General features: G+C 40.5%; 4 protein-coding genes and 1 pseudogene across 5 annotated transcripts; 4 read left to right on the top strand and 1 right to left on the bottom strand.

The window, feature by feature from the left end:
* Positions 1-4,651: 4,651 nt before the first annotated feature.
* LOC118564541 (ubiquitin domain-containing protein 2-like) lies at positions 4,652-5,867 on the top strand (the record flags this gene model as incomplete). Its single annotated transcript, XM_036142947.1, is given in 1 exon segment — positions 4,652-5,867. A coding segment is annotated over 1 exon segment (512 nt), but the record flags the coding sequence as incomplete, so codon positions are not given.
* An 11,785-nt stretch (positions 5,868-17,652) lies between these two features.
* Positions 17,653-19,888, top strand: LOC105924568 (annotated as a pseudogene).
* A 7,275-nt stretch (positions 19,889-27,163) lies between these two features.
* LOC105920573 (interleukin-12 subunit beta) lies at positions 27,164-33,002 on the top strand. The gene is made up of 9 exons (XM_036142946.1): positions 27,164-27,924; positions 28,498-28,591; positions 28,685-28,786; positions 28,986-29,168; positions 30,940-31,045; positions 31,187-31,356; positions 31,749-31,909; positions 31,997-32,115; positions 32,219-33,002. The coding sequence occupies exons 1-9, from the start codon at positions 27,757-27,759 to the stop codon at positions 32,253-32,255; spliced, it is 1,140 nt and encodes a 379-aa protein (XP_035998839.1). The 5' UTR covers positions 27,164-27,756; the 3' UTR covers positions 32,256-33,002.
* Positions 33,003-34,245: 1,243 nt separating this feature from the next.
* Positions 34,246-45,450, bottom strand: ublcp1 (ubiquitin-like domain containing CTD phosphatase 1). Of its 2 annotated transcripts, XM_036142945.1 has the most exons (12): positions 45,315-45,447; positions 45,117-45,162; positions 44,731-44,994; positions 44,539-44,630; positions 42,722-42,807; positions 42,506-42,621; positions 42,230-42,328; positions 40,681-40,718; positions 40,198-40,296; positions 37,775-37,891; positions 37,551-37,678; positions 34,246-35,456 (listed from the first exon to the last, which is right to left on the bottom strand). In XM_036142945.1, the coding sequence occupies exons 3-12, from the start codon at positions 44,882-44,884 to the stop codon at positions 35,429-35,431; spliced, it is 957 nt and encodes a 318-aa protein (XP_035998838.1). In that variant the 5' UTR covers positions 44,885-44,994; positions 45,117-45,162; positions 45,315-45,447; the 3' UTR covers positions 34,246-35,428. The 2 variants fall into 2 exon arrangements, with proteins under 2 accessions (XP_035998838.1, XP_012711633.1); XM_012856179.3 differs by lacking the exon at positions 45,117-45,162 and having other exon boundaries at positions 45,315-45,450.
* Positions 45,451-46,240: 790 nt separating this feature from the next.
* On the top strand, positions 46,241-65,475 carry LOC105920572 (RING finger protein 145). Its single transcript, XM_036142944.1, has 12 exons — positions 46,241-46,415; positions 52,539-52,792; positions 54,327-54,435; positions 56,823-56,914; positions 57,503-57,738; positions 57,898-58,073; positions 58,743-58,883; positions 58,969-59,151; positions 59,275-59,422; positions 61,288-61,410; positions 61,784-62,017; positions 62,858-65,475. Exons 2-12 carry the CDS (start codon positions 52,609-52,611, stop codon positions 63,437-63,439), a joined length of 2,208 nt encoding a protein of 735 aa, XP_035998837.1. The 5' UTR covers positions 46,241-46,415; positions 52,539-52,608; the 3' UTR covers positions 63,440-65,475.
* The last annotated feature ends 6,051 nt before the right edge of the window (positions 65,476-71,526 follow it).

Here is a 71,526-nt window from a genome sequence, read left to right as displayed (position 1 = left end):
GCTTTAAAGCCTGGGGTATTGTTTTGTAACCTAACCTTGCTATAAACTTGATCTCTGGCCTGTTTGATATAGTTCTTGGTCTTCATGGTGCCATTTGCTCAGTAATGTTCTCTAATAAACAACATTAGGACTTCACAGAACAGCTGGATTTGTATTGAGATTAAATTACAGACAGAGTCCACCTGTGTGTTAATAGTAAGAAACAGCGCTGGAGGCAGTTGTTTGCACTGGATTTTATTTAGGGGTTTCAGAGTTAGGGGCCTGAATATAAATGCACGCTATGCTTGTCAGATTTATATTTGTAAAAAAAAAAAAAAAAAAATTTGAAAACCATGAAGCCTATTCCTTTAATTTTCATTTAGAAAGTATTTTGTGTTGATCTGCCACCAAATTTGAATAAATTACATCAGTGCTACAAGTCACAAAAAACATTTTTATTTTTGTTGTGACCAGGCTGTTGTTCAAATGTGTTTCTCACCTTTTGATGCTGTAACATGATCACATCTATGTGTCGTCTAGTACCGTGTGCGCAGCTAATCTTATGCGAGACAGAGGTGTAAATAGACGTTTTAATATTGCAACTATTTGACTGTGATTTCTAATACCGCGCAACTAAATTGCAATTTCGGTTTGAAAAAAAGCTGTGTTGAAATTAGAAATCCAGCTTCAGGCTACGTTCTATTAGTGGTTTATTTCCTACCTTTTGTTTTTCGGTGACAGAGAACCCAAAGTCTTGCATTTTAATCAGGTGATGAAACAAGTCTGAGTTAGACATGGGCCAATTACTGACAAAAGGGTTTAAAAAAAATTGCAGTTTGAAAACTGCTAAAACATTTTCCTCCATCCCATTGCTACGGTTTAAAGTCCCTTTAATGAGATGTCAGAAGAGAAAACATGGGACAGTGGTGAACCTTCCCAGGAGTGAGCGGCTAAACTAAAGTGCTCCAGCAGCGCATATGAAGCCTAAACAACATCTAGAGCCCTGCAGGCTTCACTCGCCTGAGCTGAGGTCAATGCTCACGATTCAACGAAAATCTCATCCAAGCAGAGTTCCCACTGCTGACCAGCAGAACCATAAACACTTATTTCACATTTGCTAAAAAAAAAAAAAAAAAAAAAGTAAATAAAAATCTTGATGACCCTTAAGACCTTTGGGGAAAATATTCTCTGACCTGACGAGACCAAATGGGAACTAATATCTGATATAAAATTAACTGCATTTAAGAAAAAGATCATCATACAGGCAGTCTGGCATGGAGCGAGGGTCTGGGGCTGGAAGACATGCCCTTATCGATGGAGCCAAGAATACTGAGCGCTAAAAGAAATAATCCTGAAAGAGAATGTCCAGTCATCGGTTTGTGACCTTAAACACTCGGGTTATGCAGCACAGCAGGAAGTCCACCATGAAAGCAGCCAAACCCAGAGCTAATTCTCACTGAGCGGCTGTGGCATAACTTCAAACGGGTCATTTAGCTGGAAAACCCTCCAGTAGGGCTAATTTAAAACAATTTTGTAAAGAGTGGCCAGAAATTCCCCCTCAACCATGTAAAAGAATTGTTGCCCTTTATGGCAAATGATTTCTTCCCACCAAGGGTGGTGCAACCCCCTTATTAGGTTTAGGGGATAGCACTTTTTTTTTTCACCTCGTATTTGAGCAGTTTTTTTGCTTAATGAATAAAATCGTCATTCAAGTTTTCTTTGCTTTAATAATAGACGTTAGTTTTGATCTATACTGACAAAAAAAAAGAAGAAATCTATGAAATGGACCCTAACAGCTCTGTATAATGTTGCTTAAGTCTGTATCAAAGGTAAAACATTAATGAATAAATGTTATAGGTAACCTGAATATAATTGTAATCTGTCAGAGCAATTTAGCAGCAGTAGGAATAATTAGTCCTTTTCTGCTTTTCATTAAAAGCTAATAGGTTGTGTTTAAATGCTGTGATACTATATTATCCTACTCTGGTACTGGCCCATGTTTACTCAAAACAACATCAAACCGTGTGTTTTTTGTTATTTTTTTAGACAATAAAATCATTAGAAAGTAAAATTAAAAGTAGATTTTTTTTTTTTATTTCCTAATTTATCAGTGTGTTTGTAGGATACTCGAGCAAAACGTTGAGCGCTGTTAAAAATATCCGCTACAAACGGGTCCTGTTTTAGCCTGGCGGTCTAGCAAAGGCACGCATTTTAAAACCAGAATAGCTTTCACGTAACCCAGCTGCGTTGATCTTCATACCAGTCAGCTCGCAGACGAGCGCCGGTTGTTAACCACGTCACCGCGCTCAGACTCATCGTAAGTCAGGCTCTCGTTTTCTGCCCTGCACTCCTACACGGAGTTGGTCAAACATTTCCCTGGGTCCCGGTCTTACTCTCACGTCCCCTCCCCCTGACTGCACTTTGACAACTGAGATCAGCATCCTGTGGGCTTCTCGGCTCGGTTTCACTTACCGCAGAACCTGCCGTGTAAGTCATCAAACGCGACCGGCTGAGCGACCTTTTCTAAACGTAGTTCACAAGAGGTGGGCTGCTTTCAATTCAGGGGAGTTTTTTTTTTTTTTTTCTTTACATCAATAAAATTTGTGCAGTGTCTAACTTAATTTTTCCAGGTCTTCTCAGAAAATAAGACAACAGAGATGTGGCTGTTTGGGCGTGACATTTAATTAAATCAATCCTCGACATGTTAAACCGATGGAAGAAAAGCTGCTCTCAACGCCAGGACGGAATGATTGTGTTTCACTGGGTGTGCAAACTAGTCACCTTTAAGGTACCGTGTGTTGGACGAGCCTGAAATCCCCCTGAGGATCGCTGGGGGTCTCCCATATGAAGAGCCGGACCGCTACGCGTCTTATTCTCCCTGGTGACATAACGCTTGACACACAGCACATCCGGCTCATCGGGTCTTCCTGCTACTTGTTTTGAAGAAGCAGTGGAGATTCGGTTTTCCGTCGTGCTCGACTTTCATTTCCCCGTTCCGTCGTATAAAAGTGGGAATTGTAAGCTCTGTTAAAGCTGGAGAGAAAAACATCGAACCATGTTACCGTTTGATCAAACCAGCCGGTTAATTCCAAGGAAAAACGAGGCCTGTGCCGTTATTTCTACGGTAAGAACGGCCAACGCTGCTAGTTGGAAAAAAGGTTTAACAGCTTTCCACTGGACGCTGCTTGTTAATTATTTACCCCACTAATGATAAAACATTTCCGTCATGCAGTTACGTTTGTGTGGTCGGCGTGATGCGAGTTACCGTAAGCGGGGTCTTGCTGTTGCTGAGGAGTTATTGCTTCCAGTACGCATTAAACCTGGATGTGGTTATAAAATTAATTATTACCTCAAAAAGTATTAATATCCCTCAAACTCTTTATTGCTCATGTAATGGTGTGTTGTCTGGATTTGACTAGCTTGACCAACAAAAAGTAGTGCCTAACTTTACCAAAACAGGATATGGAGTCTTTGTTTTTTTGTTTGTTTTTTTTAAAGAAAGAAAGAAAAAAAAGATTAAACAATATAAAAACTCTGTGGCGCATTTCCACTGCTCAGCCCCCTTTACTCTGATAACCTTAAATAACATCCAGTGAAACCAACTGCCTCTTCCTTCGAGCCAGGTAGGGGCGCAGCAAAGACGTGGAACAAGGCGCTCTGGCCAGATAAGACCATAATATCTTTATCTTTCTTTTTTTTTTTTTTTTTTTTTTGGCCTAACTGCTAATTATGTTTTTGTGGAGAAAGACCAACTCTGCGCATCACTCCCAAGTCACCGTCCCATCTGTGAACATGGTGATGGCAGCATCATGCTGTGGGGAGGAGCTTCTTTAGCAGAGACAGGGACGTTTGTCAGAGTTGATGGGGAAAATGGAGCCTTAACATACAGTCAGAGATACAGTGGCCTAGTCAAAGTCCAGACCTAAATCAGAGGTTTGAAACAAATGCTGTTCTGTTGCCCTCCATACAATATGGCAGAGCTTGCACCATTTTAGCAAGAAGAAATGGCAAAGATGGTCGAGACATACGACAGAGGACTTATAATTGTCTCAGCCCTCAGCAGAGGTGGCTAGTAACTAGTTACATTTACTCAGTTACATTTACATGAGTAACGTTTTGAACAAAATGTACTTCTGGGAGTAGTTTTACTGCACTCCACGTCTTACTTTTACTCAAGTAAATATTATAAAACAATATAGCTAGTCTTGAGTAAAAATTCAATTTTAACTTCACTGAATAAATAACAAAGTTGATAAGATATTGTCATTGGAAGTACTTTGCACTGTCCTAACCTACCATATATACATTAAACTGCTTAGTTTAATAAGTCTTATGTCAAAAAACATTGTTTAGAAAGGTTTTCCTTCTGTCTGAATTTGTTTCTTTGTAATTGTTTGTAAATGGTTAATGTTAGTCATTAAAATATCAGAATTTGTACATAATTAAATATTTTTGCCTGGCCAATATTAAGTTAGCTGTTATAAATATCTACTTAGTACTTGAGTAGCCTTCTTACCAAATACCTTTTTACTCTTACATGACAAATTTCTTGGTTGGGTACTCTTTGCTATGACTAGAGTAAAAATATGTTGCTCCTCCTACATTTCTGTGTCCAAAACAAAGATAAACCGAACAGCAAAAGCCTTAATGCACTGTTGTGTTCTTCCTCCAGGCGCTCTGACCGAGTGCTACGACGAGCTGGGGAATCGATACCAGCTGCCGGTGTACTGCCTCTCCCCTCCCGTCAACATGATCGAAGAGCGCTCGGACGAGCCCGACGGCTCCGACCCGGACTCCGTGACGGCGGACCCATCCACGGGCAGCGCCAGCGACCCCGTTCCCGGCGGCGAGTGCCAGCTGCGGCTCCGGCTCTCCACGGGCCGCGACCTGCGGCTGGCGGTGCGCTCCACGGACACGGTGGGCATGATGAAGCGTCGCCTGCAGAACCTGGAGGGCGTGCCGGCCGCCACGCAGCGCTGGTTTTTCTCAGGTCGGCCGCTGACGGACCGGCTGCGCTTGGACCAACTCAACATTTCCAGGGACTACGTAGTTCAGGTGATCCTAAGCCAGCGGCCCCCGCCGGAGCCCGCCCCGTCCCCCGGACACACAGCGGAGGCGTCCGGGCCAGCGGCGGAGGAAGGAGTGCCTGCCCTGCCTCAAGAGCCCACGCCGGTAGAGAATTAAGCGAAGCCCGGGCCCCGTCGGCGTAAAGCGATGACGAGGGGACGCAGCTGAATTAAAGGCGACTCTCCTTCTCCCCTGTGTTCGTCCGTTGTCTTCGCCGAGAAGGGCTAAGTTAAGGCGGAGGAGCACAAAGACTCTTCTACGGAGAAAAGGCTCCTTGTTTTGGTTTTTACACGTTGAAATTTGGACCTTTTTTTTTTTTAAGTCTTTTTAACTGTTCCTATGGAAACCAAACTACAAAAGAAGAACTTTGTGAGATGGTTACAAGGTTCGCTTCGCAGCCGAGAGGTCAAAGCGTCTCCATGTTGGAAGTTCTGCTCACAGAGGGGGAGCGAAAAGCAGATCTGTCTTTTTCAGGCTGCAGCGTCTGGCCTTCTGTCCTCGGTGCAGACGGCTGAGACGAAAGGGAGACAGTTCAACAATCAAACGTTTTTAATGCATTATAGCAACTAATGGGGGTCACATCTAATCATTTCAGTCAGGGTAGACGAGAAAGCTAACAACTGTGATGAAACTGCTAAGAGATTTTGTCTTTAGTATTGTGAAGAGCCGGCAGTCTGGAAATAAGGCCGGGGGCTGCTGCTGGATTCAAGGCTTCACTTTGATTCACTGAACAGTCAAATTAATCATTTAGAAAAACAGTAAGGTTTGTGTGTGTATGTGTGTTTGTGTGTGTGCGTGTGTGTGTGTGAGGAGGCTCCCACGACCACGTTTATCCATGAGCGAAAAAGGATGGACCTCAGAAACACAGTTGCATATTTTGAATAAAAATAGATTCTTTTTTTAATTAAGAGTTGTCCGGTGTTTTTATGTTTCCTTCATCTTCGTCCAGTCGTTTCCTGTGGGCTGATATATTTATTGTGAATTTACGTTAGAAACATGGGACAGTTTGCATCAAAGACAAAATGTCTACACGCGCATCTATATTGATCGGAATAGGATTGAGAATGTATTTTGTTTCGGTAATTCATAAAAAAGAGAAAAAAAAAAAGTCAAATTCACACAGCGGCTCATAAACATTTCCACCTCTGTTAAAATTCCAGGTTTTGTGATGCAGGAAAATTAGGCTTTGATCATTTCAAACTTTTTTTTTTTCCCCCACTTGCAAACATGACAGTACAGACCAAAAGTTTGGACACACCTTCTCATTCAAAGAATTTTCTTTATTTTTTATGACTATGGAAATTGTAGATTCACACTGAAGACATTAAAACTATGAATTAAAACATGTGGAATTATATACTTAACAAAAAAGCGTGAAACAACTGAAAATATGTCTTATATTCTAGGTTCCTCAATGTAGCCACGTTTTGCTTTGATTACTGTTTCGCACACTCTTGGCATTCTCTGGATGAGTTTCAAGAGGGTAATCACCTGGAATGGTCTTCCTACAGTCTTGAAGGAGTTCCCAGAGATGCTTAGCACTTGTTGGCCCTTTTGCCTTCACTCTGCGGTCCAGCTCACCCCAAACCATCTCCATTGTGTTCAGGTCTGGTGATTGTGGAGGCCAGGTCATCTGGCACAGCACCCTGTCACTCTTCTTTTTGGTCAAATAGCCCTTACAACAGCCTGGAGGTGTGTTTGGACTCATTGTCCTGGTGAAAAAATAAATGATGGTCCAACTAGACGCAAACCGGATGGAACAGCATGCAGCTTCAAGATGCTGTGGTAGCCATGCTGGTATAGTATGTGTCACCAGCAAAGCACCCCCCACACCATCACACCTCCTCCTCCATGCTTCACGGTGGGTACCAGGCAAAGACACGATGGTTGGAACCAAAGAATCTCAAATTTGGACTCATCAGACCAAAGCACTGGTTTCCACTGCTCTAATGTAGTCCGTGGGCCAGAATCTGTAGGACGTCTCCTTAAGAACTTTCGAATGAACTGTCAGGGGGCAACTTTCTTCCACCAGGATAAGTTGCTACACATAGCAGTGATCTCAAAACACCAATGTTCCCACGTTTTCACTTGCACATTAATAAGTTATAGCCGATAAAAAAAATCTAAACTGTGGCGCTCAGGTCCAAGAGGTCACGTTATTCGATTTTTGCTGCTCAGCCAATCAGATTGCTGTATTGTCAGCCGAGCGAGTTCATCAGTTTATCATGGGTGCACCCGTAAGATGTTTGTATGAGTCACTACCACTGAGCTATATAATACACTGGAGTGCTGATTTTGCAGAAAAACTGAAGTCACTGGCTGCCATCTTGCTACTCCGTACTCTAACAGAATCCCACAGGATTTGGTTGCAACAACAAGCAGTTTTCTGGCTGTGTGAAAACGTTTCACAGGTAATTCTACAGTCAGTGGATGTACTAACACTATCAACTACTAGGAAAGTAGGTGCTGAAATATTTTACATGTTATATTAAATATATTTATATGTATATATAAGTATGTGTATATGTATATCTGTATATATATGTATACATATATGTAAAATAAACTAAAATAAAATATGTATACATATATGTAAAATAAACTAAATGTACGCTCTAATTCACCCGTTTTGTCACGGTGTTTGGCAAGAACAGTCCTTTTGCCTACTGGCGTAACCCGGAAGTAGCGCGGACGTCACACGTAAACTACTCTAAAGCTTGAAGAATATTCGAAATGAAATACGCTTCTATACTCCTAAACGTGTTTATAGCTGGGGTATTTTTTATGTACTTTAAGAAATGGTGTATATATTCTTATTTCCCTAACCACAACTGGGAAACATTTTTGCTATTAAAAACACACACACAAGAAAACTAGGTATGTGTGTATATATATATATATATATATATATATATATATATATATATATATATATATATATATATATATATATATATATATATTCTGTATTTATTTGTAAAATATGCAATATGTACGCAATTACAAAGATTTACATAAAGAAACCCCCGCCTCGAAAAAATACATAAGAATAAAAAAGTAAGAAAAACGAAATATTGCCTACCGGAAGTTATTCTGTTCGCGCGTGCGCAAATGAGCTGATGGTACGGATCGTGCTACCGGTACGGATGATCGGGTAGTGACAGTATGCATTTGTTTCCAGACGAAGAAAGTCCAATAATAGCATTTTCAGGTGCCAGTTGGCAGAGATCTTGACGGCAAGGAAAAGAAATATTCCAGACCATCCATCCATCATTCATTTTCTAACACGCTTATCCCCGCTAGGTTTATGGTCTGGAACTTCTCAGTGACCGATAGTGCGTTGCTAGGCAACAAGGAAGCGAGTATGCAAAGCATTCCGGGTAATGTAGTGGTTCATTACAACTATCAAAACGGACACTGAAGCCGGATAAACATGCATAGATAAAATTAAATAAATTCAAAACTCTTGATAAAACATTTAAACAAAAGTTTTTAACTTTTTCGGTTTTGTTAATCATGTTTTAGTTTGTCTTGGGATTTTCTTCCCTCCACCCCCCCCCCCCCCCCCCCTCCAGCCTAATGGAACAGTCCACGGTTAGAACGCTGCGTAAAGCGCGGTAACTAATCAGTTTGTCTTCAAGCCAGGGTCGAACTGGAAGAATTTTCAAAATTTTACCGTTTCGTTTAAATGGTAAGAGTGATCTTTAAGGTTTAAGTATATATTTTTAATGGAATGTAAGCTTGTACAGGCATTTCAGGCTAGATGAATCGTTGTTTATTATGGAGTCCAAAACGACACATTTAACTCGGCAGCAGCGCAGCGAAGATTTTAGTTAACTAACTGATTTTCCTGACATTTTTTAGGCCCAAAAAGACTTATTCAGACTTTATTTTTGTTCAACTGCACAAGGCGGAGGAGCACAAAGACTCTTCTACGGAGAAAAGGCTCCTTGTTTTGGTTTTTTACACGTTGAAATTTGGACCTTTTTTTTTTTTAAGTCTTTTTAACTGTTCCTATGGAAACCAAACTACAAAAGAAGAACTTTGTGAGATGGTTACAAGGTTCGCTTCGCAGCCGAGAGGTCAAAGCGTCTCCATGTTGAAGTTCTGCTCACAGAGGGGGAGCGAAAAGCAGATCTGTCTTTTTCAGGCTGCAGCGTCTGGCCTTCTGTCCTCGGTGCAGACGGCTGAGACGAAAGGGAGACAGTTCAACAATCAAACGTTTTTAATGCATTATAGCAACTAATGGGGGTCACATCTAATCATTTCAGTCAGGGTAGACGAGAAAGCTAACAACTGTGATGAAACTGCTAAGAGATTTTGTCTTTAGTATTGTGAAGAGCCGGCAGTCTGGAAATAAGGCCGGGGGCTGCTGCTGGATTCAAGGCTTCACTTTGATTCACTGAACAGTCAAATTAATCATTTAGAAAAACAGTAAGGTTTGTGTGTGTATGTGTGTTTGTGTGTGTGCGTGTGTGTGTGTGAGGAGGCTCCCACGACCACGTTTATCCATGAGCGAAAAAGGATGGACCTCAGAAACACAGTTGCATATTTTGAATAAAAATAGATTCTTTTTTTAATTAAGAGTTGTCCGGTGTTTTTATGTTTCCTTCATCTTCGTCCAGTCGTTTCCTGTGGGCTGATATATTTATTGTGAATTTACGTTAGAAACATGGGACAGTTTGCATCAAAGACAAAATGTCTACACGCGCATCTATATTGATCGGAATAGGATTGAGAATGTATTTTGTTTCGGTAATTCATAAAAAAGAGAAAAAAAAAAGTCAAATTCACACAGCGGCTCATAAACATTTCCACCTCTGTTAAAATTCCAGGTTTTGTGATGCAGGAAAATTAGGCTTTGATCATTTCAAACTTTTTTTTTTTCCCCCACTTGCAAACATGACAGTACAGACCAAAAGTTTGGACACACCTTCTCATTCAAAGAATTTTCTTTATTTTTTATGACTATGGAAATTGTAGATTCACACTGAAGACATTAAAACTATGAATTAAAACATGTGGAATTATATACTTAACAAAAAAGCGTGAAACAACTGAAAATATGTCTTATATTCTAGGTTCCTCAATGTAGCCACGTTTTGCTTTGATTACTGTTTCGCACACTCTTGGCATTCTCTGGATGAGTTTCAAGAGGTAATCACCTGGAATGGTCTTCCTACAGTCTTGAAGGAGTTCCCAGAGATGCTTAGCACTTGTTGGCCCTTTTGCCTTCACTCTGCGGTCCAGCTCACCCCAAACCATCTCCATTGTGTTCAGGTCTGGTGATTGTGGAGGCCAGGTCATCTGGCACAGCACCCTGTCACTCTTCTTTTTGGTCAAATAGCCCTTACACAGCCTGGAGGTGTGTTTGGACTCATTGTCCTGGTGAAAAAATAAATGATGGTCCAACTAGACGCAAACCGGATGGAACAGCATGCAGCTTCAAGATGCTGTGGTAGCCATGCTGGTATAGTATGTGTCACCAGCAAAGCACCCCCCCACACCATCACACCTCCTCCTCCATGCTTCACGGTGGGTACCAGGCAAAGACACGATGGTTGGAACCAAAGAATCTCAAATTTGGACTCATCAGACCAAAGCACTGGTTTCCACTGCTCTAATGTAGTCCGTGGGCCAGAATCTGTAGGACGTCTCCTTAAGAACTTTCGAATGAACTGTCAGGGGGCAACTTTCTTCCACCAGGATAAGTTGCTACACATAGCAGTGATCTCAAAACACCAATGTTCCCACGTTTTCACTTGCACATTAATAAGTTATAGCCGATAAAAAAAATCTAAACTGTGGCGCTCAGGTCCAAGAGGTCACGTTATTCGATTTTTGCTGCTCAGCCAATCAGATTGCTGTATTGTCAGCCGAGCGAGTTCATCAGTTTATCATGGGTGCACCCGTAAGATGTTTGTATGAGTCACTACCACTGAGCTATATAATACACTGGAGTGCTGATTTTGCAGAAAAACTGAAGTCACTGGCTGCCATCTTGCTACTCCGTACTCTAACAGAATCCCACAGGATTTGGTTGCAACAACAAGCAGTTTTCTGGCTGTGTGAAAACGTTTCACAGGTAATTCTACAGTCAGTGGATGTACTAACACTATCAACTACTAGGAAAGTAGGTGCTGAAATATTTTACATGTTATATTAAATATATTTATATGTATATATAAGTATGTGTATATGTATATCTGTATATATATGTATACATATATGTAAAATAAACTAAAATAAAATATGTATACATATATGTAAAATAAACTAAATGTACGCTCTAATTCACCCGTTTTGTCACGGTGTTTGGCAAGAACAGTCCTTTTGCCTACTGGCGTAACCCGGAAGTAGCGCGGACGTCACACGTAAACTACTCTAAAGCTTGAAGAATATTCGAAATGAAATACGCTTCTATACTCCTAAACGTGTTTATAGCTGGGGTATTTTTTTATGTACTTTAAGAAATGGTGTATATATTCTTATTTCCCTAACCACAACTGGGAAACATTTTTGCTATTAAAAACACACACACAAGAAAACTAGGTATGTGTGTATATATATATATATATATATATATATATATATATATATATATATATATATATATATTCTGTATTTATTTGTAAAATATGCAATATGTACGCAATTACAAAGATTTACATAAAGAAACCCCCGCCTCGAAAAAATACATAAGAATAAAAAAGTAAGAAAAACGAAATATTGCCTACCGGAAGTTATTCTGTTCGCGCGTGCGCAAATGAGCTGATGGTACGGATCGTGCTACCGGTACGGATGATCGGGTAGTGACAGTATGCATTTGTTTCCAGACGAAGAAAGTCCAATAATAGCATTTTCAGGTGCCAGTTGGCAGAGATCTTGACGGCAAGGAAAAGAAATATTCCAGACCATCCATCCATCATTCATTTTCTAACACGCTTATCCCCGCTAGGTTTATGGTCTGGAACTTCTCAGTGACCGATAGTGCGTTGCTAGGCAACAAGGAAGCGAGTATGCAAAGCATTCCGGGTAATGTAGTGGTTCATTACAACTATCAAAACGGACACTGAAGCCGGATAAACATGCATAGATAAAATTAAATAAATTCAAAACTCTTGATAAAACATTTAAACAAAAGTTTTTAACTTTTTCGGTTTTGTTAATCATGTTTTAGTTTGTCTTGGGATTTTCTTCCCTCCCCCCCCCCCCCCCCCCCCCCCCCCTCCAGCCTAATGGAACAGTCCACGGTTAGAACGCTGCGTAAAGCGCGGTAACTAATCAGTTTGTCTTCAAGCCAGGGTCGAACTGGAAGAATTTTCAAAATTTTACCGTTTCGTTTAAATGGTAAGAGTGATCTTTAAGGTTTAAGTATATATTTTTAATGGAATGTAAGCTTGTACAGGCATTTCAGGCTAGATGAATCGTTGTTTATTATGGAGTCCAAAACGACACATTTAACTCGGCAGCAGCGCAGCGAAGATTTAGTTAACTAACTGATTTTCCTGACATTTTTTAGGCCCAAAAAGACTTATTCAGACTTTATTTTTGTTCAACTGCACAAGGCGGAGGAGCACAAAGACTCTTCTACGGAGAAAAGGCTCCTTGTTTTGGTTTTTACACGTTGAAATTTGGACCTTTTTTTTTTTTAAGTCTTTTTAACTGTTCCTATGGAAACCAAACTACAAAAGAAGAACTTTGTGAGATGGTTACAAGGTTCGCTTCGCAGCCGAGAGGTCAAAGCGTCTCCATGTTGAAGTTCTGCTCACAGAGGGGGAGCGAAAAGCAGATCTGTCTTTTTCAGGCTGCAGCGTCTGGCCTTCTGTCCTCGGTGCAGACGGCTGAGACGAAAGGGAGACAGTTCAACAATCAAACGTTTTTTAATGCATTATAGCAACTAATGGGGGTCACATCTAATCATTTCAGTCAGGGTAGACGAGAAAGCTAACAACTGTGATGAAACTGCTAAGAGATTTTGTCTTTAGTATTGTGAAGAGCCGGCAGTCTGGAAATAAGGCCGGGGGCTGCTGCTGGATTCAAGGCTTCACTTTGATTCACTGAACAGTCAAATTAATCATTTAGAAAAACAGTAAGGTTTGTGTGTGTATGTGTGTTTGTGTGTGTGCGTGTGTGTGTGTGAGGAGGCTCCCACGACCACGTTTATCCATGAGCGAAAAAGGATGGACCTCAGAAACACAGTTGCATATTTTGAATAAAAATAGATTCTTTTTTTAATTAAGAGTTGTCCGGTGTTTTTATGTTTCCTTCATCTTCGTCCAGTCGTTTCCTGTGGGCTGATATATTTATTGTGAATTTACGTTAGAAACATGGGACAGTTTGCATCAAAGACAAAATGTCTACACGCGCATCTATATTGATCGGAATAGGATTGAGAATGTATTTTGTTTCGGTAATTCATAAAAAAGAGAAAAAAAAAAGTCAAATTCACACAGCGGCTCATAAACATTTCCACCTCTGTTAAAATTCCAGGTTTTGTGATGCAGGAAAATTAGGCTTTGATCATTTCAAACTTTTTTTTTTTCCCCCACTTGCAAACATGACAGTACAGACCAAAAGTTTGGACACACCTTCTCATTCAAAGAATTTTCTTTATTTTTTATGACTATGGAAATTGTAGATTCACACTGAAGACATTAAAACTATGAATTAAAACATGTGGAATTATATACTTAACAAAAAAGCGTGAAACAACTGAAAATATGTCTTATATTCTAGGTTCCTCAATGTAGCCACGTTTTGCTTTGATTACTGTTTCGCACACTCTTGGCATTCTCTGGATGAGTTTCAAGAGGTAATCACCTGGAATGGTCTTCCTACAGTCTTGAAGGAGTTCCCAGAGATGCTTAGCACTTGTTGGCCCTTTTGCCTTCACTCTGCGGTCCAGCTCACCCCAAACCATCTCCATTGGGTTCAGGTCCGGTGATTGTGGAGACCAGGTCATCTGGCACAGCACCCTGTCACTCTTCTTTTTGGTCAAATAGCCCTTACACAGCCTGGAGGTGTGTTTGGACTCATTGTCCTGGTGAAAAAATAAATGATGGTCCAACTAGACGCAAACCGGATGGAACAGCATGCAGCTTCAAGATGCTGTGGTAGCCATGCTGGTATAGTATGTGTCACCAGCAAAGCACCCCCCACACCATCACACCTCCTCCTCCATGCTTCACGGTGGGTACCAGGCAAAGACACGATGGTTGGAACCAAAGAATCTCAAATTTGGACTCATCAGACCAAAGCACTGGTTTCCACTGCTCTAATGTAGTCCGTGGGCCAGAATCTGTAGGACGTCTCCTTAAGAACTTTCGAATGAACTGTCAGGGGGCAACTTTCTTCCACCAGGATAAGTTGCTACACATAGCAGTGATCTCAAAACACCAATGTTCCCACGTTTTCACTTGCACATTAATAAGTTATAGCCGATAAAAAAAATCTAAACTGTGGCGCTCAGGTCCAAGAGGTCACGTTATTCGATTTTTGCTGCTCAGCCAATCAGATTGCTGTATTGTCAGCCGAGCGAGTTCATCAGTTTATCATGGGTGCACCCGTAAGATGTTTGTATGAGTCACTACCACTGAGCTATATAATACACTGGAGTGCTGATTTTGCAGAAAAACTGAAGTCACTGGCTGCCATCTTGCTACTCCGTACTCTAACAGAATCCCACAGGATTTGGTTGCAACAACAAGCAGTTTTCTGGCTGTGTGAAAACGTTTCACAGGTAATTCTACAGTCAGTGGATGTACTAACACTATCAACTACTAGGAAAGTAGGTGCTGAAATATTTTACATGTTATATTAAATATATTTATATGTATATATAAGTATGTGTATATGTATATCTGTATATATATGTATACATATATGTAAAATAAACTAAAATAAAATATGTATACATATATGTAAAATAAACTAAATGTACGCTCTAATTCACCCGTTTTGTCACGGTGTTTGGCAAGAACAGTCCTTTTGCCTACTGGCGTAACCCGGAAGTAGCGCGGACGTCACACGTAAACTACTCTAAAGCTTGAAGAATATTCGAAATGAAATACGCTTCTATACTCCTAAACGTGTTTATAGCTGGGGTATTTTTTTATGTACTTTAAGAAATGGTGTATATATTCTTATTTCCCTAACCACAACTGGGAAACATTTTTGCTATTAAAAACACACACACAAGAAAACTAGGTATGTGTGTATATATATATATATATATATATATATATATATATATATATATATATATATATATATATATATATATATATATATTCTGTATTTATTTGTAAAATATGCAATATGTACGCAATTACAAAGATTTACATAAAGAAACCCCCGCCTCGAAAAAAATACATAAGAATAAAAAAGTAAGAAAAACGAAATATTGCCTACCGGAAGTTATTCTGTTCGCGCGTGCGCAAATGAGCTGATGGTACGGATCGTGCTACCGGTACGGATGATCGGGTAGTGACAGTATGCATTTGTTTCCAGACGAAGAAAGTCCAATAATAGCATTTTCAGGTGCCAGTTGGCAGAGATCTTGACGGCAAGGAAAAGAAATATTCCAGACCATCCATCCATCATTCATTTTCTAACACGCTTATCCCCGCTAGGTTTATGGTCTGGAACTTCTCAGTGACCGATAGTGCGTTGCTAGGCAACAAGGAAGCGAGTATGCAAAGCATTCCGGGTAATGTAGTGGTTCATTACAACTATCAAAACGGACACTGAAGCCGGATAAACATGCATAGATAAAATTAAATAAATTCAAAACTCTTGATAAAACATTTAAACAAAAGTTTTTTAACTTTTTCGGTTTTGTTAATCATGTTTTAGTTTGTCTTGGGATTTTCTTCCCTCCACCCCCCCCCCCCCCCCCCCCCCTCCAGCCTAATGGAACAGTCCACGGTTAGAACGCTGCGTAAAGCGCGGTAACTAATCAGTTTGTCTTCAAGCCAGGGTCGAACTGGAAGAATTTCAAAATTTTACCGTTTCGTTTAAATGGTAAGAGTGATCTTTAAGGTTTAAGTATATATTTTTAATGGAATGTAAGCTTGTACAGGCATTTCAGGCTAGATGAATCGTTGTTTATTATGGAGTCCAAAACGACACATTTAACTCGGCAGCAGCGCAGCGAAGATTTTAGTTAACTAACTGATTTTCCTGACATTTTTTAGGCCCAAAAAGACTTATTCAGACTTTATTTTTGTTCAACTGCACATTTACGATGCACATTTGAGCGAAATTTATTTTTTAAAATCGTTCTAACGTCTCTCAACGGTTAAATTTCCCGCCGTTAATGCAAACAGTCACGTGATCCGGGAACCCGTTAGAGCCACTGAGCTATCGTACTGGTAGCACGATCCGTACCATTAGCTCATTTGCACACGCGCGAATGGAATAACTTCTGGGTCGCCAAAAAATAATGTAATTACGGTACTGAAAATACTTATTTCTATACTTCAGTGTTTCCCGCAGGAATTTGCTTAGACAAGGCGGTGAGTTGTCGGCCGGAACAAGTTTTGCGCGGGGGGGCGTCTGCATCGATGCAGACGCCGACGGTGAAGTCGACCTACTTCTCGCTTCAAAGTAGCCATGTATTTTTTCCTGTTTTTTTTTTTTAACGTCAAATAAACATGCAAGCATATTTTTTTTTTTGTAACATTGGCGAGGCGGTGGCCTGAGTTTGACCGCCTTGCCAAGATAGTGCTGCGGGAAACACTGTACTTAAATCATTAAAGAATGCTAAACTATATTGTATAGAAAATATTTAAGATTTTTCTGGAAGACACTGATGGACCCTGTCTACCCTTGTTAAAGGCTTACTTTTTTAAAATGCATTTATTAGGCGAGGCGGTGAGTTGGTGGGGGGACAACAAGTTTTGTGCGGACCGACTGGGGGGGGGGCAACGATGACAACTTTTGCGCGGGGGGCGGCTATCCATGTGTTTTTTTCCCCCTGCCATTCACTATATACATGGCGAAAGCAACAACAAAAAACTTTGTGTTAACATCAAATAAACATGCTAGCATATCCAGTTAGTTTTTTTTTTTTTTTTTTTTTTTTTTTTGGAATGTTGGCAAGGCCTCGCCCGAAAAATGGATACGCCACCCGCCGCGCGCAAAAGTTGTTGTCGATATATATATGTATATATATATATATATTATATGATATATCTATATATATATATATATCTATATGTGTGTGGGTGTGTGTGTGTGTGTATCTATATATCTATATATATATATATATATATAGGTACACACACACACACACACACAATATATATATATATGATATATATATATATATATATATATATATATATATATATATCTCACCCGACCAAACTGGGTTTATGAAAAACAGACACTCTTTTTATAGAGCTGCCCTGGAAAAGGACTACGAGGAGGTGGGAATAAACTCTATCCAGGAAGAAGATGAAGAAGGGGAGGTGTACTAGACCAGCCAGCGAGTCGTTAGGTTTTTTTTTTTTTTTTTTTTTTTAAGTAAGTAAGAAAAAAGGAAAACACATTTCAGTTCATCTTTGGTAATAAGTGATTTATTTTTTTAAAACGTTTTCTATGCGACCAGCTTGTGATTTTATTTTATTATTTTTAACTCTCTCTCCAGCGTGAGTGCATCTCCGTCCACGTGAGCCAGGCAGGCGTCCAGATCGGGAACGCCTGCTGGGAACTGCCTTGAACACGGGATCCAGCCGGACGGCCAGATGCCGAGCGACGTGACCATCGCAGGAGGAGGCGACTCGTTCAACACCTTCTTCGGTGAGACCTGGGCGGGGAAGCACGTCCCCAGAGCCGTCTTTGTGGACCTGGAGCCCACCATCGTCGTCGAGTAGCATCTTGTTTGGCCTCAGCCGTAACCGAAGCCAATAAATCGCTGATTAAAACGAGCGTCTCTCCTCAGATGGAGTGCGCAGCTGTTCCACCCCGAGCAGCTGATCAGCGGGAAGGAGGACGCCGCTAGCACCTACGCCATCGGGAAGGAGATCGTTGACCCGGTTCTGGACAGGATCCGCAAACTGGTGGGTAGACGCGTGTCTGAGGACCATGTTAACTGGTTCTGGTGAACGTGAGCTGAGTAATCCTGCTGTCTCTGAAGTCGGCTGAGAAACGTTCTGAAGCCTCCATCTTGTTTCCGTCCTAAGGCGGACCAGTGCACCGGGCTTCCTGGTCCTCCACAGCTTCGGTGGAGGAACCGGCTCCGGTTTCACCTCCCTGCTGATGGAGCGCCTGTCAAGAAGTCCAAGCTGGAGTTCGTTGTCTACCCGGCGCCTCAGTTGTCCATAGCCGTGGTGGAGCCCTACAACGCCATCCTCACTACCCACGCCAACCTGGAGCACTCGGACTGCGCCTTCATGGTGGACAACGAGGCCATCTACGACATCTGCCGCAGGAACAGACATCGGCCGTCCCACCTTCACCAACCTAAACAGGGTGATCAGCCAGACCGTGTCCTCCTTCACCGAGGCCTGGGCCCGGCTCGACCACAAGTTTGACCTCATGTACGCCAAGAGGGCCTTCGTCCACTGGTGCGAGGGCGAGGGCGTGGGCGTGGGCGAGGGCATGGAGGAGGGCAAGTTCACCGAGGCCCGAGAGGACGTGGCTGCTCTGAAGAAGGACTACGAGGAGGTGGGAATGAACTCTATCCAGGAACAAGATGAGGAGTACTAGACCGGCCAGCGAGTCGTTAGGTTTTTTTTTTTGTTTTTTTTTACAGGGTTCCCACAGGTCCTTGAAAGTTTGTGAATCTGAAAAAATTAATTCAAGGCCCTTGAAAGTTCTTGAAAACAGCCAAAAAAACACCTTGTCCTTGAAAGTCCTTGAATTTTTTTGTGGGGTTGAAAGTTCACATGGATGACGACTCATGTGTCATTATTTTACTACCACACGATCTTTTAAAATTATGTTGATTCTGCAGACTTTTAATTTGCAAAAGTACGTTCGCTCTTCTTCGTTAGTTGGTAGGCTACGGTTTAGGCCTATGTGCGTCCAATAGGTTACATTCACGCAGTGTTGCCAACTCAGCGACTTTTCAGACCCCTCCAGCGACTCTTTTTCAAAAAAGCGACTAGCGACAAATCTAGCGACTTTTGGAGACTCCTACGTGAAAGCACGTATCGTTCATACTCTTGTCCTCCAGGGGCAGGTGCTGCTGTGGGGCGCCTCCCCCGTTCTCCTGCTACCGCAGGAGTCCCTCTCAGCGCTGCAGTCAGAGCAATGATGATCAATATCAATGTAGGCTATAAATTAAGTCCACTTTCTTGCATTGCTTCTGACCCAACAACTTCTATGCCGTTTAGTCTTTTATTGAATTTGCATTGTATTAAAATATGATAACCTATTCAGCGGTCACAGTAGGTAAATGCCGCCACGTGTGGTCCTTGAATTTGATTAAATTGGTCCTGGAAAGTCCTTGAAAGGTCCTTGAATTTGATGTTCACCAAGGTGTGGGAACCCTGTTTTTAAGTAAGAAAAACGAAAGCACATTTCAGGTAATAAGTGATTTTTTTTTTTTTTTTCACCGTTTTCTATGCGACCTGCTTCAGAAAGTTATGATTTTATTTTATTATTTTTAACTCTCTCTCCAGCGTGAGTGCATCTCCGTCCACGTGAGCCTGGCAGCCGTCCAGATCGGGAACGCCTGCTGGGAACTGCCTTGAACACGGGATCCAGCCGGACGGCCAGATGCCGAGCGACGTGACCATCGGAGGAGGAGGCGACTCGTTCAACACCTTCTTCGGTGAGACCTGGGCGGGGAAGCACGTCCCCAGAGCCGTCTTTGTGGACCTGGAGCCCACCCACCCGGCGCCTCAGTTGTCCATAGCCGTGGTGGAGCCCTACAACGCCATCCTCACTACCCACGCCACCCTGGAGCACTCGGACTGCGCCTTCCTGATGGACAACAAATTGGACTACGAGGAGGTGGGAATGAACTCTATCCAGGAAGAAGATGAAGAAGGGGAGGGCGAGTTTTAAGATAAAGTTTTATTAAAGTTTAAAATAATTTTAATAATAATAATACATTTGGAGGTAAGGTTTATTTGATCTTTTGGGCTTGTAAGATGTTCTGTACAATAAAAGAATAAAGCAATATTTTGTTATGGCTCTGTCAGTAACCTCAAGGGAAAACATTTTCAACAGGCAAACAGCAAAAAATTAAATTGTTTTTAAGAACAAAATTGTAATGATCTGAGTGGGGATGAAGTATTCATATATATATATATATATATATATATATATATATATATATATATATACATACATACATACATACATACTAAGGCTGCACCAGTTTTGCAACATGGTGCAGCCTTAGTTTATAGAAGGCAGATACAAGTAGTGAAATCAGCCAGAATACATTTCCATGCAGCACAGGAATGAGGCATCTTCTCTGATTCACGTTCACAATAACAGAACTCAACTTTTTTCTGCCGCATACAATATGGTGGTGACGTTGACGTGCGAACCTGCGCCCGATGACGCGTCTACGTACATGATGTCTGTGCTAAGGACAGGCAACAAGCAGAAGAGACTTGTTTGGGCTAAAGAACACAAGGAATGGACATTAGGCCGGCGGGCCAGAATCTGTAGGATGACTTTTCATATGAACTGTCAGGGGGCAACTTTCTTTCGCACTAATATATATATATATATATATATATATATATATATATATATATATATATATATATGTATATGTATATGTGTATGTATATATGTATATGTGTATGTATATATGTATATATATATGTATATATATATATATGTATGTGTATATATATGTATGTATATAGATATATATATATAATTATAATGTGTGTGTATGTGTTATGAATATAAGGATCGATTTGTTAAATCTAAACATTGTGGTCTTCATTATTTCATAAAACCGTGTCACATGTGAACCTTTAGAAGCAGACTTTTTGGGGGAGTATTAAAGAGGTAAAGTTAATAATATGAGAAAAAAAGTCTTAGGTCAATAAAGTAAAAAAAACAACAACACAAAAGTGATGATGTTATGAGAAAATCGTCATATTATGAGAATTAAGAGGGAACATTTCCAGAATAGTCACAGTTTGCAGAATTATTTCACTCCTGGAGTAATAGGGCCAGGTTAGATTATTTTAAATATTTTTATTCTTTAGGAGTATAAAGTCAGGAGAATGAATCTAAAGGGATACGAAAATAAACTTGTAATATTACAAAAAACAAAAATACTACGAATACAAAGTATATTCAGAGATTAAAGTCCCTCTGATACTGTTTAAGTGACTGAGTAACTGCAGATTTGCCACATTAAAGATGGCGGACGCTCTGACGCATCGCAGCATAGGCAGAACCCGCCCAATGACGCGTCTACTCTTATATTATGTCTATGGTCCTTAGCAGTGGTTTGCTAGCAGCTATATTATCATGAAGGCCTGATTCACACAGTCTCCTCTTAACTAGAGATGTGTCTGCTGCTAGAACTCTGTGTGGCATTGACCTGCTCTCTAATCTGAGCTGCTGCTGTTAACCTGCCATTTCTGAGGCTGGTGACTCGGATTAATTTATCCGCTTGGTCTTCCTTTCCTGGTTTCTTTGTAGCGCTTGATGGGGGGTTTTTTTTGCGACTGTCCTTGGGGACACCTCCAAAGTTTTCCCAATTTTTTCGGACTGACTGACCTTCATTTCTAAAAGTGATGATGGCCACTCGTTTTTCTTTACTTAGCTGCTTTTTTTCTTGCCATAATACAAAGTCTAACAGTATTCAGTGGGACTGTGTACCCACCTGACTTCTGCACAACACAACTGATGGTCCCAACCCCATTTATAAGGCAAGAAATCCCATTTATTAAACCTGACAGCAGACACTTGTGAAGTGAGGACCATTTCAGGTGACTACCTCTTGAAACTCATCCAGAGAATGCCAAGAGTGTGCGAAGCAGTAATCAAAGCAAAAGGTGGCTACTTTAAAGAACCTAGAATATAAGACATATTTTCAGTTGTTTCACACTGTTTTGTTAAGTATATAATTCCACATGTGTTAATTCATAGATTTGATGCCTTCTTAGTAAATCATCAGTTATAATGAATCTGATTAACCTGAGATAAAGTTCAGCTGTCCTTGTTTTGATTTTCCTGACATTTCCTGCTTGGCATCCATTAGCTAAAGGACAAGGGAACAAAATGTTGCTTTTGTTCAAAGGTCTCAGGCAGAAGAAAGGTACTGAAGAGAAGAAAAAAAACCTGCAGCATTACACAAACAGTGTGGTTCAGCAAAGAGAGTGGATGATAATTGGAGATAATATGGAGCAACATCAAGATGGCTACTTCTCTGTCTGACCAATTTAAAAGAGGCCAGCAGCAGTTTTAGACGAGGACTAGTTGAGTTATGTCTAGATAAGGGATCTGCAACTCGTGGCTCTTTGGACCTCCCACAGAGGCTCTAAATAACTTTGCCTAAAATTATACAGAAACAATGTTGTTGTTGTTGTTGTTTTTTTTTTTTTTACATATAGCTATATCAAATAAAGTTTTATCAGTTTGTCTTTTTTTTTCTTTGAATAATTGGATTCAATTTCCACAAAAGAATCAACGCTGAAAAAAGCCAGTAATGTACTTTCTTGCTTTTTTTATTAATTTATTTTTCTTGTCATTAGGTTGGAAAATGTGCTCTTTTTTTTTTTTTACATCATTTTCTCAAAAATATGAACGTCTTATCCTTTGTTTTGTTTGATGTTTTTCTTTATTTTAAAACTAAAATAGACATAAAATGGTGGCCCCTAATAAATTATTCAGGTTATTATTGGAAAAAGATAATTCATTTCAGTAACTCAATTTACTAAATGGAACACATCAAACTGATAAATTACCCACAGACTGATGTTTTCAAGCCTATATTTCTGTCATGAGTTTCCTCGAATAGTGAATGAAAACATTTAGGATCAGAATATTATGTCTGACCAATTTAAAAAAAACCCAAAAAAATACATGTTTTATACAGAAATATGGCCTATGATAATAACAATAATTAATGATATGTAATGACACGTGAGCATAATGTTAATTATGTTTACTTAATGGCTAATTTAGAAAGATTTAATCTGACAAACAAACCTAATCGGAACATAATTCTAGTTTACTGAATAGAAATGTAGATATTTTAAGTTTTCTTTTTGTAAAAGGTCATGTAACATTTGTGGCATTAAGCATTTTATTTAGCTCTTTGAATTGTAAAGGCGTCTTACCCTGGTCTAGAATAAGGCATAAGGGTTGCTAAAATCTCTGAAAAGAGAATACTTTTCTTTGGATGCACGGCTTGTTTTTGTCAAGGTTCGGTGACGTTCTGAAAATCCACAAGTGCTGCTAGAAACCTGTTAGGAAGCTAAAGATGAATCCAGATTAAATTCTTCAGAATCACAAAGAGCCCAAGCATACGTCTAAAACAAGAAAAAAAAAACACAAAGGTTTTTGGATTGGCTTAGCTGGAGTCAATTGTGTCAGAAAATTTGCTGGAACGCCTGAAGAGGAACCGTTTTGACTCATTTGGAGAACTCTGGCCAGGCACAGTCAACAAAGAAAGTCTTGATGAGGGATGTGAGAAATCCGATCAAAAAGGTTCTCCAAAAAAAGCTTTAATTGAACTCTGTACACGTTTGTGCGTCACCATTTTTATTTTTGTTACACATCTCTTTAAATTCAACAGAATAAATCTCTCATTAAAGTTTGGAAATCATTCATATTGGTCTCATTTTTCACGTCACATAAAGCTGGAATCTAAAGACGGGAGTGAGCGCTTCTGAGAGCCGCAGTGGTCGTCGAAAAAACGCTGAAACACCGTTGGGTTTCTTTCATGCCGCTCAGTATAAAAAAGTTAAACATTTTCCCTACAATATGCAAAACTAAGCAAGTCATCCACCGGCATCAAAATCAACAGTTTTCCACCCACTAATCCTTCATGCAGACATGATGATGATCTAATATAATGACAGAAAAAAATCCTGATAAGCATTAAAGAAAAAGAGAAATTGTTGCCACATGTTTCCTGTCTAGATGTTGACTGGATCCTGCGTGTAAAAGAAAAGACCACCCATCCATGATCTTTTGATCCTCGCAGGGTCAAAAGGGTGGGGGGGGGGGGGGGGGGTGCTGGTGCCTATCTCCAGCGTTCATTAAGTGAGAGGCAGACCGCTCGGCGGTCCATCGCAGGGCAACACATAACCTGACAAACAACTATGCACACACTCATCATACCTACGGGTAATTTGCAGAGAGACCAGTTAACCTGCCAGTCGTGTTTTTCGGACTGGGGGAGGAAGCCGGAGTACCCGGAGAGAACCCAACCCGTACATGCGATGGGGAGAACGTGCTGATAACTGCACCAGGCAGTGGAGGCCAGGCCAAGACCAGCAAATGCTGTTTAAATTAGCAACTTTCTAACTCCAGTCATCCAGAAAACCACTTTTTTTCAAATGTCTGAGTTACCGTCACCAAGTTCTGCAGAGGCCCAGCAATGAGGCGTTCATCAGGTGTGCGGGAACAGGGTGGCCTCTAAAAGTTAAGGACACCCTGGCTAGGCTGATTTATTTCTAAATCAGCCTAAATCAACCTGCGTGAAGAATTAAACTTCCATATTTGATATATTCACAGTATCCGTTAAAGATAGAAAATAAGTAGTTTTGGACAAGTTGGTGTGAAAACCCAATACACACTATACTTCAATACTGAAGTAATTATTCCTAAGACGAATGGCATTTGAGACACAGGAATAATAAAAATGTCGATCTGTTTTTTTTTTTTGTTTTGTTTTTTTGGCTGCACAGTGGCGCAGTGGGTAGCGTTGGTGCCTTGCAGCGAGAAGGTTCTGGGTTCAAATCCAACCCTGGGTCTTTCTGCATGGGGTTTGCATGTTCTCCCTGTGCATGCATGGGTTCTCCCCGGGTACTCCAGCTTCCTCCCACAGTCCAAAAAACATGATGGTTAATTGGCTTCTCTAAATTCTCCTTAGGTGTGAATGTGTGCGAGAATGGTTGTTTGTCCTGTCTGTCTCTGTGTTGCCCTGCGACAGACTGGCGACCTGTCCAGGGTGTACCCCGCCTTTCGCCCAGTGAACGCTGGAGATAGGCACCAGCAACCACCTTGTGACCGCAGCGGGGCTAGACGTGTCGGAAGATGGATAGAATTTACTATTAATACACATTTCTCTTATATATCAAACTCTTGTGTCCAAACCCTTCAGTTTTTGACCCGCAGACCACTATGACTTAAACTGTCTTGATTGAAATGGATAACAATAACACTTCCAAAAGCCTTAACAGTAATTCTGCTTACAAATCAATTGTTGTGACTCCACTTATACAGGTTTCTTCAGAGAACGGTAGCAGACGGTGGTGGCTGAGGCCTGGCAGGACCTCTGGCTGAGGACTCTGTAGTTGTTGTAAGACGATGCTCTATAACAGGGGTGTCAAACTCATTTCTATATGGGGCCCCTTTGGGGTCATGAAGTCATTAAAAGGGCCGTTTGCACGTGTATAGACGATACTTTTCAGAATTTCATTCCAGTTCACATAGAAGTATAAAAAATGCACAGTAACATAAAAGTAGCAACCTTAGGCCCAGTTTATACAGTTTATCTGCAAAACAAAAGTTGATATTGGGGTGAGTTACACTTACAGGAGGAACAGTTTTAGCCACTTTATACACTTTAAAAGGATATATGCCTCTACTTTATGACATGATATGCCTTTTTTTTTGGCTCTTGAGGGCCGGATAATTTACCTCGACGGGCCGGATTCGGCCCGCGGGCCTTGAGTTTGACACCTGTCACCTGTTTGACACCTTTTTTCATTTTGTGAAAAAAAAAAAAAAAAACAGAACCAACCTTTATCAATTTGTTAAGCTTTTTCTGTTTTTTTTAAGCCGCATGCTCTGATGCTGCCACCCTAACAGACGGTTTCACTGGATTTCCGGAGATCTTCTCGGTCTGACTCACAGTCGACTTCTGCCCTAGACTTTGGGACCTGCTCCAATAAGCAGCAGTAAAATAAATTAATCATGAGAGGTTACGTCCTCTTTATTTCCCCATTTTATTTTCAGTTTTCATTTTTTTTTGTCTTTACATTCGGTCACTGCTGCCTGGCCTCCAGAAAAATGATAGACAGAGGTTCTGGTAGAGGAAGGCAGGAGATGTGGTGATCCGTTCCAGCTGATTGTTGACACGCTTCTCACCGTTACCTTGATTCCTTCAAATACACGTCCTGTACACTTAGTGAAGGAGCTCAGTTGTCTTCTTCTTCCTGGCTGACACCTCAGTACATGTTGAGACCGTCCTAGGTTCACTGTTAACGAGGACACGGGTGTTCTAGCACCTTTCAGCCAATGGCAGGCTTCAGGCTGGTTGGTTCCTGGGTTCTTCTCCCAGAGATTGTAACAAATTTCCTTTAATGGGTCAGTTGGGGGTCAGATGTCTGAAACTCTGGGTGTTTCAGTTCCTACGAGCCGCGTCGGGCCGTGAAAATCGGCAAACTGCACCAATTTTGGCCACGCATCGAGGTCAGACGTCTAGTTAGGTTGTTGATGGCCACGAAAAGAACGTGGTGGTGGTGGTGGTGGTGGTGCAGCTTGTTGAGGCCCATTAAAGCAAATGTTAGTGGGAGAGTATATCGTATTCAAAAAGTTCACACTACGTCCAGGTTAGAGGCTGAAAATAACGAATGCCACGTTCAGACTCGTCCGACTTAAATTTAGAAACAAGGCCGAGAGCTTTTTGGGGAAGTGGATAAACAAAAGGCTCAAGTTTTGCGCTTGGGGGAAAAGGTTTGCTTTTATCCACGAGAAGAAAGGAGATCTCCCTTCCTTCTATTGAAAGGTTTTCAAAGCTGCTTTTGCTTTTTTTTTTTTTTTTTTTTTAAACCCTCCCCATATCTGAAAGTGCAAATCTGAGTCAGAGGGAAAGTGGTTTGGCAATTCCTTGCAGAGCGAAAAATTAAGAGAAAGTGAGAGGTCAGAGATGATTTAATTTGAAACCACAGAACGCGCTTTGCTCCTGTCACAGTCATACGTCGCCTTTTTTTGTTTACAGGCTGAAACGATTTGAAAGGAAACGTTTGGGTCCAAGTGGAAGGTTTATTTATAAGAAACGCTCACTAAATGTTAGGGGGTCACGTTGCAGGCTGGAGAACTATTAAGAAACCCCCCTCTTTCGATTATAAACCATCCCTTGTTCTTTGTATTCATCAATTCTTCTTTCCTAATAAAATCCAGGAGTTTCTGTTTGGGATTTTTGTACCTTGACGTATTTCCAACATCATCTTGTTCCAAAGAATTCCCACGGCTGTGTTTCAGTGTCATCCATCAAACAATCGAAGCGCTTCAGTTCCCTTCCAAGGAGATTTCTCTGTGGTGGTCTCACTTCCTCCCTGCTGTGGCCGGCGTAGCGGCTTACTGAGCAAGCGTGCAGTTTTTATGTGGAACATAAACCGATCCTTTATTGTAGTCATTTGTTGCCTTCCGCGTGATTGCCCCGTTTATTGGGGGGGGGGTCACAAATTAAACGCATCGCACGTCAAATGTCAGCGGTGAAAAACCCTCACTACTGGTTAACGAAGTCAGAACCACCAACTGGGAGGATCTGTTTTTTTTTTTAATGAAGTGACGTAGAAATTAAACCAACCCCCTGCATGCATGCTCTCACACACAGGGCTTTTTTTTTTTTTTTTTTTTTTTTTTTGGTCTTCTGCTTCTGTGGTGCATAAATACTCCAGCGGCTTTGCTGGGTTCAGACAGACAAGACAAAGCCCCTTTCTGATCTGCTTTCAAGTTCAACGTTTTGCATCGAGCCGCAGAGCCAAGGTAAAGTAAGCTTCAGTTTTATTTATTTTTATTTATTTTTTTTGTCATGGTGTTTGGTTATATTGTACATGCTGTTGATTTCATTCAGATATCAGTGAAAGAAATGAAGGATTGATGACGTTTTATTATGAATTATCACAGTATTGACTTTATATATGTTTAAAAATTAAAAATTCCAACTTTCTCATACCCCTTTTTATATAAGGGGAAATTTTCTTGCCGGTTAAAATATTGCCAAGCTTTGAAATACTCATAAATAGCCAATGCTGCTGTATGGCCCTTTTTTTTTTTTTTTTTTTTTTTTTTTTTAAAAACAGGTTCTTAACCCAAACTCATCAGGTGAAAATAAGTGTTGGATGAAAAGAAACTAGAAACATTGCATTTTTATCAAATTAAAGCTTAGTTCTTTAACTCTCCTTCAAATGTGCTGTTTTCTCCTCCCTTTATTTAAGAAATACTTGCTATTTGCTGCTTTAAACACTGAGGTGCTGCTGACCCGGTTTAAACCCCGTCACACACCTCAGAGCAGCCCATTCTTGTCATCCCTTTGACTTTTTTCCTCGTCTCCTGCAGATGCGACTGTTGCTCCTGTGGCTCCTGTGCACCGGCCTTCGCTTCGCCAGCTCCGTGGTCGACCAGCCCAACATCCAGACTCTAATGGACAACGGTTTGTCTCTCTTTTCTGTGCTTTCCCCTTTTTCTTTGCCACCCCTGCGTTAAATATTAACCCACCCTTTGTTTCCTTTTACGATGGCTCCAGTGATGGTGGTGCGCGTGCCTCACGCTCACGGCAGCATGGTGGAAGTCCCCATGACCTGTGGAGACCCTTATCAGCACAAGGATGTGTTTTGGAAGAGAAACGGTAATAAAACAGTTTGGCATTGGCGTTATATGTAGCACGCCTTTTACTGGTAAACCCATCGATGACCTAACCGGTGGGCTCTTGAACAATGACAGTTCCTTCGCGCGTTGCCTCGGCAGTGTGAGCAAACAAAGACAAAGGAAGTTTACGGGCCTAACTGGGAGGAACATGCTTGTTACTAAAGCCCGTGTTTTCTCAGAGGAGGAACTGACGCCGGCTCTGCGGGGGAACCAGATCACGGTGCTGGTGAAAGAGATGAAGGCGGGAAACTACTCGTGTCACCTCAGGTCAAGCGGAGAATACCTGAACCACACGCTGGTCCTGGTCCAGCTGGACCCAGACAACAGGACCGTCATACTGGAGGAGAGATCCCCCGAAGAAGGTGAGACGAGGAAGACGAAGGTATGGATGGGAGAGAATCACAGATCAGGAGGCGCAGGATAAGACAGATGACCGTGGGCTGGATGCTGCTGGTGTGCCAAAAGTCAGGATATGGTAGAGAAAGGGGTTGTTAGAGAGGGAGAAGTGAAAATACATGTTGTTTTTTTGGTTACGCTTAAATGTTTTAGATCATCACATAAGTTTTATCATTAGATCAACGATAACTTCAGACGATAATGCAGTTTTCAAATGATGATTTCATTTGTTAAGGCAAAGAGTGATCCAAACCAACCCTCCTATGTAAAAAATGGCATTATTTCCTGAACACTGTTGGGAGCAATGGCTGCCAACACGTGTATGTGGGGCTAATAGCAATTAGTCTTTTACATGCCTATGGAGGAATTTTAACCCACTCAGTCCCAGTGGAGGGTTTTCAAGCGTGTTTGTAGTCATCCCACAGCATCCTCATCAGATGTAAAACCAGGCTTTGACTAGGCCACTATAAAACCTTCTTGGGGGCCGGTGGGACAGGCCTTTATGTTTATTATTTTTTTGTTTTGTCCTTGGAACTCCCATGCCATTTTTTTTTTTTTTTTTTTTTTTTTTGCTCTGTCTCTTTCTTATTTTCAAGTCACAAACTCTGTCCTTACCTGTGGCAGCTCAGGCCTGCTTTGCTGCAGATATGGTTCCGGGTTCTGTTCTGAACTCTCGGATAAGTTGTCGATACGCTCTTGCAGTAATTTTGGTAGAACTGGGAAGAATCTGTAATGGCTCTGTAACCCTTCCTATAATGATAGATCATGTCAGGTGTATTTAGATCGGATGTTGTCTTAGATTTTTAAATCTTTCACACTTGCAAAAATAGACCTAAAAATAAGAATTTTTTTTCTTGAAATTAATGTATTTTTCCTTGATTTGAGCAGGTAAATTGGACTATTTGCCAATGGAATAAGATTTTTGCACTTAAAATAGGAACAATTCATTTCAATAATCTTATTTCAAGTGCAATATATCTAATTATCTTATTTTAGGGGTTAAAAATAATCATTCCATTGGCAAATAATCTTATTTACCTGCTCAAATCAAGGGCAAATACATTAATTTCAAGAACATTTTACTCATTTTTAGTTCTCTTTTTGCAGTGCAGCCTAAGTAAAATGTATTTTGGCAAGTTTTATGCTCGGTGATAATAATCAATCAAATAACAATCAAACATTGATTTGAAATGTATTAGAATCCAAAGTAAGCTTTACAGTGGCAGTGTGCAGTTCTTAGCACTTTTGCATTGCCATAAGAGGGTCCTCGGTTCAAATCTTGGTGGTGGGCTTTCCTCATGGAGTCCCTGATCATCTGTGGCTTCTGTCGTGGTTCTCCGGTAGTTTAGAATCTCCCATTAAGGTGACAAGCATGTTTTTGGACTACGGGAGGAAATCATAGGAAATCCACCCTTGCAAGGACAGAACAACCACAGATACGAACCCAAGAAGACCCTCTTCCTGTGAGGTAGCTCAATGCTCCTCCCATTGCCAATTCCAATATTCCAAACATTGCCAATGCTCAAGGGTCGTGGCAATGTAGGAAAAGTTGTATCAGACAACTGGAAAGTTGTGAGTTTAATTCTAGCCATATGCCAAAGCATACTTAGCCAATGGCTAGGTTACCTCCAGATCTGTGTACCAGTGTGTAAACGTGACTTTGGTGTAAAATGCCTGTAGCATTTCTATGGCGAAAAGATAGCTAAGCTCAGTCCACTCCTCATTTTTTTCCTGCAGGTTACATCCACTGCTCGGCAGTGAACTACAAAGGCTCTTTCGGCTGCACCTGGAGGAAGACGCAGCACAGATCCCACGCTGCCATGCTCCTGGTGAAGGCGAGCCGGTGAGGACCTCATCATCTCTGAATTAGTCTCTCACTCATTTAAACCCAAGCTCCTCAGCATAACTTCAAAGAATCCTGTCGTAAAGGCCCGCGGCCCCGTTCTAGATGGCATTTTAGAAATCTGTTTGTCTTTGAATCCAGTCACCAGGACGAGATTTCCTGTGTGGTGAACGGCGACGGATCAGGGGTTCGGTGTCAGGATGTCAGCTGCCCTTACAAGGAGGAAAAACATCTCATCCACCTCACCGTTTACATGCACAGCTACTCCCGCCTGGAGGCCTACACAAAGTCCTTCTACCTGAGAGATATCGGTGGGTCCATTTTATAGAGATATTACTGCACTACATTGCAAAAATGGATCTAAAAATCAGTAAAATGTTCTTGAGGTTAATGTATTTTCCCCTGATTTGAGCAGGTAAATAAGATTATCTGCCAATGGAAAGAGTATTTTGATCCCCAAAATAAGATAATTAGATATACTGCACTTGAAATAAGATGATGGAGACGATTGTTCCTATTTTAAGTGCAAAAATCTTATTCCATTGGCAAATCATCTTATTTACCTGCTCAAATTTAAGGACAAATACACTGATTTTAAGAACATTTTACTTATTTCTAGTTCCGTTTTTGCAGTGTACACGTTCTGACTTCATCCTCAGGTTTGCTTACTCTTCTTCTTGTAATCCCTCCGTCTTCCATGTAGTGCGGCCAGAACAACTCCCCAACCTGCACATCAGCAGCGGCCAGGTGTTCAGCTGGGACTACCCGGACACCTGGGAGAAGCCCCGCACCTTCTTCGGCCTCCACTTCCAGGTCAAGGTCGTCCACATCGGGCAAACCTGTAACAGCGACAACTTCGTTTTGGTGAGAGGAATTCAAACGCGACGTGTGAGCTTCCAGTTCAGCCAGATCTGTTCGGTGTTTAATCTGTTGCGTCTCACCTCTGAGCAGAAGAACCACACTGAGGATACCAAATACGACGTCAACATCAAGTCCAAGAAGTATTTGTTCTGTGTGAGAGCTCAGGACAAATACGCCCTGGGACCATGGAGCCACTGGAGTCAGTGTCTGTGAGTGCACTAGTCTACCGTCTAGAAATATGAAAGAGAAATATCACTGAAACTTTGTTTTCCTTTTGTTTTAATCTAATTGTATCTATTTTTTACTCTTCAGAGTGAACAAAAACAACGTGGACTGCCAGAATCTTTAACTGCCAGCTAAAGACATCAAAGACGAGAAGCCGAGCGGATATAAAAACCACACATTTTTATAAATCAGATTTTACTTTTTATTGAGTCTTGTTCAAAGTGAAGTGAATGTATACATGTACAGTATTTATTCATCCTTTATTTAAGTTGCTTTTAGGGGTTTGTGGTGAATGAAAATCCTTTATTGTGGAGAACTACAATCAAATACTGGTTCCCTTTTTGTACCCATTTTTTTTCTAAAGTTGTTTTACCAAAATGTTATTCTTTTATATTTCATAATAAAAATCTAGCATCTCAATCTCTTGTGTATACCTTCATTTGATGTTTTATCTTAAAAAGAGGTACAAGTGGAATAGATTTAAAACAAAGGCCAATACGTCCATAGCGGTCTGAACAAGTTCATCCTAAAATGCAACAAGTGCCAAGAAACCTTGAAGTCATCGCAGGATTCACAGCTGGCTCTTGGTCTGGTCAATATGAACGTGCAGGACTAGAATAATAATCTTTATTGTCATTGCAATATACATTCCAAGGAAACGTGTCTTCTGCATTTAACCCATCCTCTTAGGGAACGGTTGGCTGCCACATTGTGTAGCCCGAGGAGAATTGTGGTGTCTTGCTCAGGGACGCAGAGTGTCAGTCTGCGGGACCCAAGCCCAGAACCTCCAGGACTCAAGTACAATGCTCTAACCCACATGTGTCAAACTCAAGGCCTGCGGGTCGAATCCAGCCCGTCAAGGCAATTAATCCGGCTCTCAAGAGCCAAAAAAAGCATATTGTGTCATAAAGTAGAGCCATATATCCTTTTAAACTGTATAAAGTGGCTAAAACTGTGCCTCCTGTAGAAAATTATTTTTTCCAACTGTGTAGTAACAGCGTCCTGCCACTAGATGTCAGTTTTCCCACAATACATTAAAACAACCCAGAAATGTCCAAAAGAACGATGAAAGTTCAAAGTGTAACTCATCCCCAAAACAATTTTTTTTGCAGATAAACTGTATAAACTGGTACTAAGATGCTACTTTTATGTAACTGTGCATTTTTTTATATATATTTCTATTTTAACTGAAATTAAATTATGAAATCAAAAGTATCATCTGTACATGTGCAACCGGCCCTTTTAATGACTCCCTGATGGCGAAGTGGCCCCATACAGAAATGAGTTTGACACCCATGCTCTAACCCATGGGTCTGCAGGACCAGTCCTTGCCCCTGTCCTGCTCCAACACACCTGAATCAAATGAACTGTTATTGGCCAGGCCTTTGCAAAAGCAGACACACCAAGGAGGTAATCCAGCATTTCTATTCAGGCCTGTTGCAACAGGGATGCATCAAAAGGTTGTAGGACAGGTTGCAGATCCCTGCTCTTACCACTAGGGCACCAATACCCCAGAAGTGGGTCTGAAGTTAATGATCCAACAATGGCTGCAATATGTTATGCTCACCACTATACCACCATCACTGCATAAGATCGGAGACGGCACAAGTTTGACTTCAACAGTTGGAAAGTGCGAAAGGAGGAAACCTTTTCTGCTCTTTAAGGAAAACAGGAAGACTGGAATAAGATTTGCTGAGTAAATGTAAACAAAGATCAGGACTTCTGGAATAATGTTCTTTGAACAAATTAGCCTAACTTGACAGTAGGTTGGTTTGTCGCAGTGCCATGAGCTTTCCGTTTGAAAATGATCGGTTTGATGGATGAAACATTTAGATTTTTTTTTACAACCCCTCAGACTTGTTTGGATAGCTCCTTGGTATCCATGCCGTGACGCCTCTTACTTAGCGCCGTTGCAGCCTCTGGGGCCTTTCAGAAAAGGTGCGTTTATCCAGACAAATCATAATACACTTAAGATTTCACACAGGTGAAATTCATTTCTCTAGTTATGTGATTTTTTTTTTTTTTTTTTTTTAGCAAAAGGGGGTGGATGCACTTGTGAGGCATAGTAGAATTAATTTTAAAGGGATGGAAGAGCAACAAACACCGGAGGCAAGTTTAATACAAAAAAGGTTTTATGGTTAAATTTACAGGAAGATCATAAGAAAACAAAAAGGCAGACACTGATATCATCTCATGAAATGGTAAACTACATCTCCCTCATTTAGCTTCAGCTGAATTTAAGTAACGACTGAAATAGTTTAAATAAGACTTCCACTGTTTGGTAAAAAGTTCAAACAAAAACGGAGCAAACTGAAACAACAGACCCATGTTTAAATTAGTTTCTGGCGACGTTTCAAATTCAGCATGTACAAATTACATGCAGCAAAAAGAAAACAACAAACAAAAAAAGAAAAAAAAAAAACCAGTTCAAACACATTTTTTTTGGCAAATCTGCATCAAACGCCCATCCGGCCGTGGATGCTGGACCGCCGCTGCACACGTAACTCATGAATACACTACAGCAAAACGTGCGATTCAGTCCAGTGAATGGATTAGTGATGTAACCAGGCTCATTGTCTGATGATCACACTCTTTTTTTTTTTTTTTTTAGCTCACTTTAATAATTCTTGCATATTGCTGTAGGGGAAACGGTGTAAAGCAGTGAGGAAATCTTTTTGTCTGGAGCAGTGCTCTTCAAAAAAAAACAAAAAAAACGTGTAAAAAAAATCATAGTTCTTAGTGACAAACAGATATGTTATGTCCATCTGTGAAGGTCAAACTAGAAATGTTCCCCCGCACTATGAACACGCTTTGATATTTGTTATGAAATGTGCCATTTCAGCTTTCTGGACCAGAATGCAAATCCGTTTTAGCCTTCTTGGCGCGCCAGACGGGAACATATTCCTTGATTTCCTGCAGTTCTGTGACAAAGCAGACGTGAATGGCTGTTTATCTGTAGGCCACTGTGGACTTGACTGTGTGTTAGTGACGGACCATCCTCAGCTGGTAGCCAGTCTGGAGTTTTTTTGCCACATTTCACGGCAAGAAATTTAAAGAGTGTATTTGGGAAATAATGTTCAGACACCATGCAAATACGACGGGGGGGAAGGACACGTCAGTTCTGAGCTTAGCAGCGTTGACCTCTGCAAGGTTACGGGTTAATTAGTGGCTTAAGTCCAACGGGGCTGCTTGGACAGACGGACCTGTGATGGACAAATATGCGTGTGGGTTGGGGAGAACCGAAGAACTGGGGTTGTTGTTTGTAGCCCAAGTGTTTGTAGAGGGTTGGCTCTTTCCTCAGTGCTGCTGCCTCTTAGACAAGTACCTACACAAACACACAAATGAGATCGCATTCAGTCCACACTCAATACACACTCTGGATGTACAGCGTCTTAAAAAAAAAAAAAAAACAGTATTCAGAAACCTTCTTCAAACTTTCTAACAATACAACCATAAATCTCAAAATCTTCTGTTGGGATTTGTTGTAATAGACCAGCGTAAAGAATTGCCTGGAGGGAGAATGATTCATGGTTTCTATCAAAGTTTCTAAACCAGGGGTGTCAAACTCATTTTGGTTTAGGGGCCGCATTCAGCTTAATCTGATCTCAAGAGGGCCACACGAGTAAACTCATTGCAAGATTAAATAGAACTAATAAATGTGGACTTGTTGATTTTTATATTAAGTTAATTTCACTTTTACACAATATATTATGAATAATCTCAGCATTTTTAAGAAAAGTATGTGCAATTTCAACAATACTTTTACTCAGTTAAACATTTACTTGTGCATTATGCATAAGAACTGATCACAGTGATGATACAATGTTGAAAAACATTTATTCACATTTTTTGAAACTTAAAAACACTGTCCTGCATGACAAAATACATCAAACAGATAAAAATTAAGAAATTTGAATTTTTCCACACCTGAAGCTTAATCTGATAATTAAAACACAGCGCCCCCCCGTGGACAATATAGGAACTGCATATTTTCAATTAAACGAAGTACATGTTTTTTTCAATAATTGTTTTATCATTCTCTTCCTTTTATCTTGTCCACTTGTGAAAGTCAAATCTGATGAGCTCTTTGTGGCATCTTATTGCCACATTGCCAGACAGGACACTGGAAAAAAAATAATAATAATAATAATTTTTTTTTTTTTTTATAATGATAATGCATTTAGCCACAGGGCCGGACTAAATTGTTCGGCGGGCCGGATCCGGCCCGCGGGCCGTATGTTTGACACCCCTGTTCTAAACGGTAGCCCTGTTCGCCTCCATACCTCAAAATAAAATCCAGTGCAACAAACCCCATTATTATTATTATTATTATATTAATGCAGGAGTTCTGTGGACTTCATCAGTTAATTCGAGAAGATTGGAGACCAAACAACAGCGGACAGGTCAGGGAGGAAAGCTGTGCAGAGGTGTAAAGCAGGGGCTGATTGCAAAACATCTCAGGGAGCACTGGTTAATCTATCTTATAAAAAAGGAAAGATGCAACTTTAAGCCAAGGTAAATGTAAGGCAGGGTTGCAATAAGAAACAACACAGCAATGTTTGTTCCATGAGAATGGAAAGCGCATGAAACGGCTGCAAGCCTGGCAAGACGAGGCCGTCCAACAGAAACGACGGAGAAGCAGGCAAGAGTCCCACGGTGCCTCTGGAGGAGCTGCAGAGAAACTAATAGCCGTGCACACCTCGGATATGGACTCTCTGGAGGAGTGGCTAGTAGAAAGTTGTTTTGGAATAAGAGCTGAAGTACGTCCTTCTTCCAGCTCGTTGGAAGCAATGAAGGGGGTGCAGCAATCATGTGAAAGATGCTGCTCAGGTCCCACTGCAATTAACTCTGAATAGACCGTCCTGCTGTAGGGATGCTACTCTTCAGCAGAGGCAAGAAGGCAGGTCAGAGTTGGTGAGATGGGGCCAAAGACGGGGAAAACCCTGGTAGAAACACCTGTTAGAGGCTTTATAAGACTGCAGACCAGGGCAGAGGTTCCTCTTCCAGCAGGGCAACAACCCTAAACATGAAGTCAGAGCTACAGAGAGAAGGTTCAGATAGCACCACTGTAAAACTGATGCTCTACTTTCAACAGAAGGGGTGAGAGGTTCAGCCTTTAGGTGTGCAAAGCTGCACTGGTTCTACAAAGTATTCTGGAAACAAACGATCACCTGATTTTTCAGATTTCATTTCTAAAACCATTCTAAGAAAAGTTTCCATGACCTTTTTACAATTACGCGCTACTTTGTGTTGGTTGATCACAAAAATATAGAAAAGTTAGGCGTTGTAATGCGACATAATGTGAAGAAGCACAAGGCCTACCTTTACTTTTGCAAGACACTATATTGCACATGGCCTTCAGACATTTGAGTTACTTTTCAGGGCAATGTTAACACAGTTTCATCCTTGGTCAGCCAACCTCTCCCAATGTTTATGGTTAAGTCCGCTGAAGTCATCAAGCTTGGCGATTTCTTTCAGGTACTGAGCCAGTTTAGAGAGCTCCCTGTCCTTCTCCCTGTTCAGGTGGGCCTTCATGAAGGGTCGGATCTGACGAAAGTCAACACAAAGTCAGTTACAGCAGCACGCGCGGACCCCAGAGACGACGATGAAGACGAAAAGAAAAAAAAAAAAAGTCCAGCCAACCTTTAGTCCATTCTGTGGATTCATGAGAAAGTTTCGTCCAATGTCATCAAACATGATGGTGTTCTTCCTGCTGTAAAATTCTCCATACTTCCCCCAGATCACACCTAAAGGCTTAACCTGCAGATGCACAAGTAGTCGAAAACAGGAAATCAGAGCACTTTTCTGGCCAATCAGCCAAAAACAGGAAAACACACAGTTTACAGTGCCTGGAAACGTTTTCCTTCATCGCATTTTAACCACATAAAAAAAACAAAAAAACACTCATTTTAATGTATTAAAAGTAGCGCATAACTCAGGTGGAAAACAGACACAGACTGTTCCAGCCTCTCCACTCAGGCAGGCGGCTGACGGGCATCCGGACCAAGACCGCCAGGCTCAGACACAGTTTCTACCCGGCAGCTGTTTTAGACTCCTCAACTCGGGCTGCACTTAATTCAGCTTCTTCTCTTTTTCTTTTAAATATTTAGCTTCTTAAACTGGGACCTGAGTCCAAATTTCATACCACAAACATGCAAGTGTAAGCTGGGATGACAATAAAAAAATCCTTGAAAATCTGAATGGTGCGGCGTGCATTTGTAATCGGCCCCTTTTACTCCCATACTTGATCAAATCCAGTACAGCCAACTGCCTTCAGAGGTCACTTAAAACACTTAGATTTTAAGCAACTTATGAAGGTGTCGCTTAAAACGCAGTGCTTTTAAACACCTGGGTGTGGGTGTGTTGTTTCCCTGCTTCAGTATGCATTCATGCAGTGTTATGTGTTACAGATTGAAAGGGGAGCCAAGCTCTACTGAACCCCCATCATCGGACCGTGTCAAGCTAATAACAGCTAGCATTGGCTTATGTTGTTCGGGAGGTTTACAACTTCGCTGATGCATATTCAAGATAGGGTTTCCAACTCATAGAAAACAAGACAGCTTCTGGGGAAGGGTGGGTTGATTAAACATAATCCGTCAATGTTGCACTGGCCCGTGGCTTCTGGTTTGATGCGACTTCATTATACAGGTCTAGAAAAGTAAGGCGCGGAGTGCCATCTAGTGTTCGTTTACACAAATTGCAGGCTGAAGTCAAAAGACGGGACACTTGAATTTGACTCAAGTATGGGACGTCCCGGCTAAGATGGGGACAGTTAGCAACCCTAGTTCAAGAGCTTTACTGACCTTTTTAAGTTACTCTCAAATATCCGTGTCGTCCTGTTAGCTTAGCACGTGGCCCAAAGCACCATTACGCTCATTAAAAATGCCTAATTCCAGCGCCGTTTTGACAAGTTTCAGCATAACGGCTCTGAAATATGCTAGTGAGAACCCTGAACATAAAGGTAAATAATTTATAAGTAAATATAATTTTATCAAATTAATTTTCTTTTATTTTTCAGTGCTGGGATGCGCACACTGTCTTATTTTCCCTGCATGTTCACATTGTTGAGATTGTTTACATTTCAATTGATTACTAAAATCACCGCTGCACCGTATCCGGCAATTTACTGTAATTTACTGCAATTTACTGTGATGTTCTCAAGCAGTACGCAAACGTAATTTCGTTCTGTACGCACTCTGTGGATACAAAATGACAATAAAGTTCTCTAAGTCTAAGATTCAGTGGCTCTACATCAAGGTTACCCAGCTTAAAATGGCCTTTGAAACAAAGCGAGCCAGCTGCAGCACTTCACTTCCCACATTTAACACAGAAGAGGAAGATAAAGAGGACTCAAACAACATAGATCACTGGACTTCAGCCACTGGCAATGTTTACAAAAACATCCACCCTTAAATAGAGAAGTGTGCTGTCATTACAAATCCATGCCACACTTAAAAAAAAAACAATATCCATATTCTTCCACTTCACAACTGAGCACTACTTTGTCTAGGTCTATTATATGGAATTGAAATAAAATACATTAAAGTGCGTGGTTATAAAATGTGGGGAAGTTCTTAGGATATGAACACTTTTGCAAGGCACTGTTAGGTCATTCTTCCTACTGATCATTAGGATCCTTAAGTAAAGCATCGCTCTGCAGAAAGTCACACCTGAATTTTTTGGAGGGCTCTCCAGTTTTATAAAGCGTCTTGAGCTCTGCCAGTCACTCAGCCAGCTTCACCTTTCACAGTTAAATCACGATATCCGAAGAGCTTCATAATACTCTGCCCCTTTATTAAGTTTTATCTTCAATGTATGAAGATGCTGCGAGGGAAATTAGACAAACTAACTCAAGTACGGCCCCTAAACTGCTTTACTCTTATTTTATTGTTGTTTAAGCTACTACTTATTCAACTTACTTTGTTATAATTTTGTCTTTTGCTCATTTTATCTCTTAATGGGATTTCGTCGTAATGCTGACAACGGTGCGCGATGACAAAATAAGCTTTTTATCCTTTCTTTTCTAAAGAACAGGATGAACCAAGAAACATTTTAGATGTGCCCACCTCCACCACCCCTCTCTTCGGGGTGTGGACTGTGATCATGGCTCCGCTGTCCAACATGAAGGTAATCTTGTAGTTTGGGTTGTCCGTCACTCCCAACTCCTACGTGTATGCAAACAGACACACAAATACAGACACAAGAACCGTTAGATTGTTCTACACTGTCACCTTCTGGACAAATTATGGTACTGCAACATAGGTGACGTTTCAACTTTGGGTTGCTTTATATCCACCAGAAGGAATGACCAGGGCAAAAACTAATTTATGTAATTGGATTTATTTTGATAAAACAATGTTAACGTAGGTAAAACAATTGTTTGGTGATGCCTTTACTTTAGAAATACATATTATCGTACAATACATTTTATTGGTTGTGGTAGATTTCATAAATACTCTGTATGCAGGCTTTGCAGAAAGTTTAAGAAAAACTGATTTAGTTTAAACTACATTTCTGAAAAAACAAAACAAAAAAACGGGAATACTTGCTTTCATCTTGGCCTCTATCCACTTCATACTTGTAGCGGCTAAAGAGAAAAAGCACAAGTATACATCATTGAACCAAAGAATCTGACAAAAACACCTTTTTTTTTTTTTTTTTTTTTAGAATTTCTTAAATATTCCCTCACTTTTCAGTTTACACAAAAATAAAGTAACACTGAAGACATATCAGTAAATCCATTTCGGGATTTAAAACAAGATGCAATAAACAGATGAAGTGATACGTGTCATGTGTTTATTTCTGTTCATTTTGAGGATCACAGATTCCAAACAATAGAAAGTCATAGAGGCTGATATCCTACATATCACGCTGGATGGAAGCAAATGTTATCCAAAAGGAGCCCTGAATAAGTTGGCTGCTTATACTGAACAGTACATGGAAATATTGTTCAGTAGGATGCCATTGCTGTTGAAAGATCCTTTTTCTTAGCCTGTTGTAATATTTTAATTGTCCAAAAAAAATATATATATGTTTAGCTCCAAGTAGAGCTGGATGATAATTCAATAACACTATATATATCGAAGAATAGTTGTATATTGATGAAAGAAAAAAGAGTCAATAAAAAGTTCAATAGAACAACAGTTTTCCTAGTTTTTGCATTCTAGCCTATCATGTAGGTTAATACTACAGTCATTACATCCTCCCAACCAATCAGAAACACAGACCCAGGAACGCTCTGTCACTAAGCTCCGCCCCCTTCAGAGGTCAGAGAGCGCACCTTCTTTTTTTCTTTTTTTAAAAACTTACAGTTTTGGTAAAAAGTTGGTTGATTAAAGGGTTGAGTCTAAATTCAGTGTTTGTGTGTTCTGTATCTAAAAAAAAGGTCGCTACGCAACAGCATAAAATGGTCAGGGCTGGACCTTAAATATATGTTTTGAACTTGTTGATAATTATCGATATCAAGCGATATGATTTGTATTTTATCGTTGTGCTTTTTTTTCTATATCGTCCAGCCTAAATGCATCCCTCTGCGTACATTGACTCTACATTCCCTGAGCTCAGACTGCCTTAACCTAGAATGGGTCATGTGACCCGGAACTGCACTCTGGGTCACATGACCCATTCATCGACGTATCCGCGGCCTCTCAAGTTCCATTGGGCAGCCCGCACGGAGCATATATCAACCTGAAAAATCATTTAATATATCTTAAATTAAGCTAATGCTTGGGTCAAAACTTACAAGGTGCTGCTTTAAGCAGCTATTTAACATACTGTTCACTAACCCCACATGTCTACGTTAAAAAAGTTTTATTTTTAATTGGTCTGATGTCATATTCTGATGTTAAATGGCCTGTTTTAATTGGCTGCAAGCTGGAAATGATCACAACTGACAGTAATAAAGGCTTAAAATCATCCGTCTGTGTGTAATTGATCGACATAATTAAAATAGTTTCTGAAATAAATGCACTTCTCAATAATACTCTAATCCATTGAATTGGTCTGAAGCTGCTGAAAACCTGCTTTGATTTTGGTTCATCTTCAAAGATAACCAAGAAGTCTACAAGTAAACAACAGAAGAAAGGAGGGGATACATACACCAGATGACGATGTCGTAGTCCTCATAGGCAGACGTGAGGAACTCGTGAAGGTACGGTCTCATCAGCTCCTGACCCGTCTCAGCACACGACTTGTGATCTAAACACACATAAGATCGATCCCCAGGTTCAGCCGACGGCCTGACGTGTAGTCTACGATTTCTGTTTTGCAAGGCAGGCTGATGAAAATCCGACGCTGCGATGAAACTAAATCTCTGAGCAAACGTGAAATAATATGAAATCTCAGTCAGACCCCAGCGTCTCATCTCCAACTCACCAAACAGAGTGTAGTCCACATCCAACACCAGGAGCCTCTTGCCTTCTCTGGGAGGGGTCAGCTCCTCCACTTTATAGTCTTTGACTCGGCGAGCTATTTTAGCGAGATTCTCCTCTCTGAGGATTGGGGGGGGGGGGGGGGATAGAAAATGATAAGTAGATATCTCCTTTCAACGTGGCCTCAATTTTCCTACACCGTCTGCTCAAATGTTCTCACCTGTTCTCCACCTCTATGACCTCCTCCTCAATGTCGAAATCGTTTACAACATCGTCGTTGTCTGGAGGAGGCGCTAAAACGTCTTCCTTTGAAATAAACAAATATACACGGGTGATAGTCGGCATACAAATGAATAATAATCAACACGCCTAAAGACATCTAGACAGTAATTTAAAAACAACCATTATGGTAAATAAAAAAAAAAAAAAAAAACATAATTTTGTCAGTTTAATCACCCTTTGAAATACCTAAAACTCATTCTTAGCACAGGATGATTTCTCCCCTCAACGGAACGCTTACGCAACAAACAACTTAAATTGAACTTTAACTATTTTTAAAAACAAACGAGTGAAGAGTTTGAATTTATTGTGGATTTTTTTTTTTGTCCTTCTCCAAACTGGGTCAGAACCTTCACATTCAACCTCAACTATATACAGGCACCTCCACAAATATTTGGATAAATGTCCCTAAACGGTTTTGCAGGGGCACCACGCACATTTTGCAGCATCAACACGGTTCTGGATCCCAAAGACTGATGAGTCTTTGGGATCGTTATCCCGTTGGAACATCCAGTTTTATTTCAGGGGAAGTTGAGGAAATTATCGTCGGTTCTCCTTCTTAGTTATTCCATTCACCAGTTTCATTGGCAGCAAAACAATCCCACATTATTGTGCTTCCACCACCACTATTGACAGTTGATACAGTGTTGTTGGGTTTAAAAGCCTCACCTTGATTCCCCCCAAACCCATTCTGAACTCTTCTCCAGAATGCGTTTGATTTGCCGCATCAGCAGTCTTGCTGTCACTCTCCCAGTCTATGGGAATATAAACCTAGCTTCGCCACGGGCCGTGCTTGCGGTGGCTTCTTGGTTATTTTTACACATCCTAACCACTTTCAGTTCTTCTGCGTGTGACAGCCTAAGTCAGGTGATTGAGACTTACACAGGGCAGGGTGTTGGAGAAGTGGTAATGGATCGGATGCGGGGGGAGAAAGGGCTTCTGGAACGCTCCTTTTTAAAAACCCAAACCCCGCTTGGAAACAGATGGGCTATCCTAAAACCCAGATCTGTGTCTGGAAACCAGTTCTGTCCAGAAGAGTGGACTGACACCCAGCTCTAGTATTATGCCATTGATAGCTGGAGATAGGCACCAGCACCCCTCTCAACCCCATGAGGGATAAGCGAGCGTAGATAATGGATGGATGGACCCGTTGATGGCCACAAAATGCTTGTAATGTTGACCTTGTAATAATGTTGATCCTGTGTGATTTGAGAATAGCCGCAATACATTCAAAGTTGTGCCCCATTTATATATATATATATTTTTTTGTTATAAGGTCAGGGTTCATTATTACCCTCCTGACAACATGACTTTATGGAAAAAAAAGTATCATCAGGCGACAGCTGCCGTTTTAGCCAAAAACTAATCTTTAAAAGTACATCTTAATGGGCCCTCCTTAAATATTTTCCCCTGAATTGGCCAAAATATGTCACAAAACATGGTACCTGGATAGCAATTTAAAAAAAGGATATTTAGCTAAATGTTTATGTATGTCCAAGCAGTTCATGATATTGCATACATTCATATTGTAATGAGAACATAATTGTGATACATTGCCAGCCGTATGTATGATCGTTCCACTGTAGGAAAAAAAAAAAAGAATGCTTTAGATGCACCTACAAGGGCAAAAAGGGCCTTCCTGGTGTATGAGTGCATGTACACAAGTGTCTCTTAGCAGACATGTTTATAGTGAGTAGTGCAGTTACTACACTTCGTCCAGTTGTTCTTAAACACCTCCGCACACACGCTTCCACTTACCAGGCTTTCTTCTCTGGTGCCCATCATCATAATTTTAGTGTTAGGCTTTAGTTTTAAAGAGCCCAGCTTACACTCATCCTCTGCAGGTTTACCTAAAAGCAGGGATAAAAAAAATAAAAATAAACAGGAGTAAGACACAGAACCCCACAGTGCTGGTGCTAACAGATTTACCTTGCGGTGCCCGGCTCTCACCTTTAATCTTTAGCCCCAGCAGTTTCTGCCTCTCGGGCAACACCCCAGTCAGGCTCTTAATAGACTGCTTCAGGTCCATCACGGTGTCCTCCTCGGACAGAGAACTGATGGAGTACTCCTGTCCTCCCCACTTGATGATCACGGACACAGACATGGCTCACGCGGGGTTCCCCCAACACAAAGGCACGAGGCGACAGCACGCGCGCAGACCTTTGTGCTCACCGCCCGGCTGTTGTCTCCGGCAACACCAGCACACATCCACACCTTGCACAGAAGAGGAGGAGTGAGGGAAAAAGTAAGAGGAGACGGGCGATCAATGACCGCCGACAGATCGAAACAAAACACGCCAATCGGCGAAAACAGCGAGGGGAGAAACGGGCCAACACCTTCGTTAATCTGGATAACTTGAGACAAACAGCGATTGTATGTTTCCTAATGAGGGAGGACACTGGTTATTTTTAGCATGCGGTGGCTAACAGTGACTAACAGCGATGTAAACACGCAGAGGGTGTCCGGCGAACATGTTAGCGTTTACTAATAAAACGCCCCAGCCTGGCCGCTCTTAATGCTCGGAGGAAGCTGACCTGCAATGCTTGACTAAGACCCAAGAGTTTAGGGGAAAACGTAAATGAATGGATGTCGTGGTTCCGCCTCATTCAGCGACAGATGAACGCCGTACTCTTCCTGGCGTCCCCCAGCCTTTCCGGTAGTGACGTAGAAGACGACTGTTACTATAGTGACTGCTCGTCAACAGATTAACGCCGATTTGAAATAGACTTCTAAACAAATATAAGTACACGAAAAAAAAGTTTACTTTTGTCGCATATATATATATATATATATATATATATATATATATATATATATATATATATATATATATATATATATATATATATATATATATATATATATTACTACATATTTAAATAAACTTCATGTAAAAAAATAGAAAACAACGTACATATAAAATGCATATAAATAAATATATATATATATATATATATATATATATATATATATATATATATATATATATATATATATATATATATATATATATTCTCTCTCTTATGTGTCTTCTTTTGTTCAAAGTTATCTTCAAAATAAACTTTTACTCGTTTGTTCATTCATTCATTCGTATATATTATGTGCACATATGTAAGGTAGCAAACACTTTTCGCCAGCCGTATTTATTATTATTATTATTATTATTATTATTATTATTATTATTATTATTATTATTATTATTATTATTATTAATGCATTCTCAATGTCAATAGCTCATTATATATGAGGAAATTAAATGACTTTGAATGATTTGAATTTCTCTCTCATTGCTCTTAAAACGGTTCAGTTAATCCGGTTTTATGCGGGTCACAACATCACAATCTTTCTTGAAAGAAATTACGTGTAAACAGGTTCTTGTGTGTAAAGTAACTCAACTTTTAGTATAACAAGAGATTTCACAGAGCGGCCATTGCTGCGCATGCTCAGTGCGTCCGCCCCGTACTCTGGTAAATGGCTGCCAGGAAAGATGAGCGGATGGGCCGCGTCTTCTAGCTGTGAAGCACACCCATCTGGCGGACCGTTATCTCGGGCGGTGCCGAGTTAAAATGGTCGATAAACGACCAGCCAGGCACCTGAAATCACTTTTTCATAGTTTCGAACATCGTCCTTGAAGGGTAAGTTGTCTTTTTCTCCTCTTGTAAATGTTGACTTAGCACCGGAGCTACAAGCACAGTTCACCGTTCTGCTGCCTGTTATCTGCGCCTCAGCTCAGGGTATCTAACGAGGGCTTCCTCTGTTCGTCACGCGGGTCATTGTGCGGGCTTTCACTTGTGTATTTGTGGAAGGAGAAATTGTGCATGGGACGTCTTTATCCGCAGCTTTGCGGACGAGTTGGTTCTGTGCTGGTTGTTTTTGGCTAGCTGACAGCAAGACTAGCTCGAGTACGTTCGGCCTTAATTGCTGGCACTGCGCCTCCGTCTGTTGGCTGCGGCTCATCACCTCCACGGAGCACGTACAGCGTCACCGCTGCCCGTTTCCCGGTGTACACAGTTGTTCTGTGATTGCTTGGTCTCACCGATGGCCTCCCTTCGCTTTGCGGCTTCCACGTAGCAGCCCTGCATAAGCTCAACCCCGCTAGCAAAGTGTTGCATTCTTTCCTTTGCGGCTTAGCTTGGGGGGGGGGGGGGGTTTGTTTCTGTCGAGGCGGATGGGGTTACTAGAGTTCATGGCACGTACAGCAGCCAATGCAGCGCTCAGGCATCTCTGCAACATTTTCACTTCCGATAAAAAAATCATCTCTGATGAGCCCTTCAAAGTGGGTTCTCAATCTACAACTTTTTGCATCTTTTCAAGTATTTCATTCGTTCAAGTATTTATTTATTTTGATGGATGTTACCCAATATTACCTAGATGTTTGTTTTTTTTTCATTTGGTGTACCTACGGATAATATTACAGCACAAAAAAAGAGGAACACCATTGACCTCACTTGACGGGTATTGTTGTTAGAAGTGTGCATTTAGATTTATGATTTAAAGGTTTCCTTGTTGTTTTTTTTCTAATCTTAAAGGGGACTTGCTGTGTAGTAGCTTCATATTATGGGTTCAAAAGTCTTAAGAAGTTGCTTAAAATATTATTATACACCTATAATTAGCCTATAAAGTAGTTATGCGTGTTGAAAATAAATAAGAAGCTCTACTTATTTATTTTGAACATTTCTAAAATGATGTGTACAAATTAAAATAAAATTATAATAAATGTTAAATAACAGGTTCACCTCACTCACTATATATATATTTTTTTTACATCAAAGAGTCAAAATACACAATTTGCTCCGTACGTTGGTATGTAATTCCAGTGATACGCCAAGAGACGGTAGCACACATACATGTAAACGTGAACTGCAGGTGATGCTTTAATGTTGCTTTAGTGGATTATGCAGGCTTTTCCACAGCTTCTCTTCAGAAAATACAGAAAGTGTTGAAGCTTGAACGACTGAGATGTATTTACCATTTAAGTGTAGCCGCCATTTGCCTAACTTGTTTAATTGCAAAGTAAAAAAATATATATATTTTTTCCCTCTCTGTGAAGTTTGGCACCTCTGCCAAAAAAAAAAAGTATACGTAGGGTGTGGCCTTGCATTTTATTAGCATGCAGAATGAGAAAATATCATACAGCACAAATATTGCATTCCATGGGGATTTGAATTTGTAATGATAACTGCAGTACGGCATATGTGCGTACGTCTACTTACTGAAGTTGTTTGTAGTTTTGTTTAAGTTAATGAGTTGCATGGAGACCTCCCCTTGGGTAAACACCTAAAGTCCTTTAATATTTAGCTACATTTAATCATTCATTTAATTATTTTAAATTGCAAATGAATGAACCTAAATGCACTAACATGGTTAGAGTAATTTTAGGTTCATTCATTCATTAGGTGGATATTCTGTGATACTGGATAAATGTTATTTATTTGTTGTTTATTTCTGTTGGACCCCCCACCTTCACCCCCACCAGAAATTACACGAACTCTTGAGGATGTGTAGTGTCAAAACGTTGAAATTCGGACCAAAAAAATATTTTTCAGGCATAAGGGTATAGGGGCAGATAAAATTGTTGGGCATAGATTGTGGTGGTGTTGTTGTTGTTATATAAGGTAGTATTCTGCAAAGCAGTCTCTGTCCAGTGAATGCAGTTACGTAAGTTCTTAACATCCTATCCCAGCGCTAGGGTGGCATTAACTAATGGAGACTCTGAGAAACGTGAGCAACGGCAGAAAAGTCCTGCAGCTTTGCATAAATCCTTGAGAACACAAGCATGTTTTAGGTGGGACTTTGCAGTTCTGCTAAACGTGTTATTCTGATATATAGTGTGCAAACCTGCATTTCTTGCAATTTTGATAAAGACGGCTTACAGATAACGAAACTCCAAAATTCAGTCAATCAGAAAATGTGAATGTTATGACAGATTAGGGCTGTGCATAAAAATCGATATAAAGATTAATATCGATATTTTTAAAAACGATTTAATATCGATATTCTGGCTTTCAATATCGATATACCTCCCAACCTCTAGGGGGCGTTTTTTTTTTTTTTTTTTTTTTTTTTTTTTTTTTCCCCAGTGTCCTGTCTAGCAATATGGCAATAGGAATTGATGTCTCAATGCCAGGTAGAGCTCGACAGATTTTGCTTTTACAAGTGGAGCAAACGGCTTTCGCCATAGTGCTCCACTTGATTTATGCTTGTAAATAGCTTTATTATGATTCCTGCAAGGAGAATTTCAAATTATATGGACATGACAATGGGAGAGTAAAGGAAGAACAAAAAGTGAAAGAAAAGAAAAAAAAGAGTAGAGGTGAAAGAAAGAGGAGATAAAAGGGAGAGAATGATAAAACCTTCTTTGTCTGCTCCATCACCTGGAAAGAGAGATGCAAAAATAACAGCACAACCAACAGACATAAAGCAACAGATACACTCGAATAACACCTAGATGCCATTGCTAAATCATATATATTATTATGTAAGCTGACATGTGTAATGTGATATTTGAAAAAAGAAAGTGAAAGAACATAAATAAATAAATTAAAAGATTACTGTATATAAGTGAACACTTAATACCTGGGACCCAGCACCTGTGGGAGATGTGAAAGTGCACTAGTTTAGGTGAACATTATCCAGAAATAGCTTGATAGTGATTGTGGAGAACCGAAGACCCTAGGGGGCGTTATTACAGCGCAACCATTACAGTTCACAGCGAAGGAGAGCGAGTGAGACGAATTTGTGGAACGGCCGACAGGATTTTAGAAGCTCCTTTGACCCTAAAATCAGATGTTTGGGCACATTTTTGGTTTCTGTGACACGTTAAATGCATTGAAGCAAATGCACTTTATTTTCCTGTTAATATGTCTGTGATCAATAAATAGAACATAAACATAATATTTGGCTGATTTTGGTGATTGAATCACTGAGCATTAATTCAAAGTAATAAATATCGATATTGGAATCAAATCAAGCTGAGCTATGTATCGAGAATCGTATCGTATCGTGAGCTGTGTATCGAGAATCGTATCGAATCGGCTCATCCTAGATGATACCCAGCCCTATGACAGATTATTACATATTATGTTATATAGATGGTTGAGTGGCAGCCACTCCTGAACCAGAAGTGTCAGTAGCGTCTTACCCCGGCTAAGGAGAGTAAAAACTGCGCTGTATGTGGTCCAAAGTCCTGGTGTCAGATGAAAGAAAAGTTTACATTTAATTTGGAAATCATGATTCAAGAGCCTAGAGCGGTGGTCTCAACCCCCAGGCCTTGAAGGTGTGCTTCCTCCTGCTTACAAGTAAGGCTGGGCAATAAATCAATATCCATATATGTTACGGTAGACATCTGATCAATACCAATATAAAGTACTTCCGATAAAATGTTCTATAATTCCACTGAACCAGAAGCACATGGTATTCTGGGGGATGTAGGCAGAGCGAAGGATTTAGACTCTCAACCTCTCACAGCCAAACTAAGCAAGGTTGGTAGTAGGGCTGACCTATTTTAAAGCTTAAAGGTTACATTTAAATACGGTTAGGAGGATTAAAGTTTAAATTCTGTGTTGTTGTTTTTTTTCTTGTTTCAAATAGGTAAACAAAACATTACTCAATAATTATCGACATCGACTGATTGACTGAAAGGCTTAAATGACGCATTTCACGGCCATATGCCGCAGCCCTACTTACAAGCGTTATGGAGGTGCTGATGAACTTGGTGCTGGCCCACCCTGCCAAAGGTACCAAAAAAGCTGGTTCAAAGACCGCGGTGCTGATGTGCTAGACCGGCCCGCCGACCCCCCCGACCTGAACCCCCTCAGAGAATCTGTGGGTCGTTGTCAAAAGGAGGACGAGAGAGCAGAACAAACAAAACGCAGGGGACCCGAAGGGAAAAGCTGGCATCCGTTACAGCAGCGCAAGCCTTCGTCATCAAAGTTACAAGATTATTTTTCTTTGTGTAACAAATCTGAGTTCCACTTTCTGAAATGAGGGACCAAAATATCGGACCTCTTGGATTTTCTGTGCGTGTATAATGGAGCCGTAACATGAAAGCAGACGCAGCAGAATTGCTTAACCAAACCAGTTCAGTCTAATCACCAGGCCATTGAGCAACACGCGTGTGGAAAAGCTTTTAGTCGTTTTCAGATTGGATGAAACTGACTCTGGTTGATTCATGCTTCACATCGTCCGCTCTCAGTTTTACCTGAAACAAGTCTGGACACCTTTGGTGATGAGTAAACACTAGAAGGCGTTAGCGTGTATGAGAATTGATTCCCTTAGAGACAATGATAAATGTGATGCTAAGTTCTGCTTTTTTATGCCCCCCCCCCCCACACTTCCACGTCACATTATCTGCAGATGATGAGTTAACGATGAAAAAGCTTGAAGAAAAATGTTCATTATTTTCCATGCGTTCTACTGAATGCACCCTAGCCTGGCAAATGATGCACTGGTGTGCATCTTAAATGTGGAAGTTCTTAGGGCTGAACGATTTTGGCAAATAATCTAATTGCGATTTTTTTTTTTTTTTTCTTTTTCTTAATATTGCAATTTAATGCAGGGTTTTTTTTTACAGTTTAATTTGTGTTTTAAAATATATACAAACAACAAATCAATTTGTTTCCTCGCCATGTGGGTTAGTTGCTAAAAGACCCACAGCATCTAAACTCAGTAATCAGTAATGATTGCATTCTGCCTACGATATATTTCAACCAAAATTGCAATTTTGACTTTTCTCTGCATTAACCACAAGCAATAAAAATAGCCTGTAAATAAAGATGTTTGTAAACAAGGACTATTTTAAACATGAACTTTTATTGTTTCTATTGATCAGAATATTATTCAAGAGAACAGCTTTTAATTTAATTGGACATCAATCCTTGTTGAACATAAAGTGCAACCAACAAGCAAGTCTATGTATTAAACTGATTGACCTGTACTTAATGCTTTGTATGATTATATAAACTCTAAAACAAGTAATAAAATTAGATTATCTCACTGCTGCAACTGTCTTCCCTTCCATGTGGAGGTAAACCCACTTTAAACATTTTACTGACACTTAAAGGACGTGTCTGATTTACTAATTGTTACAAAAAAAATTGCAGATCTCTGCGATTTGGAAATTGTGTTCTTTTAAATCACTATTATATTGAAAATGCGATTAATTGTTCAGCCCTAGAAGTTCTTAGTTAATGAAGAATATTCACAGAAAGCTGTTTTTATATTTAAAACATTTATATTTATGGGAATTCGGAGTGGGTTAGGGTAAACCGTTTTCTACCAATTGTGTGCGCTGTGGATGTGGGCCGCTACGTAAGCAGCTAACGTAAACGCGTCTCTAAGGGATGAGCCATCTAGTCTAGCTTACGCTGAGAGGAAGAGATAGACGAAAGGAAGCACGGCTGAAATATTGTTCTATAGCTAAACAGCACGCAGTATCGCATTACTGATATTTTTTTTACAGATATTGAAATTAATTGCTGCTTTTGTATGTATACAATTGTTTTGTTTTCCCCCCTGTAATCCTTATTGTGACATAGTCCTTCCTAAGCCCGGGCTTTTTCAGCCTCTCTGCAGCATTGTTGCATATTTCTTTCTTCTCTGCCCCCCGTGGCTTTCAGGATTCCTGTGACCTTCATTAATCCTGCTCTTTTGTTGCTCCCCGCCTTTCATCTTTTCTTTTTTTTTTATTATATTGTTTCGTCACTTCCATATCTGCTGCAGCTGCTGCATATTCAATTTCCATTCTCCTTTCTCCACAGAGCGCTCGCCATCAACGTCTCCTCTCTCCGAGGTCAGTTCCGCCTGCCGGTCAGAGTTTAACCCGAGGCCATGGCGGTGAAGGACCGCGTAGAAGCGGTGCTCAACGTGGGCCTGCGCGTTCCCAGCATCATGCTGCTCGACGTCCTGTATCGCTGGGACGTCAGCTCCTTCTTCCAGAAGATCCAGCGCTCCAGCCTCTCCAACAACCCTCTGTTTCAGTACAAATATCTGGCTCTCTACCTGCACTACGTAGGTCAGTGCTGGTGTCACACACACACTCAGATAAATATATATATATATATATATATATATATATATATATATATATATATATATATATATATATATATATATATATATATATATATATATATATATATATATATATAATACAGTGTTTTGTGTTTGCTTATCACTCCATATCCCCCAAAATATACCATTGTTGTGGTAAAAAAAGAAGATACTTTAGCATGCACTGTAATGTAATAGCATAAGGTTGGATTTTAGGGCTGTCAGCTGCCATTTAGTAAATCTTTTATCAGTTATTCTATGGCAAGCAGTCTGGTTTTTGTTCCTTCAGCTTTTTTTTTTTTTTTTTTACCACTCAGCAACATCTGAGTCTTATCACTGAGTAGACCGTATAATGGTAAAGCATTAAAAAAAATAACAGGGCAGGAATAACAATGGGTTTGTGTGTTTTAATTGGTTGCTTTGAGCTCAGAATAATGTAGAAGTTCAGTTTTATTTATTTTTTTGTTAATTAAGGAGGGTAAAAGCAACCCTGACTGGATTTTTAAAGAGAATTTCTCCAACATTTTAGCTTGTTATGTTTTGGCTTCTGTTATTAGAGCTCCAGGCTGCTTCGGGCTGAAGAGAGATTTAATAGTCAAAACAGGTCCGGTTCTTTCTGTTCTGGTTTCAACCCAGCGGCGGTATTATCTGAATGGAAAGACTTCCTGAAAGCATGATTCCCGTTTGGTGTCATCAGTAAAGCCTTTTCTCAGTTCCACTTGTGCTCCTCGTGTCACGTTCCACCTCCTAGGGAACGTTTTCTGCTGAAGACTAAAGTGCTTATATCCCAGATTCTTATTTATTGTAAAAGTTGACGTTCCAGTGCTTGATCGCTGCTGTTTTCTAATGTTAAATTCATTTAGTAAATGTTTCTGAAATGCATACAAAAAAAGTCAAAGTGCCAGAGAAATACCTTTGAGCAGCGAAGGCTGGGTAGTGATGAATCGGACAACGTTGGCCCTGTAAAGCATATCTGCACTATTCCACTTCCCTTCTAATCTCTTTAAACTGGAGCTGAGCAGATTTCAGTTTTGGGGTTTAAACACGAGGCCTTGAGAATATTCTGAAGACACAAAAAGAACCAGAGCAGCTCAAGCTTACAATAAAGAGCTGTTTGCATGGCTGAGAACCGACGAGCAAAGTAGGCCTGCATACTTTCCTCTTCTTTTTTTTTTCTTTTCTTTTTCAAGCTTGGCTGCAGTTTGTTGATGAGCCAATAGGCTCGGTATGTGCTGACGAGCGCGATGGCTGGACCCGCAGAATAAAGAGGGAGAGAGGCTGTAAAACCAAACTATCTGTTAATATGCAGGGAGGACTTTCTGGACGCGCTTTTAGGTCGTAAACTGCAGAATAAGTTTGCTTGTTGCACAGATTTTCAAGATCTCCATACAGTTGCATAAAAAGTCCCTAATGCAAAATATAAACCTGGATACGTAGAAACGGGTGTAGTATGAATAAATGCCGCTTTAAAGATGTCCTGGGTTTCTTGTTTGTAGGTTACATCCTGAGCCTGGTGCTGCTGACGCTGCCTCGTCAGCACCTGGTGAAGCTCTACCTGTACGTTCTGACGGCCCTGCTGCTCTTTGCTGGTCACCAAGTCTCCAGGTACGAACACACACCAACCGACCTGTTCTCTCAGGCTTTGAAAATCCTCATTATTAGTGATGCGGCAATCAGAATTTCTCTGGCCCTTTTTCTAATTTTAGCGTTTCGTTCAACTTTAGCCTGGCTAGTTTAATCTCCCTTTAAGGACTATGATTTCTGAAGATATAACATCATTTTAAATGTTTTTTTTTTTTCTAACCTTTGTCGCTGTATGTGTGGGAGGGAACAATTTCTGTAAAACAGGGATGGATATTATTTTGGGATAAAGAAAATAAAGGGTTACAAAGTTGACATTTCGAACTTAAGATCTTATATTATCGATTAGTGTGGATTAGCTTGGCTGAAACAGCCGTCTCTTTGTTTATGGTGGTTTCCATAGCGCGTCAGCTAACTTCCTGTCCGCCACTTAGGACAGGAAGTTAGTCTGTCAGCTGTTGCAGACTAGAGGAGTCAGAGTTGAGATTAAACATTTGTCCTCGACTGCTCATATTATTTCACATTGTTTTATTTGGCCGTCACGACGGCGCTTCTCTGTAAAATGCAACATTCAGTTTAATTAAAAGCTTCAAGTTAGCAGAACTCAATTCTCATCAACTTGTTTTTTATACTCATTTTAAATAAATGCTGTAAACTGTTAGATTTTTAAAAAAAAAATGCTGCGGTAACTTAAAGTATTTAAGTTGAGTCCATGTATAAAAATTGAGTAATTGAAAGAGACGTGTGTAGATCAGTGTAACCTCACTTTCTTTTTGGCCATTGTTATAGCCAGACAAAACCAAGGGCGAAGTTGCTGTTACGACTGATGGGATGTATTCAATATTATAGTGTGATTATAGTGTGTGACTTATTACTCACGTGTCCTGAGTAATAAGTCTTGTCAAATTACAAATGCAGAATTACAGGATTAATAACATGGAAGCATAATCAGGAAATATGAAAAGTAGCCTGGGATCCAGACGGGATGCTCCCTGAAGGCAGATGAGCTCTAAAGGCTGAATCTCAAAAAGAGCGTACTGTCACTGTTAAGTCTAATAAAAATTATTAAATTCATGGAGTTATGCAAACTCAATGGGTACAACTTGCACATACTAACATTTAAGTTCACAAAATTGGGTTGCCCAAGTTGAGTCCTCAAGAGTTCCCCTCCTGCAACTTTTAGGTGCATCCCTTCTCCAACACGCCTAAACCATAAGAACGGCTTGTTGTCGGGCCTTTGCAGAGCTGAATGACGGCTGATGAGGGAATTCAGCCAGTTGATGTTTACCAAAGTTCAGATGTCGGTGGAAGTCTGGTTTTTAAAACTAACTGCTTGAAAATATTGTCTTGCACAGTAGTTTGTAAAAACAAATCTAGGTAGTATCTCGTCAATTTTATTCTCTCAGACTAACTGGGTATGTGTTAAATTTAGGCTTACGGCGGTGTAGGGTACCGATGTGTTGTAGGTTTTCACCTGGAAAGTTTCTGACCGGTAGTTCTTGCTTAGTTACTAAAACAAAAAGAAAATGTCTATCTTTCTGATTTTAACGACTACATTTCTTAGCCAACTAGATGTAAAACGGTCAAGAAATTTTGATGGCGTTAGTAGTACTCACTATTCAGACATTTCTGTTTGCCACCTGTTATGGATCTTGTTCATTGATCATATATGAAGTATGGATGTTGTTCATTGATCATATTTGAAGTGTCCTAAATAAACATACCCTTTCTTTCCTTAACAGCTGTCTCCAGTATTGTTGAGTGTTTTACCCTCGGCATATTCTCATTACTCGTCTCCAAATATTGGCCTGGGGTACATTTAGTGACGTTACTGCAAACACCCCTGTCCCTAAAGAATATTGAAGCATATCTTAACTGTGATTATTCCTAAATGCTGCAGACATCTCTAAATCAATCATGTTGCATGACAGACATGTGCTGGAAGACTAAAAGGACCAACTTTGTTGTACTCTGTCAAGCCTTTCTATGATCTGCTTGCTCCCTTGTGACGTAAATGAGGGGCTGACACGTTTGGACATGTAGAAGATAAGAGTTGACGTTTCAATCAAAAACCAATGTGGCGGGACCTGGACTGTCTCTACTGCCTAAAGCAGCTCATTTCAGCCAATCGGGATGTTTGATTTAGGAATATCCTGGCAAAAGTTTGATCCAAGGTAAAAAATAATAATAATAATAAAATAGATCACAAATACTATCTGCCTTGGATATTTTTGATATCTGCATCGGCCATAGAAAAGCCCATCTGAGTCGGTCTGTACCAAACACATATCCATGAAGATCGCGGTGAAGGACTAGACGTTTCTGAGGCGTTATTACACTGTAAATGGGTGTTATATAACAGCTCACAATAGATCTGCCTCTGTGCTCATCTTTCTAACCTCTTTTGTCAGGGATTATGTTCGCAGCGAACTGGATTCAGGCCACGAAGGACCTGTCTACCTGGAACCACTTTCCATGAACAGATTCACCACTGCACTCATAGGTATAACATTACGCCTGAAGACTCTGTGCAAGGGGTGGGGTTAACATAAAAAAAATAAGCTTAATAAATCATCTTTTTTAATGTGGCATGTTTCCTGTACAATTCAACTAAAAAGGCTACAGAATCTGCACTGGGAAATAAATAAAACAAGTCTGATATCCTGGTTGCAGAGGTCTTTAACTGGTCACTGCTGAAACTAGACCAGCTACCACATCCAGCATGTTCAATGTAGGTTTTTTTTAAGCATGTTTCTGCATTGTAAGAAGAACTTGGTGCATCTAACGAGTGAAAAGAAAACGGGTCTCCTGGTTATAAATAGAAATCCACAAAGTGCTGATTTCACAGAGGACGCCCGAGAAAGCAAAAACAACACTGCTGTATAAACGTCTGAGAGAAGCTGGGAAGAAACCTCTTTTTCCTCCGAGCATTTTTCTTTTCTTCTCTTAACGACCCGTTCTCACCGATCGGGGGATTGATAAATGTTCTGGAAAAAATGAAACGCAAGAACAAGTCAGTCGAGAATCCTTTAGATGTCTCAGAATGACTCTGCTGCATATTTATCTCTCTGTCCATGTTTAACATTTTCAGGTCAGCTTGTGGTGTGCACTCTCTGCTCCTGCGTGATGCAAACCAAGAGGATCTGGCTTTTCTCGGCGCACCTCCTCCCACTGGTGGCCAGGCTGTGTCTGGTGCCCCTCGAGACCATCGTCTTCATCAATAGGTTTTCAATGATCTTCACAGGCCTGGAGGTCATTTACTTCCTGGCTACTAACTTACTGGTGCCATATAACCTGGCCAAGACCGCCTACAGGGAGCTCGCTCAGGTGATTAATAATTGACGTGGCCTTATGTTGGCGGTCTTCTCACATTTTCCTCATTAAGCTTCGGTTCTGAGACGTATCCTCTTTTTTCTAATTTGATGAATGTTCCTAATTACATTTTTCTCTCTCCTCTTGGTTTTTCTGCATTTCTCTGTCTCCCAGGTGGTAGAGGTGTATGGGTTGCTTGCTTTAGGCATGTCCCTGTGGAACCAGCTGGTTCTTCCAGTGCTCTTTATGTGTTTCTGGCTGGTGCTGTTCGCTCTTCAGATCTACACCTACTTTAGCACCAGAGACCAGCCTACCTCCAGGGAGAGGCTCCTTTTCCTCTTTCTTACAAGGCAAGATGACGGCACCTTTTCACCAAACTGTGAGGGCCTTCCTGGCTTGTGTAGAGCGTGCGTCGTTTAAACTCTGTATGCTCGTGTGTACAAACTCACTGACAAAAAAAAAAAAAAAAAAAAGAGGTCACTCGTAAGGAGTGGTTGGATTTGGCTGTAATTCGGTACCCGTGAGGACCATTGCTGGGTATGTAAATGGCTCAGCTTGCAGGGATTAGTGTTGTTTCCACGGGCGGCGTAATAATACATGAATATCGGTGGTAGTGTTGTGGGTTTGCTTGAAGCTGGGCGGTCATATTTCTTTTAAGTGGTTACATTTCTTTGCTTCCTCTGACTTCATTTTAAACACATCACATCTAGTGAAAATAAAAAAAAAAAAAAAAAAAGTGACTCTTCACTCTGTTAGGACTTCCACACCGAAGAGTGTTGTTAAGCTCATTATGATGCGTTTACACATTGAAAGTAAACTGAATCGGGACATTTCTTTCATTCATTCAGATTTATTTGGTCGGGGGGCAGCATATGGTCGTTGTTACAAAGTAACTCTGGTGTTCTTGCTACCAGCTAATTTGCAGACCCTTTTTTTTTTTTTATGTACACAAAATGTATTGTAGGTATTCTTGAAAAGGGGCTCATTTAAACTCTGCTTCTTGGTTTCTTCTCCTCCAGTATCGCGGAGTGTTGTAGTACACCGTACTCTCTGCTGGGTCTGGTTTTCACCGTCTCCTTCATCGCACTGGGAGTTCTCACACTCTGCAAGTTCTACCTGCAGGGCTACAGAGCCTTCGTCCACGACAACGCCATGCACAGGTTACAGTGTTTGCTTGTTTAGTTGAGGCCTAATGTCGGAGTGCGTCGCAAAGTGTTAATAATGTCCGTTTTTTCTCATATGCAGAGGAATGACTGAAGGCATCACGCTGCTTATCCTTGCTGTGCAAACCGGTTTGATAGAGCTGCAGGTCATCCATCGAGCCTTCCTCCTCTCAATCATCCTCTTCATTGTAGTTGCTTCCATTCTGCAATCCATGCTGGAGATCGCTGACCCCATCGTTTTGGCTCTGGGAGCCTCCAGAGATAAGTAAGACAAACCTCTAATGTGCTTTTTTTTTTTTTTTAATCATTAAACATTATTCAGTAGTATTCCATGCAACAGTTTTAACTCTCTGGGTTTTTTTTTTTCTCTCCGTCTCTTGTCTTGTAGGAGTTTGTGGAAGCACTTCCGCGCCGTGTCTCTTTGCCTCTTCCTGCTGATCTTTCCCGCTTACATGTCCTATATGATCTGTCAGTTCTTCCATATGGACTTCTGGCTTCTCATCATCATCTCTTCATCTATCCTCACCTCACTTCAGGTAAATCACACTGACGTTAAATGAAGTGAATGACCAAAGCTGTAACAGCCTTATTTAGGAAAGCATGTTTTTCTTTTTTATTCAGATTTTCCAGTGCATGTCACATCTCACACATCTTACAGAATACATGTAGAAATACACGTTATATTTTTAAAGAGGGTTTTGTTTGTCCAAGGTCTTAAAGAAAAGACAATAAAAAACAATGATAATAGTAAAAAACAAAGATAAATAAATGAAAAGAAAAAAACAAAATAGAATTAAAAAAAGAAAAAATACAGAGGAATCTCCCATTCATTAATCGTAATTTCCATCAGTTGTGGTTTGAAATGAATGCTTGAATTGAGGACCATTTTTCTATAAAGATATCACTTTTCATCTGAAGTTTTGCCGTAATTTGTTCCATGTGGTACTCCCCCCTTACTCTATTCTTCCATTGGGAAATCGTTGGGGGCTGAGGCTTCAGCCATGAGACCATAATCATTTTCTTTGCGAGGACAAGTAAGATCTTTAAAATGTAAATCTTATTGTGATCTTGGATTTTAATCTGGAAAATACCTAGTATTATAAAGAATGGCTCTAGGGGAATTGTAATGCCCAGGCAGTTGTTGATTTCCATTTGTATCCCTTACCAATATGTTGATAGTTTTGGACAGTCCAAAAATATATCAGTGAAGTCTCCAATTAGTCCACGACCTCTCCAACATTTATCAGAGGTGTGGTTAAATCTAGATATGAGAAGAGGAGTCCTAAAAAATCTCATTTTGATTTTCCATTCAAATTCTCTTAACATTGGACTATTTGATATTCTATGACACTCCCTAAACATTGTCCTCATGATTAATTATGATATTCATTTCTAGTTCCCATTTCCCTTTGATATATTTTGTATCTGTTATTACTTCCTCTTGCAATATTTTGTAAATATAGGATATGAATTTGGTGGTTATATTTCCTTTTATTACAGAAAGAAAGAAATTTTCTATGTTTGAAGGGGGCATTTGTATGTTTTCCCATTCCTTATTTATTTGCAGATAGTGTCTCATTTGTAAATATTTATACAAGTCATGGGTTGGAAGATTATGTTTTTGTTGAAGTTGCTGAAAGGACAGCAGGCTTCCACCTTCGAACATTTGATTTATTAGAATCAAACCTTTTTCAACCCAGTTTCGTAGTCCAGGAAAGCATGTTTTAATATTACCTCATATCCAAACATAGAAGGGGAAAAAACGCTACATTTTCTACTATTTAGCAATCCCAACACATAAACTAGTGGCATACGTTTGTCCTGTGATATGTGGCTGTGGTCAACAAAACTACAAGCCTCTTGCAAACAATCTTTTTCAGAAGAATTTGTCTCTGAACTTTCAGCCTTCTCTACAAAATGTCCAAAAAGCTCCAGACACGTCCTTATTGACGCTTAGGGAGCTTAAGTCAGAAATCTGACTTGTTACATTATTTATTACTTGCTCCTTCACGCCTGTGCAGATTCTCAGTTATCCGGGTCATCGCAAGAGCAAACAGGCGTAAATCGGAGGGAACCGGACTTTGGTTCAGTTCTTTCTGAAAATGTTTCGACACCTTTCCAGGAGTCTTTGTCAGTTCTGGTGGCTCACACTTCAGCTGCTGTTTTTAAGGACATGGAAGCCCATCCTCTAAGGCACAAAAGTAAGATGACCCACCCGTCACTGTCCTTGGATTTTCTTGGTGTGAGTGGAGGACTTGGTCGCCTGAATCATGACGAGACTGCTGATGAAATCTCTTTGGAGCTCCTTCATTCAGAAACGTTTCATATGAACCTTGTTGTGATCCTTTTACGTGATTTACACTAAAACAGTTTTTTTTAATTTATTTTTTTTTACCACCAGGTTCTCGGTACTCTGCTCATCTACGTTCTCTTCATGGTGGAGGAGTTTCGTAAAGCTCCAGTGGAGAACATGGACGAGGTTATTTACTGTGTTAACGGGACCTACAGGCTGCTGGAGTTTCTGGTAAATATTTCCTGAACACATTCTGATTATGACAGTTCTGACAACACGTACAGCAGCAGACAGTCAGCCAGAATTCAAAATCTTCTCTCGCTCCAGTCTGATCAGTTATATAAAAAAATATGTATTTTGTTTAGTATTTCTGTATTTTTTTTATTCATTATTAATTTCAGAACTAAGAGATCCTATTATTTTTGGCCAACCAACACGACGATGCTTCTGTTTTTGAGTTTAATATGAATCAGATAGTTAGTGAGATTTACTTTAATGCATAAATGTGAATGAGCTTGTAATTCCATAATAATAATTACAATAAAAAATTGTCTGAAATCAGTATTACTATTGTTTTCTGACTCATTAAATTCTGTCCTCCCAGGTGGCAGTGTGTGTTGTGTGCTATGGCATATCAGAGACTGTATTTGGCGAGTGGAGTGTGATGGGCAGCACCATTATTCTGGTCCACTCCTACTACAACGTTTGGCTCAGAGCCCAGCTGGGCTGGCAGAGCTTCCTGCTCAGGAGAGACGCCGTAAACAAGATCAAAAGCCTCCCAACCGCGACCGACGCGCAGCTGGAGCAGTATAATGACATCTGTGCTATCTGCTTCCAGGTACGCAGAGCCTTTAGCGCTTCTAAGGAGGCCGCTTTTTGTTTTTATGCACGCTGCTTCACACGATACTGCTCATTCACTCGTTTATTTATGGATTTATTTCTTTTTGATAGGATTTAATCAGATTCTGTAACTTTGGGGTTATAATCTGCCGCTTTTGTGCTGAAATCTTCATCAACCATCATCTGCCACCATGCTTGAATTCTTCGAATAAATATACTTCATAGAGTTTTTGTGTATTTAAGTTTATTTCTGAGTAAAGATTAGTTTATTTTTTTGTCTTGATATTTAGTTGTCATCATGTTCTCAGGGTTCCTGCGGATCCTTAAAAAGTCTTAAAAGGCATTGAATTCTGTAATATAAAACTAAGGCCTTTAACCAATAAAAACTGTTGCGGCCGGACCATAGCTGTGAAAAAGAGTTGGCACTGCTTATGTTGTGGTTTTAAAAACTGATTTATAGTTTATTTTAGTAGGGAACAAAACAAAGTTTGTGAATTCAGTTCAGTAGTTGTTAAAAATAAATCTGTAATTTGTTTGTTTTTTAGCTTTCTTCCTATATGGAATGTTTTTCAAAATCTTTAACATGTCTACTGGGCCAGAAAGTAATGGTTTATGTTAAAATAATCATTTGGGTGAAGTTGTCGCAACCAGGTTTATCTTGTTTATCGTGAAGTTGGTCTTAACTTTTTATTTCAAATGGCATTAAAAAGTCTTAAAAAGTCTTGAATTTAACTTGCCTTATGCTGTAGGAACCCTGGTCCTATTTGTTTGCAACAACAGGCTACGTGAGCAGGGGGGAATGTAAAGCGGGCCTCATGTGACTTGTTCTTCCTTGCAGGACATGAACAGTGCAGTGATCACTCCCTGCAGCCATTTCTTCCACGCTGGCTGCCTGAAGAAATGGCTGTACGTGCAGGAGACGTGTCCCCTTTGTCACGCCCAACTCAAGAGCCAATCACCAGCCAGCGGAGTTCCCAACCAAGACATCCCCGCAGCCGACCCGAGCCCTGCTGGACAGGAAGGAGCCGCTGCCGACGATCAGGAGGAGGACTCCGCTTCTGACGACGTAAAAGAGGGACATGATGGAAGCGCCGCGTTGGCTGAAGAAACCCCCTCGTCTTCTGGCACGCCCTCTGCTCCTGTGCACCTCGTCACGCCTCTGTCATCATCATCATCATCATCCTCATCTTGTTCCTCCACCTCACCTGTGGCTGATTCCACGGAGAAGCAGCCGCTAACAGATCATCCATCCACATCCCCCTGCTCTACCTCTGACGCGCCTGACATTTCCGCCGATCCCCGATTGCACCCCCACATGGTCGCCCCCTCCATCCTTCCCCAGTCGTCCTCCTCTTCCTCCTCCCCACAGGTACCGACTCCTGTAGAGGTGACCCCCGCCGACCTGCAGGAGATCCACTGATCCAACGTTTCACACCGAACAGCCCATCTGCCCTTCCTCCTCCTCCTCCAAGCTCAAGCAGAGCTCCAGCGCCACACACACACACACACACACACACACACACACACACACACACATAATATATATGCATGCACCTAGAAACAGCATCTCCACACTTCCCCTTCCTTTATTCTTCCTTTAGGCTTTTACAGTGAAGTCCAACTTCCTCATATCCAGGGTTCCTACGCAGTTTTGAAAAGGATGGGATTCGATGTCACATTTTTTCAGTTTTGTTCCGTATATATAAAAAGGAAATGAGGTTTTAGGAAGCATTAATATTTCCAGACTTTATTCCCTTCAACTCAATATTCCAAAGTCTCTAAAACGAGCTGGTCCAACCAGATTCCATCTTTGTTTACTTCCCCGTATACATCAGCTGTTTCTTCATCCGCCAAAGGATGAAAATGTCTTGGAGATGAGTGCATGTATGCGAATATAGATGATGGATGGACTGCTGTTGGATAATGGGGCGGATAAAGGGAAACGCTGGGAACAATCGACTGTCAACTGGTTCAGAAAACAAAAGAAAAACATTTTCATTTCTCTTATATTTATTTCTTAGCTTAAAGTATTTAGATTTTTTTTTTTGCCACCTGCTTGCAATTTGCACATTTAAAGCCTTCCCAGTGTAACATTTAATGGAAGTAGTTCACTAGTTGTATGGATGGGGGATGTTGGCCTAGAATAAAATGTTCTTGGTGTTTAGGGGTATTTTCTTGCAGTACTCTTAAAGCTGATGATAAAAAGTATTTTTAGATTCTTTTTCGCAAATTTGTTACTACAAACAGTCAAGGAACACATCAGCATAAAAACTACTGTAGAAGTGACACCAAATATCAAATAGGTTACCACAGCAAGACTTACATTAAGTTGTGCTTTTGTACCGTTACACAGCACACACAAACTTCAATCGTATTTTTTAAATATATTGACATATATTGATGCTCATATTCAACCAGCAGTAAGAAAACAAAAAAAACCTCAGCATGTTCTTAGCTTTTGGGGTAAATTTCTTATCGCAGTGATCTGATTGGCCAACAACAGTAAATGAGATGATTGTCCGTCCCTAATTCAGACATTAAAGACGAAAACTAAACAAAGAAATGTAGATAAGCTCTCAGCTGAAAACTGCTGAGGAACCCTGCATATCGGTTTCCGACAGGAAGAGTAACTCAGTCCTTTATGCCTAGGTTTATTATTCAGTGCTGAAAACATAAATGACTGGTTACACACATCTATCTAAATTCTGGTACTTTTATCATGAAACGGTTACCTGCATCTATCCCCCGTCGACTCATGCTGCAAATGATTTCTATCACAAAGAATGTTAAAGTGATCCATCTCAGAAGTACTTCCTGCTTCTACATCGTGTCTACAAAATGTGAAATCTTTTAGGACAAGTTATCCCTGACTTTATTCCATATTTTTTTTTTTCCCCCCATCAACGAAACCCTACTGTTCGACTCCCTCAAAGCGGTCCCGTTTACTCGGTTTTTGTCCTCCCCCGCCTCCCTGTGTGCAGCCGTCCTCTCATCGCTGCACACGTTGGATTTATCTGATGTCCCGTAGGCGCCATGACACGGAGAGGCGATCAGAGGCGGAGACAGCTACGAATGACAATGGATAACTTAATAGTTGCATTTTTAAACTGTGACAGTCTTAACATTTCAGAAACATTACAAGTTTTTTTTTTTTTTTCGTTTTTCTCTCATTCAGATTGACATTTTGGTTTAACTGCTGAGTGACAGTGGTTGTGAGTATTGGTGAAAACCAAGAATTAACCGATACTGAATGTCGTTTCCGGTGGCCATCACATGACCCGAAGCCTGGTGCTAAGCAGAGGACACGCCATGTGATCTAGGCCGTTCGCTTCTATGTGAACTAATCAGTGGCTTCACATGGGACGTCGAATTCATTTTGTATGTCGAAGCTTTTTTGCTATAACACCTCTTCAATGTTTGAATCCAATTTGCATGGCTGGTCCGAGCAAAAAAAAAACAAAAAAACAAAACAAAAAAAAAAGGCATCTGTATTCCTCTTAGCCAAAGTTTTGCATCACTGTTGATATTATTGTTAAGGTCAATTTTACATGGGTTTTATTGGACAGTGCAGCGCACCGTGCAGATGGACAAAAGCAGAAGGGTAGTAATGTCTTGACATTTCCGAGCGTAAAATACCGTGCCTTGCAAAAGTCTTCGTGCGCCTAGAGATTTTTTTTCCCCACACATTTCTTCATCTTTCAACCCCTTTGATGCATTTTATTGGGGTTTTTGTGTTGTAGATTAACACAAGATTGTGCACTTTTGTGAAATGGAAGGAAGATCGGAAAAGCATGCACATACATTCAGCCCCCCCCCCCCCCCAGTCAATACCTCTACCAGCTCATCTAGTGACTGACCTTTTTGCCCCGTTCTTGTTTGCTCCAGCTATTCCCCCGGTCTTTCCACCAAATACTAATTGGATTTAGCTCTGGCTGAATGTTCAGGATTATTGTGATGCTGGAAGGTGAACCTTTGCTGCAGGCATTTGCAGCAGCTACCAGTTTTCTTCCAGGGTATGCGTCGTATTTGGCTCCATCTGTCTTTTAATCAAATCTGACCAGGCCCCCCCTGATCCTGCTAAAGAACAGTATCCCTGTAGCTGTGCTGCCAGCATCATGTTTTACCATGGGGATGACGTGCTTTGGGTTATATATGCGGCGTTAGGTTTTCCTCCTTACGCTGCACTTTGCTCCTTGGCCGAAAAAAGCTTCTTCCTGGTTTGCTGTTGCCCCTGCAGGGCTTGTGGGAAACCGTAAATAGAAACTGATTGATCACACAGTCGTCCGTGTGACGGTCAGAGATTCACAGGTTGCTTCTTAACATTAACCCTGTATTAGTGCTGACTAGTACACTAGGTAACATCTGAAAGCAGCTGTTTGGGGTGCCGGAGTAAATGGGGCTGAATACAAACACTTTTCAGATTTTCAATTGTAAAAAAAAAAACTAAATAATGGTAAAACGCGTTTATTGTTTTCCTTCCAGTTTACAACGTGGCGCAGCTTCCTGTTGGATAAAATCCCAATGAAATCCCTCGAGGTTTCTGGTTGCAATGTGAATCGAAAAAAAAAGATGTGAAAAAGTTTCAGGGGTAGGGATACTTGAACTGCAAGGTGGTTTCGGTCCTCGCAGCTGACACGCGGCCCTCCTGCTGTTCCTGGCTTTAAAGCTCCGGCTGACACGCTAACGCGAGCCGTTCCCAGCGGGGAGCCAATCACTTTGCTCCATCTGGGCCTTCAGCGCATCCCCTGCAGCTCAGTCATTTCACGAGGCGTTACTACCAGCAAAAGCCGTTTTAAGTTCTTTATTTTCTTTCGTCCACCAGCCCTTTATATGTGCCCAAGCACTCAAACTGGGATGTAGAAGCTAGGGTAGGATGGTAGATCAACGTGTAACGAAGAGTGTTTGACTGCAGCACAAAAACGTTAGGAGTTCTGATGCACGCTTATATGTAGAGCTTGCACGCTGCCACAGAACCTGTTTTTGTCCTCAGTGTCCTCTAACCTTGTTACTGATGTCTTTTTTTTTTTTTTTTTTACCCCTTTTTTATGTTTTTGGTTTGTATTTGCACTAATCTCATTTATACTAGCGATGCTCCAAAGCTGGCCTGCCCGTGGCTGTCAGCTACCAAATACCCTGCGTTGTTTGAGGAAACAGCTCAATCCCTGTGTGTGTGTGTGTGTGTGTGCGTGTGTGTGTGAGATGTATAGAGCTGTTGGCGTGTATGACAGCATCTGTGTTGTTTATATGATCGCTGCTTGGTTTCCTCCTAGCTGCCTTGTCGCTTTGCCCAGGGGCTATGGGGAAACCAAGCTTTTCTGGTGTGAGAAGCCAGTGGTGTGTTACTGTGTCGCCTGTGTGCATGACGCGTCCTCAGGCTGGTGTGATCACTCCAGTGCCCTCTATTGGTAGGAGTGGGATCAGCATGACGCTGACCAACAGGAGGTGTGGTACTTCACCTTTGACAGTATTGCTTATTAGTTTCATAAGGTCGTATTACTCTGACTTCTTTTCTTTTTTTTTTTTTTTACTTTACAAAGCACTGGTTACATGGCTGAAAATGAATACATGATGAATGTACGATCAGACCTGTCCAGTGCTGATTTTTTTTTTTTTTATTTTAAAGGAATGAAATGTTGAATCTGATGTGTTTCGTTCGCTGAAAAGGTGAACGCAAGGACTGTCTGTTTCTTTACTCTGATTTCTACATGAAGCCCCTTTAACGGCTACACAGATTTGTCTCGCATTGCAAGGTCTTGGAGACTGTATCAGGCGGAATGTGTGAAGGTGAAAATCGTCATTGGCAGCTGTATTTCAACATGCATTGCAGTATTAAACGGCCCGAAAGTTTGTCAGCTGTTGGTTCAGTGGATATTTGCACAGTTCTAACTCTTATACCCGATAAACGCTTACGTTTTTTTTGTTTGTTTGTTTTATTTTTTTTGGTTTAAAATCAAATATTTTGATATATATATTTTTTTCAGTGGCTGTTAACATTGTGGCCATTAAAATGCATGTTCATATACTCTGAAAGGCCAGTATTACGGTGCATTATCTGCCGCTCTTCATTTCAGCTGCAGAATAAACTTCAGATTAAACGTGCCAACATTTAAGCAACTTTAATTAGTGTTGTCAGTAAGAAAATGTTTCCTAAAGTGGAGCTTTTTGGCATTTTAGAGATTGGTTTTCTACCATCTTACAGAGTGCGTCCTTCATACAAGACTCAAAGATGTTCCCTAATTTTCTAATGAGCCCTCCTGTCTGAATATGACTAACCTGAGAAAGTAGAATATTGTTGGCTTCTGGTAGCCAAGGTTCTTGAAGTCATGATAGTGTCTGAAAATAAAATGAAATTTGAAGCGTAAGCAAATATGGAAATTGGATCGATAGCTGCCACAAGCACGCTGTTGGATTTGCTTTATTTGGTGAATGCAATTTTAACACAGCTGCTCAATGCTATTACCTCAAAGTGAAGAAAGATGTTTCATGCTCTAACTGAGCCTTCCTCAACATTTTGTTATAATTTCTTTTTTCTTTTTTTTCTGGTTAGTTTCTGACCGTGCAGATTTAGGACCTGTTCTGTAAAGCCTGGCTCTGAATGCCACTTGTGTTGAATTAAAGATGTCCCACAGCTGGTTTTCGGACTGGGTGCCTGGTGTTGCCTTGGTTATTTTACAGAAACTGAATGTCAAATAAAATGGAACGATTCTCTGGAAAACCGACAGCTTCTCTTTTGTTACTGCTTGCATTTCCAATATATTAAAGTATAATGTTTTAGTATGGTTGTGGACCTTCATTTGGAACGTGTGCGTTTTCTACTGAGCTTCATTTACACTTTGAATCGTCTTGTTACTGAAAAGTGCTTTATAAATAAACCTGCCTTGGCTTTACATTGATGCTCCCAAATACAACCCAGAGCAAGTCATCTAATTACTAAAGTCCATCTGTTTGTAATTTAATCTCAGTAGATCCAGCTGTGGCGCGAAGGCTTCAGGTGAGTGAACCACATTAGTGAACAAACAACATCTGAACCAGCAAACGGGTCAGAGAGGAAGTTGTGGGCAGGCTTAAAGCAGAGTTGGGTTATAAAACTACATCTTAGGGAGCATTGTTCAATGTAACATCTGAAACTAGGCAACCGTAAAGCGAACAGGACATCTCCCTTAGACCTGGGCTTTCAAACTCCTGTCCTCAAGGGCCTGATCCAACACACTTTGATCAAATGGAGGAATTACCTCCTCAGCATGCAATTATGTCAAAGTCCTGCTAACGACCTCATAGGTCACACACTGCAAAAAGGAAACTAAAAGTAAGTAAAATCTTCTTGAAATGGGTGTATTTGTCCTTGGTTTGAGCAGGTTAAATAAGATTATCTGCCAATGGAATAAGATTGTTGCACCTAAAATGGGAACAACTCATCTCGTTCATATTTCAAGTGTAGGATATCTAATTGTTATTTTTAGGGGTCAAAATACTCACTCAATTGACAGATAATCTTATTTACCAGCTCAAATCAAGGACAAATGCACTCGTTTCAAGACATTTTTTTTTAATTATTTTTAGTTCTGTTTTTGCAGTGTATGTGCATGGCAAAAAATAATTCAATCTGAAAAACTCACAGAGAAAGAAATGGCAATTAGAAGGATTTTATTGACACAATATTTTAAGTCTTTGACGCTCAGACCTCAGCAGGAACATTAATGCTGAATTATACTTTAATATGCATAAGTAGATGTATGAGAACACGGATGTTCCCCCCCAGGTCTGAAACTGGTGGAGTGGAGATAGAATAAGTTTGTTCAGTCCATATGGTGATCTGTTTAAGATAGATGTCCAACTTGATAAACACAGGTTTGCATGAACTGTCCATGATGAGCAAGCTTGAAGCGACTGTGGAGAGGAAAAACTCCCCTTTGGGAAGAAACCTCTGGCAGAACCGGGCCCAACATGGTGGTCTTCTGCCGGACCAATAACAGGCGATAGGGAGTGCTGAAGACTGAAGGGAGAAAACACTCTGATGGGTTGAGGATGGAGGAACGTCTTGGAAGCTAGATGAACTCAGCTACGATGGTGGAGAAGGGGTTGGGGGTGGGTTGAATCGGACATCTGATTCGAAATCCGACATGCAATCCGTTTGCGCTTGCTGGTTAGCAGGCTGAGACGTGGATTTGAAGTTGCTTTTAAGATGAGCGCGGGATGCTGATTGGCTTCATGGAGGTGTATAAACATATGTACATTGTGCATGGGTACAAAATGGAATTCTAAATGTGTGCTGGTTCAACACAACCGAAACAAATTGCTCAATTACCTCCTCAGCATAATATTATGTTCCAGGGAGTCCTGCTAATGACCCAGTTGTTTGATTCAGGCGCGTTTAAACAGAGACAAATCTGAAGGTTGCAGGAAACCAGCTGAAGTGACACCTGTGCCTGACAGACGAGGCAGAAACGCCGCTATTCAGAGAAGCAGTCTAGGTGTAAGTAACTCTGGGGGAGCTAGAGGGATCTGCTGCTCAGGTGGGAAAATCTGTTTACAGGTGTTATTTGCAACAATCCTAGTCATACAGCCTGGGCGACAAGGTTTTGGTCAAAGTATGCTTATGTTAGAATGGCCTAGTCAAAGTCCAGATTTTTTTTTTCAGTTAAAAAAAAGAAACGAGTTGAAAACTGATGTTCAAACACTCCTTTCATGCGCACTGCTCATTTCTGGTTGATATTTGTAAAAAGATTTAAAAAATCTACATAATTATGCACTAGTTTGTCTCCCACTCTCAGACAAAATGCTAAATACATAAATGGAAGTTTGTGCCTGTGTGTGACCAGAGGTGGGTAGAGTAGCCAAAGATTTTACTCAAGTAAGAGTAGCACTACTTCAATATATTTTTACTCAAGTAAAAGTAAAAAGTTGTCAGCCAAGAAGTTACTCAAGAGTAAGTATTCAGTAAGAAGGCTACTTAAGTACTGAGTAACTCATCATAAAAGCTGATGATTTAATATTTAAAAATTATGTAATCAGACAGACAAAGATATAAGGTTATGTGCGAATTCTGGTATTTTAAAGTAAAAAATATACAAAGAATAAAATAATTGCAGAATAGCAAATTCAGGCAGAAGAAATGCTTTTCTTAATTTTTTTTTCAACATTAAACTTGAAAGCAATACTTACGGCAGTTAGTGTGTGTGTGTGTACATATATATATATATATATATATATATATATATATATATATATATATATATATATATATATATATATATATATATATATATTAATTCTAGTGACTGTTTACTGTGAGTTCATTTGACCTTCAAATGATGTAAAAAAAACATTAAAATAACTAAGCTTGTGTAAAAAGAAGAAGTCTCACTTTAACATAAACTAGCTTTTTTGTCTCTCTGGTGCATTTTCTGGTCAGGACAATTATGTACATGAATTATGTACAACATAATTCCTGCGGTTTATTTATGTTCATGAAGTTATTCGTAGTAGGTAGAGTAGCCAGAAGTTTTA

Source organism: Fundulus heteroclitus, chromosome 11 (assembly GCF_011125445.2).
Source record: "Fundulus heteroclitus isolate FHET01 chromosome 11, MU-UCD_Fhet_4.1, whole genome shotgun sequence".
NCBI classification, from domain to species: domain Eukaryota; kingdom Metazoa; phylum Chordata; class Actinopteri; order Cyprinodontiformes; family Fundulidae; genus Fundulus; species Fundulus heteroclitus.
The sequence above is the reverse complement of the archived record's forward strand: the minus strand, read 5'-3'. Positions and strand labels throughout refer to the sequence as shown.

Bases quoted from the DNA above. Each gene is read 5' to 3' on its own strand.
- ublcp1 (XM_012856179.3), bottom strand. From the start codon at position 44,884: ATGTCTGTGTCCGTGATCATCAAGTGGGGAGGACAGGAGTACTCCATC. The intron at 40,719-42,229 runs GTATGTATCCCC...TTTTCTCTTTAG, and splicing joins CTACGACATCGTCATCTGGT to CCGCTACAAGTATGAAGTGG. The intron at 37,892-40,197 runs GTGGGCACATCT...GTGCATCTGCAG, and splicing joins CGAAGAGAGGGGTGGTGGAG to GTTAAGCCTTTAGGTGTGAT.
- LOC105920573 (XM_036142946.1), top strand. From the start codon at position 27,757: ATGCTCTCACACACAGGGCTTTTTTTTTTTTTTTTTTTTTTTTTTTGG. The intron at 28,787-28,985 runs GTAATAAAACAG...GTGTTTTCTCAG, and splicing joins TGTGTTTTGGAAGAGAAACG to AGGAGGAACTGACGCCGGCT. The intron at 32,116-32,218 runs GTGAGTGCACTA...TTTACTCTTCAG, and splicing joins AGCCACTGGAGTCAGTGTCT to AGTGAACAAAAACAACGTGG.
- LOC105920572 (XM_036142944.1), top strand. From the start codon at position 52,609: ATGGCGGTGAAGGACCGCGTAGAAGCGGTGCTCAACGTGGGCCTGCGC. The intron at 54,436-56,822 runs GTACGAACACAC...CTCTTTTGTCAG, and splicing joins GCTGGTCACCAAGTCTCCAG to GGATTATGTTCGCAGCGAAC. The intron at 56,915-57,502 runs GTATAACATTAC...TAACATTTTCAG, and splicing joins ATTCACCACTGCACTCATAG to GTCAGCTTGTGGTGTGCACT.